This window comes from Siphateles boraxobius, unplaced genomic scaffold (genome assembly GCF_051911475.1).
Source record: "Siphateles boraxobius isolate OS27281-9 unplaced genomic scaffold, OSU_SipBor_1 30, whole genome shotgun sequence".
Classification (NCBI taxonomy): domain Eukaryota; kingdom Metazoa; phylum Chordata; class Actinopteri; order Cypriniformes; family Leuciscidae; genus Siphateles; species Siphateles boraxobius.
Genome location: NW_027508920.1, coordinates 11,366,568 through 11,438,656, shown reverse-complemented (window position 1 = coordinate 11,438,656; position 72,089 = coordinate 11,366,568). Strand labels below are relative to the sequence as shown.

General features: G+C 38.2%; 1 protein-coding gene and 1 long non-coding RNA gene across 3 annotated transcripts; one reads left to right on the top strand and one right to left on the bottom strand.

The window, feature by feature from the left end:
- Nucleotides 1-8,324: 8,324 nt before the first annotated feature.
- Nucleotides 8,325-12,050, top strand: LOC143757437 (uncharacterized). Of its 2 annotated transcripts, XR_013210532.1 has the most exons (4): nucleotides 8,383-8,513; nucleotides 9,406-9,465; nucleotides 9,834-9,909; nucleotides 10,029-12,050. It is a non-coding gene; the product is annotated as an uncharacterized LOC143757437 (long non-coding RNA). The 2 variants fall into 2 exon arrangements; XR_013210533.1 differs by lacking the exon at nucleotides 9,406-9,465 and having other exon boundaries at nucleotides 8,325-8,513.
- An 8,555-nt stretch (nucleotides 12,051-20,605) lies between these two features.
- atosa (atos homolog A) lies at nucleotides 20,606-63,799 on the bottom strand. The gene is made up of 12 exons (XM_077248165.1): nucleotides 62,916-63,799; nucleotides 30,383-30,567; nucleotides 29,841-30,043; nucleotides 29,623-29,748; nucleotides 27,524-29,099; nucleotides 27,160-27,282; nucleotides 25,777-25,865; nucleotides 25,368-25,464; nucleotides 24,547-24,705; nucleotides 24,333-24,401; nucleotides 23,510-23,709; nucleotides 20,606-21,419 (listed from the first exon to the last, which is right to left on the bottom strand). Exons 1-12 carry the CDS (start codon nucleotides 63,025-63,027, stop codon nucleotides 21,266-21,268), a joined length of 3,093 nt encoding a protein of 1,030 aa, XP_077104280.1. The 5' UTR covers nucleotides 63,028-63,799; the 3' UTR covers nucleotides 20,606-21,265.
- Nucleotides 63,800-72,089: the final 8,290 nt, after the last annotated feature.

Sequence of the window (72,089 nt, the reverse complement as noted above, 5' to 3'; positions counted from 1 at the left end):
TAGACGGGGCCCTAGCTTCAGATATAGTGCTTAAAACCTTCTTAGGAAGGTCCCTGGGTACCCGTTGAGGGGCCAAACATGGAGGGTCTCGGATGCCATAACGTCCCGTTCGCCTGTGTAAGGAGGTCTTTACTCAACGGGACAGGCCATGGGATTGTGTCCGATAACTGAACAAGTTCCGGGAACCACGGCCTGGTTTTCCAGAGAGGGGCCACCAGGAGGACTGGGCATCCGCTCTCTCTGACCCGTTTGATGACTTGTGGAATCATTGAGACGGGGGGGAAGGCATAAAGGGGGTGGTTGGGCCAGACTTGGGCCAGGGCGTCCCTGTTCTTCGAGAAGAACACTTTGCAGTGGGTGTTGATTCTCGAGGCGAAAAGGTCGATTTCGGCCTCGCCAAACACCCTCCATATCAGACTGACCTGTCTGTGGGTTCAGGGAACACTTGCCGAGGGGAGTGTTGCCCCGTGAGAGCATATCCGCACCCACATTCTGGACGCCCGGGATATACGCCACTCTCAGAGAGCTCAGATTGGTCTGTGCCCATAAGAGGAGGTCTCTCGCCATCGCATGCAGGTTGCCTAACCTGATGCCCCCCTGGCGATTTATGTAGAGCACCACTGACACGTTGTCCGTGCAGACTAAGACGTGGTGACCCCTGAGGTTCGACAGAAATGCCTTCAGGGCCAGCCCAACTGCTTTCATTTCCAGACAGTTGATATGTAAGCTCTGCTCCGTGCTCGACCAGAGGATGGAGGCAGGCATGCCCTCGTGCAGCGCTCCCAAACCCAGGTTGGATGCGTCTGTAACTACCACTTTCCTCCTGGAAATTGTTCCCAATGTCACACCCTTGTGATACCAGTCCTGAGCCCGGCAAGGAATCAGGGTTCTTAAACAACCGTGATTCACCATAATGCGCAGGCTACCTGACTGCCATGCATGGGTTGGCACCCGGCGTTTCAGCCAGTGCTGCAGCGGACGCATGCGCAGTAATCCCATACGGAGTACTGGTGATGCTGCTGCCATTAGACCAAGCAGTTTCTGAAATTTCTTCAGCGGCGTGAGCTCGCGTGCTCTGAACGAGGCTGCAAGCGTTCGAACCGACAGCGCGCGTTCTGGTGTGAGTCGCGCTGTCATTGTCATCGAGTCTAAAACTGTGCCCAGAAAGACCACGCTCTGGCTGGGGGTTAGTTTGCTCTTTGAAACATTGATTTTTGAGACCCAGGCATTTTAGATGGCCGAGAATCAAATCCCTGTGAGCTAGTATCTCGACTCTCGACTGCGCCAGCACCAGCCAGTCGTCGAGATAATTTAACACTCGCACACCCTGATGTCTCAGAGGAGAAAGCGCTGCATCCACACACTTTGTGAATGTACGGGGTTCCAAAGATAGACCGAACGGCAGAACGGTGTATTGATAAGCCTGACCCTTGAAGGCGAATCTCAAGAATGGGTTTATCTGAATGTGAAAGTAAGCATCTTTCAGATCCATAGTGACAAACCAATCCCCCGGGCGAATTTGCGCGAAGATATGTTTCATGGTTAACATATTGAACGGCCGTCTTTTTTCGAAATTAGAGAATAGCGGCTTTAAAAACCCGTATGTTTTAGCGCAGGGGGGGCTAATTCTATCGCCCCTTTGGTTAATAAATTCTGTACTTCGGTGCGAAGCAAGTGACCCACGTTGCTTCTCACGAAGCCTCGAGAACCACCTGAAACTTTGGGGGTCTGCGAGCGAATTGGAGCGAGTAGCCTCGCTTTAAGTGTTTATGACCCAACTCAACACATCAGGGATAGCTTGCCAGGCTAGAACCAGTGTGGCTAGGGTGTGACACACTGATTGGGATGGGCCACCTAGTGAAGGAGGACCTGATACCCTTATCTTGTGATTTGTGCACACATTGAGTGTTGGACTGACTGTGCAAGCATTTGCGTGTGGGGAAGTCAGTGTTACAACAGGGGAGGGGCCGCCTAATGAAGGGGGACCGTGAACCCATGTGTTGTGCTTGTGAAACATGCTCTTTTTGTGCTTTATTTGGGTCGCCGTGAAAACGGCGTTTGTTTGCAAAGACGCGCTCACTGCTGCGGGCCTGTTTGCAGTAATAAAATCCCCAGCCGTCTGAACTGAACAGGGGGCTGTGGGAAGTTTCGTTGGCTTCTTTGAGGGTGGTCCGGCAAGCGCGGGACACGTGCCCTCTCTCTTCGCTTTGCGTGCTAAGACGACTTCGGCAGCGCCGCGTCGAGCACAACGCTTGGTCTCGGGCCCTGGCGTCAGGGCAGCGGGAAGCGCTTGGCTGCTCTCGGCTGGCATTGGGGATCATACCACAGGGCGGGGATGAGAGGCCTGTTTAGCCGGCTTTGTTGGTCTGGGCGTCAGCGGAGCTGGCTTGTGAGCTCTTGAAGCAGAGCTCGCTTAGGCAGGAAGTGTCAGATGGCCTGGGACGCTTTCTGTGCCTCGGTGTATCTCTCCAAGAACCCCTTCACCGCCGGGCCGAAGAGGCCGGAGCTGGATACCGGGGCATCGAGGAACCTCGTTCTGTCCGCATCCTTAATGTCAGTGAGGGTAAGCCAGAGGTGGCGCTCGAGCACGACCAAACTCGCCATGTTCCTCCCGATAGCTTGCGCTGTGGCCTTGGTAGCCCTCAAGGCCAGGTCCATGGTGCTTCAGAGGTCCCGAAAGGCCTCAGGGTCCGGGCCAGCCTCGTCCATTGACCGGAGGAGTTTGGCCTGGTAAACCTGCAGCACAGCCGGAATACGCGCGCCCAGCAGAGGGTTGAGGTATTACGGCATGGCTTGTTGGGGTGAACAGCTCTAGTTCGCCAGCTAGCAGCTGTGTTCGGGCAGAGATGAGCGGCCGCTTCTTCGAGGGGCGGCAACGACTCATAGCCCTTTTCCGCCGTGCCGTCCATGGAGGAGAGCGTCGCGCAAGCTGCGGGTCCCTGTGTAGAATACGGAGTGTGCCAGGCCTTGGTTTGCTCCTCGTGTACCTCTGGAAAGAATGGTGCTGGCTTGTGACGAGGGACCTGCTGGTGCCCCGGCAGAAACCAGCCATCCAGCAGACTCCGAGGAGGCTCAGCGGGCGCGGCCCACTCGAGCGCGAGGTCCGTGACAGCCTGCGTCAGGATCCGAAGCATCTCGGCGTCAGAGTTAGTCCTGGTAGCAGATGCGCTGGCCGCCGGCTGGGAAGCCATGACGGGGTCGAAAGAGCCCGGCCATTCTTCCTCAGACGCGGCGATGGACAGGCTGTCGTAGTACTCGCTTGGTCCGCCGAAGGAGACGAGGCCCGCCACGTGGGGGCGGGGCGGAGGGGGCTGATCTCCCTCGAACAGGACCGCAGAAGACTGAGCTGGAGAGAGTGAAGCACGCAGGGACGAGGCCGGAGTGCGTTTACTAATGTCCATGCTCTCTGGATGCCGTTGGCTGCGGCGCTTCTTCTTCCTAGGTTGAAGTAGTGCCGGAGTAGGAAGCGCGGATGGCGCGGCGTCGCCGTCTCATGAGAGGGCTAGCCGAGTCCAGAGCACGGAGATAGGCATGCTCTCGCAGGCGGCACATCTGCCGGCAGAGAGTGCATTCTCCGCGTGGTCGAGTCCTAGGCAGAGTTGTCTCATTGGTCGCACGTCAGAGGCGCCCGCGCCATTGGATGTGCAGTTGCCGCACCACAGCCTATGAGCGAGCCGGTCACTCAATGTGCTAGCTGTGCAGCTGCAAATGCGCTTTACATATAGGCATATAAAATCGAGGAAAAGGAGTTTCCCCACTGCGTATAGCTACGCAATACTCGTTCCCTAACTCAGGGAACTGTCTTCATTGAATAAACTGTCAATGAACAGAAAATGTAGATGTTCAGGGAAGAAGGAGGCGGGACCGGCGAACAATCAAACATACTTTACTTAAAATAAAACAAACAAAACAAAATACCGCCAGCAGCCCCTCGCGGATGACCGCTGGCTACCGAAAATAAATATAACTGCCAGAAGCCCCTCGCGGACGACTGCTGGCTAAAATAAAATACAAATACAAAAACCAAAACACAACGTAAAACCAGGCCTGTTCCTCTCTCGATCATCAACGTCGTTGCTCCTCCTTTATGCTTCCGCTCCTCCGTGAGAGAAGCGCCGTTCTCTCACGTCCCTCGGCCGTCCTTCGCCACAGTAGATAACGGGTCACCAAACCTTGAGAGTCTCGCCTGCCACTGCTCAGAAAAATGGGAATACGTCTCGGTAACTAACGTAACCTCGATTCCCTGAGATAACGGGAACGAGTATTGCGTCGCTAGATGCTATGGGGAAATCAAATTATTCTCTGATTATTGAAGCCATGTATTCAGTAACGCAATGCTACTGCACAGCCATAACAATGCAGGGATCTTATTGGCTGAGCAGTGAGAACTGCATAAACCTATGGCGATGCAGCGTAGCTGTGCGAGGCAATCGGGGCGCACCCCGCCGAACCGAGCGCAGAGCCCGTCAAAGGGGGCAAGTTATATAAGCATCTCATCTTACCATAGGATTTAGGTTATTTGGACTAAAGCAACGAATGCCAAATCGTGTGCACCATAGCTTGTTATCTTGTTATCTCAGGTTATCTGTTATCTTATCTATCAGGTTATCTGTTACCAGGTTATCTGTTATCTTGTTATCTCTTGTTATCCACTTGTTATCTCAGGGAATCGGGGTGGTCCGCGAGTGAATTGAAGTAAGTAACCTCATGTCACTTTGTTCAGAACCCATTCTGACATGGCTTTCCAGGCAGGGAGCTGATGTCCGTATAATTGGGAAGAGGAAAAGTGCTCATTTGTCGAGAATTTTTCTTTTTTCTTTTGTCCGCTATAACAGCGTTCAATTGCATGGGTGCGTGAACTTGAATGGTCCTATAGTTTGCAATTGCAACATCTTCTCAAATAACCGGAACTGAACAGGGTGTTAGGAGGAACACTCAAGTCTTTTTGCAGGGTGGTCCGACAGCGGCGAGACTTAACCCTCCCTTCTTCCTTCCTGGAGGAACAGAAAAGCTTCTGCGGCGCAGGTTCCAGTGTTAACTTAGGCCAGGGTCCCTGACGCTTAGGAGTGAAGTGCTTAGACTGGTGAGGCCGCTGCCAATGCTCAGGTGCTGGCTTTAGCTGAGTGGTCGCAGGCTCTGCTTGGCTGGCTGCTGAGTCGGCACTGTTTTCTGGCGACTTGGTGCTGCAAAGCTGTATCACTTGGGCAAGAAGTGACTTGCGAAGACTTTTGTGCCGTCGTGAAGCTCTCAGCGAAGCCGTCTACCACGGGGCCGAAGAGACCCTTCACCCTTCATTTCAGTCAAATTGAGCCACAAGTGGCGCTCCAGCACCACTAGGGTGGCCATGGCTCTGGTCCAGACTTGTCCATAGACTGGAGAAGTCTGGCCTGAAACACCTGGAGGACCGCCACCTGTGAAGGGCTGCTGTCTTTTACTTTCATTTTGTGTTTGTTTTATTTTGCTATTAAAGTGTGTTAAACATTCGCCGGTTCCCGCCTCCTTCTTCCCATAACAACAAACTTCAAACAACAAACTGCTACAACAGCGATCGAACCCTAGTATTGACCATTTTTAATTTGCAATGTGAATAATTTGAAAACAACCGTGAAACAAACTTAGCTAAACGAATAACATGCACACACACACACACACACACACACACACACACACACACACACACACACACACAAAAAAAAAAAAAAACCCTTCTCGACTTGTTCACATGATATTTAGACCTCATAAAATATCTTTGTCACTTACCCAATGCAAAAGTTGGTGTTGTTTAGCATATACTAAGCGCAGTATGTCAGGCTGAAGTGAAGAAAGTTGCAAGATCGACGTGAAGCTTATTCCGGTATTTTGTCTTGAGTGTCACCAGTGCAGAAAATCCAGCTTCCCATAATTATGTTGTTGGAAATAGCATCAGAATAAGATCAGAATACTCAGAGAGAGTCTATCAAAGACTTTTGAGATTTTAAATCACAAGATAAGTCAATAGGACTGTCGTGATCTTTTGTACTCCGTTGCGATCCCCTATCACTCCTGCTCCGTCTGTGCTCAGACCCATGCACTTAGACCAATCTATTCCATTTTAAACAATAAATGCATTCACAATATTATTATTTCTATTAATAGTAATTGGCAGCCCACCTTCAATGCTGTTGCGGACCCAGGATGAAAACCACTGGTCTATGTGGATTTGGAGAGTTATAATGTTAAAAATCGGATGAAACTGTCCTTATGTCTGTTGTCTCGCAGGGTTTTAAAATCGGTTAAGATTTGAAAATCGTCTAGTTTGTCCCAGGCTTGAGGGAGGACCTGTGCACTCGTCACACTTTCCTATTTCCAAGATGTCATTTTAGAGATGGTAACAGATGCTTGATCCATCAAAATGCAGTTATTGGTGGGAAAGAGTGATATATTGATTGATTGATTGATTGATTGATTGATTGGATCTGTCTGAATTAGGCTATTGACTTTATATGCCTCTCAGTTTATATGAGTTTATATGTTCCGCAAAAATAAACACGGGGTGAGCGGGCTATTTGTAACACACATGGCTTAAAAGTTTACACACATGCCAGCATTACAAAACTTAGTGTATTTACTAGTTGCCTACAACACTATGTAGAGAAAATATTACGCCAAATTTAAAAAATCTTTGGAAGATATCACTGAACATTTATTTATCCATAGCGAAAGTATATTTCTTACTGAAGTAAATTTTTCATGTCAGTTTTCAGTGTTTATATACAATGATTATTTTATTTTAATATCCAATTTGTTGTATAGACAGTTCTTTAATGCTGATCAAACCAGCAGAAGACACTAGCCGGGTTTAAATTCCAGAGTTGCACAGGTGGGGCATGCAACAATATGTTACAATATGCGCCTATTAGAACTATGTTAATAATAATAATTAGTTACATTTATATAGCGCTTTTTCTGGGACCTCAAAGTGCTTTACATAGAAGGGGGGAATCTCCTCAACCACCACCAATATGCAGCATCCACCTGGATGATGCGACGGCAGACATATTGCGCCAGAACGCCCACCACTTACCATCTTACTGGTGGAGAGGAGACAGTGATGAAGCCAATCAGTATATATGGGGATGATTAGGAGGCCATGATGGACAGAGGCCAAGGGTCAAATTTGGCCAGGATTTTTTATGACCACAGAGATGTTATCCTATGATGTTAGTGATATAGTTCACATTAATAACTTTTATGAATTCTATTGAGAAACCATGAGAAAGAGGTGAATTAAGAGGTCATGTTCACAACTTATTAATAATTATTATGTTTTGAACTATGCTGTATAACTGTGTTTTGCGTTGTGTTCGTTGCCAAACTCAAATAAATAGTATATTTTTAATTATTAAAAAATACCATTATTTTAAATGAAAAAGTTAATAATTGTATTTTATTGAAAAAATAATTTAGTTTGTTTTGTATATATTTTTTATTAGATCAGATAACATTTTAAGCTGTCATATCATGTGTTGGGGAATCTCATCTGTCTCGTGCATAAGTCTAATGCTGTCTAAATAAGTCTAAAACTAGATCACAGGGCATGTAAGGATGGAAAAGTACCTGAAAAAAACATGTACAATATATCTTATGACCAGGTGGACTTGGTGAAAGGTACGAAGAGGTACTAAAAAACATGTATGAACACGCAGAAATTCTCCACCAATAGAAAGAAGGCCTCGGAGAAGATGTTTCTAACTGTGGCGAAACTTCGAGGAGGAGCAAAGAGAAAAAGATAACTGTACAGATGCTCATTGGGTACCTTAGATAAGAAAAAGGTATAAGACCTGAATGCTGACCATTGTAAGTCAGATGACCAGCTGGCATCTCACTTTGTTGAATTGTTCAATAAAGTTAATTCTTCTGAGACCTGGAACTTCGACTCTGAAAAATGTATTTGAGACCTGAACTTTAAATCTTTAAATGTTTAAATAAAGAACAATGTATACACTGTATTAATGAACCCCAAGTGAATCTACACAAACTGAGATAGTCAAGAAATGTTAGGTTGCGCCCGCTCTCCCCTACTTTCAGCCCACAGCCGAATTCACACAGTTTTAAATATTAGAAAAGTTAGCAAAATGTAACTCTGATTTTTATTTTTATTTTATTATTTTTTGTATTTGTTTTAAAACTTCTTATTTTGTCATGTCTTCTTTCAATTTAACTTGCACTTTCAATGTTACGCTCACAATTTCACCTTGCTGCATTTTTTTCTATATATCATGTGATTTCCTGAAAAGCAGCAGCCTTCAGATCACATTTAGATTGGCTGAATTGTTTCGAGTTTTGCATCCTGGGTATGTATTTAAGACCACAGCATAGTGTGCAGCCTTCTTTTACACATTAATGATATTCACCAGAGAGCTTTCATTTGCTGTTTGGAATCCTGATTAATTTCAGGTTTGTAAGATTTGACTTTATTACAGTTAGGAGAGGGTGGGGAGCTTTGTAAGAGGCAGAATCAATATTTCGTGAAAGTAAGTGCATCTTCTTTTTTTATGTGAAAGTAAGTGCATGAGGCCATTCTAACAGATTTTTGTTATTATTTTGTATGTTACCCAGAGATATAATTATATAATGTTCATGTTAGTTCATTAACTAACTAATGTTAACATTTACAATTTTTAATTTAGGCTACATAATGCATCAGTATTTGTTGAAATTAACATTCATCATCCTTAGATTATGTATTTTTAGTGTTTGTTAATGTTACCTGATGTTGGACTGGGGTACTGTTGAGATATTGCTGCACATAATTTTAAGATATTTATTTTTATTTGTTTAAATTATTCTCTTGGGGATTTAAACCCCCAATTAAATATAGTCCTAATTTAACTGAAACTTACAATAAAATAAAAATACCATAGAAAAAAGAAACCAAAACAAAATATAGAAATGGTAAAAACATTATATACAGTATCTCACAAAAGTGACGACACCCCTCACATTTCAGCAAACATTTTAGTGTATCTTCTCAAGGGACAATACTATAGAAATGAAACTTGGATATATTTTAGAGTAGTCAATGTACTGTTTATATTCAGAGGACAGTAAATATATATTGCTATACAACTCAACATACAGCCATTATTGTCAAAATAGCTTCTGGGACTTCCTTCTAGGACAACGCTTCCACGTTACATATATATATGTGCCCACATTCGGTTATGCGTTCAATGTTTAAAGATAAGTGGATTAATTTATTTTATCATCTAATTCCATTAAAAAATTAAGGGATTACAAACAAATAGTAGCAGAAACAAAAAGGGATGATGAAGTTTAGATTTGTCATAGATTAATAATGAATGAATTAATAATGAATGAATTAATAAAGAATAATTTTTTTATTTAGTTTAATTTTAAGTTTAGAAAAGATTTAAGGCTACAGCCCTTCAACCCAGGAAAAATGACAACCACCCCTACATTTTGGTGTGCAAATCCTACCTTCTTCATGTCCACATGATTTGATCAAAATAATCTCAAATTGAAAAAATAAAATCAAAATAAAACAAAATTATTATTTTACAAAATAAAACAAAATCTTATACATATTCAGATGAGTGAGAAAGACTGGGAGGTGTGTGTGTGTGTGTGTGTGTGTGTGTGTGTGTGTGTGTGTGTGTGTGTGTGTGTGTGTGTGTGTGTGTGTGTGTGTGTGTGTGTGTGTGTGTGTGGCGCTACATATAGACAAAAAAGGGTAAAGAGAAAGTTATTCATAAATATTCTGATAAATATGCAGTGATTTCAGGAGCCTGGAAGTTTTAGATAGCATGTTTTGTAACTTTCTCTCTTTGAAGGAGGGCAATTGGCTTGAAAGAAGAAAAAATTATCTGAAAAGCTGATCATTTCAGAAGACCTGCATGAGCAACATGGGTAAGAAGAAATGAAATTTAAAATACAATAACATACAATATCCAACACAAGTATATTTTATTTTTATAATCTGATGATATATGATGCTAAACATATTTTTTTAATTGTTGCATTGGCAGGAAAAGCAGCAGCTGGAGAAGAACCGAGGGCAACTCTACAATCACCACTAATATTGACAGTTGCATCAGTTGTAGTAGTACTAGGTTATGCATTAATGTCAACAGCATGTGAAGTAGTGGTAGGAGCAGCAGCAGGAGCAGCATCTGGAGTGTGCATTTTAAAATCACTGTGGGAAGAAGAAGAAAGAAAAGTACCAGTAGGAGTTGCGGTAACAGCAATAGCAGGAGGCGTAGCAGGAGCAGCAGCAGCAAAGTTGCGATCAATGGTAGGAGCACAGTCACTAATAGGATCAGCAATAGTTGGAGCGATAGCAGGAGCTGCAATAGTAGCAATAGCAAGAACATTTTTAAAACGAGGTATAAATACAATACAGTGGTTAATAGATAACTTAAAGTCATGTGTAGTAATAACTCTAGTGGCAATGGGAGTAATGCTATTAACATGGGTAAAAAATACAATAAAGTGGATAATAGTTCAAATTAAGTGGGCAGTAGCCAAAGTAAAATCAGCAGTACAATGGATTAAAGAAGTCGCAAACAAATTATTCAACACATCAGCATCAATGGTATCAGGATCAACAGCAATTGCAGCAGCAGCAGCATTAGGATTAGCAGGATTAGCAGCATTAGCATCAGCATCAGGATTAGCATCAATAGGAACAGCAGTATCAGGATTAGCATGTGGATTGTTTGGAGGGTTACTGGTACTCGCGTTAGTAGTTGGATTAGGAGCAGCATTTTCTGGATCGTGCGCGAGTGAACAGTCACAAGCAAAAGATGAGGTGTTACCAATTGCTGGTCTTTTGCTTTTTGTTTTATTTTGCTTTCTTGTTACCTCTATGGGCGTGTTGCGATTTTGCTGTTTGTTGTTGTTTCTCTCGCTTTTCCTATGGTTTCTGCTGTGCTACCGCTCTGACAGAAACTGATCATTTTCACCAAGACAGGCCAGCATAAAAGCCAGCTGATGCATCAGAAAAAAAGCATAGGGATGCTTTTCTCTATGTTCTCTCTGTATTTACGATTCTTTAAAGCCTTTAGCCACTGTCTACAATGCTCTGGATCCTTCTCTGGAAACCGAAAATACCTCCCTCCCTCTTAACATTTACTCTTTGAATTATTGTACCCAGAAACAATATTATACAATATAAGTGAAATATTATATTACCGCCACCTACTGGTGTGGAGTGTGTACCAGAATGTGTCATCTACAATATGTTTAAAAAAACCTTATTTCCTTTTACTCAATTTAGTTTCTCTTTTGAAATAAGAAATTATAACACTTATTTTTGACTCCTTTTTTTGAGAATATCTATTAAATCAAAGTGTTATTTTAGCTATCTCAAGTTTTGGGTCAAATGTCTTCTTTCTCTTTCATATTTCCAGCAGTATAACATAACATATTCTATGCCTTTTCTTCCTGCTTACAGAAATCACATTTCCCTGTTATGTTTACCTATTTTGAACCCCAGTGTGTCCAAACTTAAGTCTCAATATTATTATCCTGTCCCTCTTATTCCTTCCTGCATACCTCATTTCTCCCACTTTCCTTTGGATCCTGTAAAACCATTGCCCTTTTCTCACATCCTCCCTTTGCCACCTTTCCTTTAATCTCTTTTTTAATTATGCTCTTGACTTCTGCCCTGCTGATGTTAACTGTCAAATCATTGTGATTACTTTTAGTGACTTCCTTTGCTACTTTATCTGCCATTTCATTAACTTTTACCCCAATTTGTGCTGGTATCCACAATAATCTACTGTAAGCCCCATCATATGTATTCTGTATAATGTTTCTCACATCTCTAACAACATGCATGGTCTGCTTCTAAATGATTGCACTGTAAACTGATTATTGACGAGCTTGAGTCTGAACAAATGATTGCTCTGATCTTGCTACTGTACCATAATCCTAACCTTATTGAAAGCATTTCTCTTGTATAAAATGATAATCCTTCAATTATCCTTTTCTCCACTCTGATAGGAAATTGTGGATCAATAAATGCTGAATGCTTTGATGCATCTGTATATAACCGTGTCAGTGGTAATTATCAACTCAGCGATAGCTGTGTCCTTCTTATTCCTAGTGGCATTTCTAACTTTAATGCCTGATATTGTATCATATCTTATTTTCTGAGAGATGTGTCTGTCACTGATGTATACACCAAAGTATTACATACTCTTGTAAGGCCGTTTTTGACTCCAAAAGTGTGGTGCAGGTATGATGTCAGAACCCGGAAGTCTAATTCGATTTTCCTAAGGGGTTTTATAAAGGGTTTTTTCAAGTTATGAGTAAAATGAAGCCTGTGGTAAACATAACTTGACGACACTTTGATGTTTTTTTTGTTCTACAACACACTGCACACTCACACCCCAAGCTGTCTTATCTAGTTAGGCCTACTTATTCAAAACATACATTTTCAAAAATGAACATAACTGCTTCACAATTCACGTTTTCATTATGCGTGTGTGCACTTTACATTGTAGAACAAAATGTCAAAGAATAGCCAAGTTATGTTTACCACAGGCTTCTATATATATATATATACACACACACATATATTGTATTTTATTATATTATATTCATTATGATTTAACATGCGTAAAATGCATAAATTAATACATTTATAACCAAATGGCTATACTGTGGGTGGTTGGCACACGTGTCAACCCATCCCACCCACATTAGGACACAGCTCTTTACTGAAATGATGTGCCGCATAGCATCACTCATCAGAGACTTTTAAATTTCATATCAAAATATAGTGGATTCCTATGTCTATCAACTGAAATCCTTACATTTTATTTATATGTATCTATCATAGTTCTAAACTGTGTATTTAGTGGGGGTTAGATGATTTTAGTTAATGGGTGTTAATGGGTCAAGAGGGCAGACATTTTAATGTTAGATTTTTGAGGCTGCGCCCTCTAGTGTACTGGAATTTAACTGTGTGCCAACCAATCCTTGACCCAACCAGCCCCACTCTCCCCTATATTTTGGGTGTTGAAGTTTCCTCTAGCTTTTTGTCAAAAGGAAATGAAACAGGCAGTTTTCTCTGTTTTCTCTAGTCGGGTAGCACTGATTTAAAAACTTGTTTTCACCTTTCAACTGCATAGACAGCCAAGTTTTATTAAAAGCCCATTCTTTGCCATCAGTGAATTACCTCTTTTATTGTTGTTTATGTGTTTGAGTCTGTTCCAACTTGCGGTCTTTGCACTTGACCACTTGTCTACTTACATTATGTATTTCCAGTGGTGGAAAGAGTAGGCTACTAAAAAACTGTACTTAAGTAAAAGTATTGCTACTTAAGAAATAATTTACTTAATATTGACAAATAATATGAGTCAAGTAAGAGTAGGCTATATAAGTAGGTTTCCAATATAATGTCTGGAAATAATTGGAAACAAAGAAAACAGTGTTCTGCCATCAACTGCAACAACTACCAGTGTACAACCAATCAACTAGCACAGTGGTTCTCAACTCCAGTCCTCGGGACCCACTGCTCTGCACATTTTATGTCTCCTTATTTAACACACCTGATTCAGATCACCAGCTCGTTAGGAGAGACTCCTTGAACTAAGGCCCTGTCCACACGGACACGGGTATTTTTATAACCGTGACTTTTTTACGCGGTTCGGCCGTTCGTCCACACGAAAACGCACTGAAACCGAACGTTTTTGAAAACCCCTGCCAGGGTGAGGATTTTCAGAAACGCCGGTTACAGTGTTGTCGTGTAGACAGTGAAACCGGGGTTTTTGCCTTGCGACGTCAGAGTGTGCGCCGTTATCAGCTGTGTTTGACATCAGATTTGCGCTTCTGATTGGCCAACGTGGCTTTAGGGTTAAGGTTTATATCACCGCCTGCTGGCGTGGCATGCTCTTGACCGCGCTTGATTGCGTGTTTTTACGTTTTCATGTAGACGGAGACCGAGCATGTGTGGACGGGATTTTTTTTAAAAACGCTGTAGGAAAAACTCCGGTTATAAAAATACCCGTGTCCGTGTGGACATGGCCTGAGTGTGTCAGATAAGAGAGACATACAAAATGTGCAGAGCAGTGGGTCGCGAGGACTGGAGTTGAGAACCACTGAACTAGCATTTCATAGATTCCCCAAAGATCCAGAGAGGTAAAGTAAAAAAGGTTTTTATTAACGTTAAAGTGAGCAGCGTACGTACGTCTCCATACGTAAATAGCGGCATGGATGTACAACAGTGAGTGCAGGGAAGTTGTGTGTGACAAGGAAAGTGCAAAAACACTCTTGTTTACATGGTGAAACTATTCAATAGAGTCAGAATCCATCATATATTACGGACCCAAAATCGACAACTCTCACAGACCAAACAGAAGCGCTACAGAAAAGTTTTAAAGCTAAGTCATCTGTACATTAACTCTCTCTTTCTGTATCAAATGTAACATGTCGTACAAAGTTTTTACCAGTCAAGATGAATTTAATTATAATAAAGCTAAAGACTAAAAAATATAACGTTAGAACAGCTAAGGTATTGCCATTCTATTTGTAGTAGCCTAACGTAATTGTGTGCACTTTGCTTGCACAATGTTTGATTTGTTGTGTGTAAGTTAATACTGGCAGAAATGATGTGATCTACTTACCATCACCAATTTTATTACTGTTCATTTTGTGACGATCTTCTATTATAGTGCAGCAGATTAGTAAAAAAATCGTTCACTTTGGTATAGAAGCATGAAATTTGGCACAGATACTCTCTAACGGCCACTATTTTGGAAAAAGGCGTTGGCCACTCAAAAATTCAATGTGGCAGCCAATTTTCAAGATGGCCGCCATTGCCAAAGGCAAAGCCCCAACTTTTGTCCCCAACCCGCATCTCCTCCCGCAGCTTTTGTCACAGACCCACGAATGAGGCATCAAATCGTTCGGATTATTCGGAAATGGTGTGCTATGACTTTTATAAGTGATCGGGGGTACGATGTTCGCCCCAGGGGCGAAAAAGCGGCCGAAAAAAATCCCATAGACTTAACATTGCGACAAACTTTGACGATTCATAGCTCCGAGCGAGGATTTCGCAGAAACGTGTGGTTTACCACATTTGAAGAGGCTGGCAGGCTCTGTAAGAACATACCCCACAACGGGGTAAAAGTTGCACCCCTGGGGGGCAGGAGCTGCCCAAAGTTGCCCCATTGACTTAATATGGTGTAGGACGGCCCATGAAATTGTCACGTGATGAAGAACATAAGGAAGACGAGGATTCAAGTGCAGGAAGGTAAGTTTAATAAAAATGACTACAAAACAACATGAAAACTGAAAACCAAAACTGAGACACAGGAAACACAAGGGAAACAGATAATAACGAACCAACACAGGACTGCAAACACAAGGAGACTAAATAGGGAACAAATGACAGAAGGAAACAAGCAAGACAGGTGAGGGAGATAATACAATTAACAGGTAACGAGATGGGAGGGGCTGACAATAGACAGGAGAGCACATGGCACAAAGGAAACACATGACAAGCCATGTGCTCACAATAAACAGAACTAGAACACAAGAACATGACAAACCGGGAATGTCAGACCTCTGTCACCAACTAAGATAAGACCAGACAGAAGTGACAGAATCCTGACATTACCCCCATCTAAAGGGACGCCACGTGGCGTCCCTAAAGAGAGACATAAAACCGAGACGGGAACAAAAACATACACAATCCAACACCACAGCAGACAAGTCAGATACACCAAAAACAGAGACCAAGAAGGGGGAAAAGGGGAGCCAAAACAGAACCAAATATGAAAGTCAATCAAGTCCCAAGCATTGACCAGGGAGGGACGGGAGGGTGGAGGGACGGAAGGGCGGAGGGACGGGAGGGTTGAGCCAGGGAGGTTCAGGCCTGTCAGGAGTCCTGGCTGAGGTCCAGGGTGGTGCAGGCTGTGTAGGTTACCAGGGCGGAGCAGGCCCTTCGGGCGGCCATGGCGAAGCAGATAGTCCATTGGGTGGCCAGGGCAAAGCAGACTACCCATCGGGCGGCCAGGGCGAAGCAGACGACCCATCGGGCGGCCAGGGCGGAGACGACAGTCCATCGGGCGGCCATGGCGGAGGAACAGGAACAGACCCTGGCTCAGGCTCAGGAACAGACACCAGCTCAGGCACAGGAACAGACACAGACACCGGCTCAGGAACAGACACTGGCACAGGAACAGACACATGCTCGGTGGCGGCCATCTTGTCTGGAGGCACTGGATCGGCAGACGTGACGCGAGCGGTCCCTGGATTGGCAGACGTGACGCGAGCGGTCCCTGGATCGGCAGACGTGACGAGAGTGGTCCCTGGATCGGCAGACGTGACGCGAGCGGTCCCTGGATCGGCAGATGTGACGCGAGCGGTCCCGTGATGCGAGCGGTCCCTGGATCGGCAGACGTGATGCGAGCGGTCCCTGGATCGGCAGACTTGATGCGAGCGGTCCCTGGATCGGCAGACGTGACGCGAGCGGTCCCTGGATCGGCAGACGTGACGCGAGCGGTCCCTGGATCGGCAGACGTGACGCGAGCGGTCCCTGGATCGGTAGACGTGACGCGAGCGGTCCCTGGATCGGCAGACGTGACGCGAGAGGTCCCTGTGTCTGCAGACGTGACGCGAGCGGTCCCTGGATCGGCAGACGTGACGCGAGAGGTCCCTGGATCGGCAGACTTGACGGGAGCGGTCCCTGGATTGGCAGACATGACGCGAGCAGTCCCTGGATCAACAGACGTGACGTGAGCGGTCTCTGGATCGGCAGACACCATGTGCTTTTTCCATGCATGCAACACCGCCAATGCATAGAACGAAAAGACCGCTTTCCTGGCCATGGCAGGACTGATGATGGGAATGGTAGGCTCCGGAATAGTCTTTCTCCTCCACCGTTTGCGAAGTCGCGGTGGTGCTGACGACCGAAAACCAGAGAGCTATCAGGCAGACACAGGAAACACAAGGGAAACAGATAATAATGAACCAACACAGGACTGCAAACACAAGAAGACTAAATAGGGAACAAATGACAGAAGGTAACAAGCAAGACAGGTGAGGGAGATAATACAATTAACAGGTAACGAGATGGGAGGGGCTGACAAAAGACAGGAGAGCACATGGCACAAACGAAACACATGACAAGCCATGTGCTCACAATAAACAGAACTAGAACACAAGAACATGACAAACCAGGAATACTTGCTAGAACACTTCTAGCACCTCCCTAGCAACCATTGTTGAACACCTTAGCAACCAAAATCCAAAGAGGTATATCTTCTATTCTGAATGTCATAGAGACATGGGAGTTGGTTTATATCATTCATAGTGACACGCAGCCTTTAGAGTTTCATGATTGGCAGCTGCCAAGCCACTCCCTAGCAACCAAAGAGAGTACCCTAGCTAACATTTTGCAAGACGTATACTGCCCTACAAAGGCAAAATACCTTAACTCGCTAGAGTGTGGAACTAAGAAAAATGACTTTAAAGATTTTTAGTTGTCCCGCCAAATTAATTATAGGTAGGACACTGGAGATTTGGCAATTAGATGTTTAAGTAATAAACATTATCTACATAAAAAAAATCTTGAGCTCAAACTTGACTTTTGACCACTATTTTAAAGTTACTGTACTCTGCCTTTGTATTGTCAGCAAAAAGTGAGAAGTCATGCCAAGGCAAAAGACAGTGACTTCCACATTATCAATATTTGGTTCCTGATCACCATTAACAAAATCATTATAGTAACACCTGTATAAAATCTAGTGATCATGGCATTTATTTTGAATGATTTACAATTACTTATAGCCATCTACTTATTGTGCTTTGGTTGCATTCTGGTGGCCCTATTAATTCATTAGACATGACAAAATACTTCCGTAGCGGTAAAGAGTATAGGCTATCTTCAAGTGGTACTGAGTGGCATAAGACTTTCTAAACACGCGTTCAAAATGATCACGATAAAACAGATCCTCGCGCACATTCGACCCGGAGACTGGATTATAGCGATGGATCTGAAAGACGCATACTTTCACAGACGCTTACCGAGATTCGTGTTCAAGGTGTCACGCTCCTTGTCCGTTCACGAAAAGTAGCCTATGCAGTGCTTTCCCCCTTGAGACTCAGTAGGGAGCGCGTTCTGGACTACCTAGACAACTAATGCATTTATAGCACAACCTTCTGTGTTCTGCGTCTTTTCAGTATGCGGTGGTTTCAGCTGCCTGTCTGCCCTATTATTGTGCTTGTGCACTTCGCTCGTCCCACGGATTTATTCCGGACGCTGTGATTGTATAACCTGCTTGTAACAGCTGAGCTGGTCTGATGTTGTATGCACCAGCACTTGCTTCATTATGTTGTATGCACCAATATACCCTTGTTGCTTCATTATTATCACTCCCTGTGATGTATTTGTCCTGCATCGGCTCGACCGTGTTCAGGGCGGTGCTGAAAGCGCCGGCGAAGTTTTGGTTCAGCTAGATGCATTAATGTTTCAACCAGATCCGTTAACCGAACTGGGTGAGGCGGGGCTTTAGTTCTTTGTTGTATTCACCTGCTACGGCATGTGTAACACTTTTCTGTCAACTCTGCATATATCCTTCACGATCGATATGACACATTTGTCGATGGAGCGGGTTAAGAGCATACTATCTGACCGCATTAGTGCAGGACAAGGCTCTGAGGACATCAGAAGTTACAGGGACTGATGGCAGCTGTAAGTACACAGGCCAAAAATGTGCCAAAAATATCAATAACTCATTTTCAACCAAAAACGAAGTTACGGTCTTTTGCGTTTGCACGGCAGCATATCTCTGCATCAGAACATCGTATGGTGATGGGGGTTGGCTCTTTTGACTCATGCTAGCAAACAGGAGTTCCAACATGCTACACATGCTAGCTGTGAACAGCTACATGCTAATAGCGATTAAGTAAGTGCTAAATCATGCCAAGAAAATGCTAAGAACTCCAATAGTGACCATCTGTGACAACTACTAACCACCTACCAACACCATAGCAACCACCCAGAATACCCTAGCAACCGCCTACCAACACCATAGCAACGACCTAGAACACTCTAGCAACCACCTAGCAACCATCTGAACACATGAATAAGCCATATCTCGGCACCAGAACATCGTACAGACATGTTTGTTGGCTCGTATGCAATCATGTACCACACCTTAGCAACCGAGTGGCGAGTTTTGCCACTGCAAGCACCCACTCACATTTTCTTCTGGGAATGTACATTCTATGGCCATCTTGAAAATGGTCGCCATCTTGAATTTTGAGTGGCACACACCTTTTTCCATGATAATGTTCCTTGAAGAATATTTGTACCAAATTTCATGATAGCATCACCATTTGAAAAAAAAATATGTAAGTATTCAAGAAAAATGGCGGCCATCTCGAAAAATGGTTGCCATCTTGAATTTTTGAGGGACAAGCACTGTTTTCCAAAACAACATTCTGAAGAGAGTATTTTCACAAAATGTTATGCCTACATGATATCACTGTTTGAACAATTGACAATGAGCATTTGACAGAAATAGCGGCCATCTTGAAAAAATGGCCGCCATTTTGAATTTTTGGGTGGCCAACGCCTTTTTCCCAAAAAATGACCCTTGGAGAGTATCTGTGCCAAATTTCATGCTTCTATACCAATTTGAACTCTGCTGCACTATTAAATATTCTCTCTTGACTAATGTGTTGTCCCTTTCACCTACTCACTGTTCATTGTGTTTTGGCTTTTAGAAAATGAATTTGTTAATCATTTCATGAGGAACAAGGGCTGTTGTTACTGGTGTTGTAAAATTGTGCTGTGTATGAAAACGGGAGTTATCCCCAAAAGTTATTGGAGTAAATAAATAGCTTATTTGACAGCGTCTTGCTCTATGACGAAATTGTTTAATTATAAACCGATCCATAAGCATTATTTTGTTGTACATTATTCAACACGCCGTTTTAGTTTAGGCTATAGAGTTTTTAAAAACTAGAAACTACTTAGTTCAGTTAACCGCTTTTGAATTGGAACCGGTATCATTCAATTCTATGACAGCGTTCAGTCCAAAATGGCGGAGCTGCTGCTCTGCGCATGGGCGTGTTTGTTGCAATGGAACGTTCTATTGAGTTTCGCCTCTTGGTACTTCTATACTCTTTGCTCTTGGGACCATAAAGGGCTGAGGCCTTTTCCACAAGGGAGGGAGGAAGGTGTAACAGCCGGGACTTCCCTTGCTGTAGAGCATAAAAGTTTGGGGATCTTTCTTAGTATTTTGGCTTGGGGATGGTCACATGGGATGTTCCGACTCTAAATGGGTAATCCCTCAAAGTCAATTTATGCTATGTCCACTCAGTTTGTGCATATTCACAGCCTAGTGAAGCAGGCATTCCCTTAGGTTATGACTGTAACCCTGGCTACCCACTACGCCATGCTGAGGTTTTCAGGTATTACAATCTCTCTCTCTCTCTCTCTCTCTCTCTCTCTCTCTCTCTCTCTCTCTCTCTCTCTCTCTCTCTCTCTCTCTCTCTCTCTCTCTCTCTCTCTCTCTCTCTCTCACACACACACACACACATGCACACTAAAACAGAGCACAAACATATGCATGCTTAAAGGTAATTTTATAGATACAATATATAATTCTTTTATTTAAGATCTGAATTTGAAAGACAAAAATACATGGTATGATTGAAACATATCTTGTACTACATCATAATGTTTTGCACAATGGGCATCAAATGTGCAGTAAATGAAAGTTCAATTTAAATATTAAATAACTGATGACAAAGAAAAAAAGTAAATATGTAAACACTAAGCTAGTAAGATATTTGTTTTTCTATTGCAACACTTCCGATTAAAGTGGTTTGGTAACAGTACAAAGAAAAAAGTCATTGAACAAAACTTATTTTCTTCCAGTTGTGGTGAAAAAACACAGTGCTCTTCAAACATCCTTGCAGTTATTCAGTTACTTGACTTTTCTTTTCTTTTTTTTTAAATGGTCCTTGGATTTAGTTTTTCTGCATCATGTCTGCTCACACCATTCCAAACGTCTGGAAATTGGCCTAAATGAACTCCCAACCATCTGTTGTTTTAAACCAAAGCACTGACGATTCATTGGTGTATTTTTAGGTAAGGGGCATTAATGTGAACAGTCCTGTGCATGTTGGTGTGCGTTAGTGGGCTTCTCTATTTTTAATTCCCATACAAGCAGATGACAGATCTTGATTTAGTAAGGCCCCTATGCTGGATTAAGATCAGAATAGACTAGACTAGATTAAATTAGCATTTGGGAGAGAAAGGGGGGTTGGCAGGTGACTCTGTGAATGATTTGAGCTCATAGGCAGCACCACTGTCCACTTCCATGGATTTACGGGAGAAGAGGAGCCGGATGTCCCGATGGAGGTAGATCTTTCCAGATTTGGAGCTCTGGAACCTGAGAGACAGATGGAGAGAAATAAAGGTCAAAGAGTAAGAGTCACTAGTGTCATGCATACAACAATTGATCAGACATATTTTGGTAACATTTAAACCACTAGGTGGCAAATACAGCAAGCTAACAACAGTTTCTTTTTCTTCCTCAAGGGGGCGTTTGATGGCTCAGAATGTTGAATCCTTGGTGGAGTCTTATTTCAAAAGGGGCACTATTTTTCTTTGGGGGGGGGGGGGGGGGGGGGGCATTATAGATATTATACTAAATCATTATACTAAAAAAGTATCATTAAATGTGTCTATTAAAATGATTGGTGTCTGACATACAATTAAAAATCTTTTAAAAAAGGCACAGGCTAAAAAAGTGATTAGTGAAGAAAAAGTAAGTGACTAAGTGAAAACAAAGTGAAAAAAAAGTATAAATAGTTGATAGATACTATTAGCATCTCAGTGTATTATAGTACATAATAAAACGGTATGCAATAATAACAACAAACTGAGTATAAATGATTATATTTATTAAAACCTTTAAATGGTTGCGCCCTTACTAGGACAATAAAGTAAACCCCTAATTCTACCCGATAAACACTTTATTCCTACTATTAAATACCTGTTAGACACTTTATTTTTCAAACATTTTTATTTAAAATAAACGTTATTCTGATCTGATAATGCGATGGGAAAATGGAGGAACGGGTCGAAGTTACCACCACCCGCCTTACTCTTTGGCTTATTTCTTTTGTAATTTTGTTTGGCACTTGATGTCAATAGACAAGTCTGTTTAAAAAAACAAAAAACAAAACAAAAAAAACTTTAAACTAGTCTTATCCAGTAATCAAAAAGGACTGTCCATGTTGATCAGCACTGTAAAAAATGTCATGCTATTTATGCAACATAAATATATTTATACTAATCATAAAATATAATAATTATAAATAATTATAATTATTTTTAATTATACATTTAATTAAAAACGAAAGACAACGTCCAGACTGACTGTTCCAGGGATATTTTAAGTTTAACTTATTCTAATTTTAATTTAACTTATTCTATTTATATGGGTTGAACGTGAGAAATATCTACATGAGTGATTCATGGCCCACTAGGCCTACATATGAAACCCCAACTGCTAATTTTAATATGGAATAACTATGAATTACATTAATATCTAGTTACTTTATTGTAATTACTGCATAAATAATAAATGTAATTTTTTTTCAAAAGTGATTACAATAATTAAAATTAAATGGTCTGTATACAGGCTCAAACTATTTTTTAAAAACATTTTTCTTACAATTAAATGTATCTGTAATTCTGTATCCATGTTTTACTAGTATTACTAGGAAAACTGGTATCACCTTCCAAAAACTAAAACCAAAACTGCTTCTCATTTCACATGTACTATAAATTCAAGCTCTTTTGGTTAGATATCACCATCAGTCAACATTTACATTAAATATAGCTAAATAAGATACGTAATTATTCAAACACAACCTACAACTTCATTTTATTAATGTGATTTTCATTTGATTTATCTGCTATTTGTGAAAGTTTCCTGGACCTTTATCGCCCAGCTTTCGACTACGGTCTGCCATGTACAGAACCCGCTTTTGTTCATTAAATGTTCTGATCTTTGCTTTTTATATTTGATTTATTATACTTAAAAGAATTTGTATATTCGTTTATTTAGTTGTTTCTTTTTTCACAAATGTATGACTTTTGGAAGTGCAATTTGATTACCATATGCAGTTTTATTAAAGTTGAAATAACGTAACCACCTGTACTTTTTATTCTTCAAAGTGTACACTTGCAGGTGTTGATTATAATTAGGCTAATTTACTGATAGCCCCATTAAATAACAATATTTAAAAAAGTATATAATTATCTAACATCTGACTAATTAAAAATGAACCTCAAAACATAAAATGCTAAATGTGGGATATCTATAGGCCTATCTAGACCACAAGATACCTGTTGAGAAAGTGGGGTCAAGACCGAAAGCTTTACGACCATTTGACAGTACACACACGCACAGCATTTAAGCCCTGTATGCCTGAATGAAAATAAGTGAGCACTCAAGGGCATGGTACTGACCTCAGATGGACGAGGTAGCGGAGAGTTCGTCCTTGCCCCAGTGAGGACGGCTTTTTGTTGTTCTGTCCATTGTACTCGCGTTTGACTGGGACTGAGAAGGTTCTCTGCCGCAGGAATGTCTGATGGCTGGCGGGCATTTCTCTCAGATCATACATCACCACAAACATCTTCACCACTGTCTTATTGGGGTTAAATAAGGTCTGAGATTCAGAGACAAAAGACAAAATCTGAGCATCAAAGCTACAAAATCCAAAGCAGAAAACATGCATGTAAATCCAGACACATTTACAGTGACAGTCGGTGAGCATTTCATCAGAAACACATGCTAATAAACTAAGTGGGCAGGGAAACCTTCAAAAACATCCTCAAAAAAGATTTATTGAAAACAGTGAATCAGAGTAATTTGTTCATGACTAAAGCAAATCAAAGAATTTAAAGGAATATTCCAAGCACAAGTATCAGTAACATTTGGGTCATAATGTCAGTTACCATGGAAAAGACTGTTTCTTTAAATTTAAAAAAAAGATTTACACCAGATATGAAAGGACTACACTGAAAAGTTAAGTAAGGGGTTATTTTGTACTTTTTTTATTTTTTTTACTATTGTTCTGTTTGCATGTAAATGTAATTCCTATACATTCACCAGTAGAGGGCGCATCTGTACACAATTGACGTTCTCCTCTGTTCTCACAGTATTGTCTGATGGTTATTACTCACACTTATGAGTAGTTGTGACTCATTTGCAAAAGTGTGTCATTACCATGAAACATAGTGGGCAAGCAGATAATTATGTAGGTCTTTAAAATAATTTGATGAATCTCACCACTTGAATGGTTCCTGAAGGAGGTACTCGATATCCCCTCTTACCGAGGGACTCCAAGTTTATGACACCCTGAAGAGAAGCAAGAGAATTCAATAAAGATATAGTATTTAAATCATTTGAAATGTTGTATTGACTCCTTCAAATATGTTTGTATTACATTTATGCTCTACACAACTACACCGACCTCAAAAAGTAAAAAAGTATGGGCCATTACCATGTAGGGGGAAGGTGCGTTATCATCAGAGACGCTGTAGAATAACACGTCCACAGGTAAGGTCATGTGACTGGGGCAGAAGGTTCCGCTGGCGCCAACCTCTGCTGTGAAACCCTCAATAGTGCCCAACGGCTCTAAGCGATAATTCAATACACACTCCTACACAAAATACACAGAAATAGACAGATTTGTTGATGTGTATCTTTCCATCCACCCATCCATCCATAGAGGCATATGTTTAATGTGTGATCAGGATAAAGACAATTTCATTAGGCCAAATAAAGACAGAAGGTGTTCACTCAAAGGGCTGTTCACTAAGTGTGTGTGTATGTGTGTGGTCCAGGTATTCCTTTATACCGAAATATGAAAATATCCTGATAAATTATTATTTTTATCCTATATAAATTATACTGTATAATTTATCCTATATAAATTATACTGAAATATCCTGAATGTACATGAAAAAAAAAAACATGAAAAAAGCATGTATTTGTGCGTACCTACATATTTGTGTGTATATTTTGGGGAAAATTTTGTACCCAGAAGTGAGCTAAACAAAATCTCCCAAAAGCTCCTTTTGGGTAGTCCTCATTTAAAAAAAAAAAAAAATGATATAAAAATAAACTAAATAATGTTATTTAAATCGTAAAAATGTAGGAAGTTTTCTGTTAGGGTTATAGTTTGGTTTAGGGGATAGAATATATAGTTTTTACAACTATTTTATAAAAATAGTTATGTCTATGGAAAATCCCCATAAAACCTGGAAATCCAACGTGTGTGTTTGTGTGTGTGTGTGTGTGTGTGATCATCTGTTCATCTACCTCAAAGTTTCCCAAAAGACTGAGGCTGGCGGGTGGAGCGCTGGCACTGAGGATCTGTTGCTGAGACTCATTACAGTCTTGTGATCTTTTCAAAACTCTGCAAACAAACAAACAAACAAACAAACAAACACACACACACACACACACACACACACACACACACACACACACACACACACACACACACACACACACACACACACACACACACACACACACACACACACACACACACACACACACACTTCAGTCAGCCATTTTGGGTAGTCTGTAGCTTTAGGGATAACTCTAGTGTATGTGTGCACAGCAGATGGCAGTGTATGTAGAAAAGTCTCAGTAAAGGAAATGTCAGTGAAATTTGGAACAATGGCACAACAGCAGGAAATACATTGAGGAAAGAAAGTCAAACCTCTTATTGGCTGCCCATGGAACACCTCTGCAATGAATCAGAGATGTGTCTAAATCAAAATATCCTGTCTGGCTTTTTCTTTGAGGAACCTGAGGGGAAAAAAGGAGGAAGCAGATGAACACATTTACATCTTTGGTTTGCAAGCTTGTGACCACCTGCAAAATGTAATTTATATAAATATCTATTTAAACTGTTACAAAACAATGTGCCCAATTCACACTTGTACATATGTTTATTTACTCTGTTTGTATTTTTAATATACACAAGTGCAATATACATATTGTGTGTGCTATGATATGGTGTCAGATGATAATACAGTGGTATATCAAAAACAACATTTATAAAGCACATTTATACACAATATAAGTTGATCCAAAGTGCTGTACAATATGATTTAAGAGTAGATAAAAAAAGCCTAATAAAGAAGCAGATCTCACATGAAAGAGGGAGACTATTCCAAAGTTTGCAACCGGACAACGCCTTATATACAAACAAGAAAATTTTCAAATGAATCCTGAATTTGACGGGAAGCCAATGGAGGGATGCTAGTATAGGTGAAATATGGTCCAATCAGTGAGGGTCCGATCATTATATCTCACAATTCAATCTTTACTCCGTTTGGTTATTGCCATGAGTTAATTTTAGCCAATCCTTATCCCTAACCCTAATCATCAACTACCCATGAAATCCATGTGAAATGATAGGCCAATGAAAATGTTGTCCGTGCATCAATCCCACAGACTGATCAAAACTAAGCTAATCTCACTAGTTGAAAGGAATGTTGTTCCAGGACCAACAAGGATGGCAAAAAACATAGTCAGTGTGGTATGTCAAAAAAAGAGCAAAGCATAGTACTTTTTATAGGCAGGGTTTAGATCTTTTTTTAGTCTGTTCATTTCTTTGAGAAAATGCAGAACAAAACAATTCAGTTGTTTGTAACATTTAATGAAAACCAATAGAAAGAGTAACAACTACATCTGAGTGGATCTCATCTGAAAGAACAAGAGCACCACTCATCTGGAGTAACAGCACCAAACTCCCACACACAGTGAAGTGCTTGAGTCATATGGCACAAATCAGAACTCGGTATGATTTGAAAACACTAATGGGCTTAATTTACCACGAGTATTTATGGAAAGTATTGATACAAACTTGGGTTATAGGGAGGAAGTTTTTATTATAGGTCTATTGTGGCCCATGAAGACTTCATTAGCGTGTCATCTAGGAAGCATAGAAACTCTGTGGACAGCATTGAGACAAACAAGAAGTGATTCAGATGTGAGGCTAGATGAGTCACAGATACAAAGACTTTGGGGCCCTTTCAATAAGATGCTGTGCTATAATCTATGTGTTGGATGGCAGCAGAGGGATCTGTGCTCTTACAGGGCTGGAGAGGAGAGGTAGGCCTGTGCAGGGGTGGAAGGCTTTTGTTGCAGTTCCGTCTATGGAGTGGCGATTCTGTTTCTTCCAGTTATTGCATGACTTCAGAGGCGAAGGGGGGCGTCTCTGTTATTAAAAAGACAAAGAGGATAAATTCAACAGAGAACAATAAATTAAGTAAAATAGCAATGTAAGTGCTCTGATAGACTGGGTTCCAATGGAATAAACTCCAAACTCTCCACATTAACTAAACGCATATTGACATAGGTTTTAATGGCATGACAAGGTTTAAAAAAAAAACAAAAGTAATCCTATAAAAACACTTGAACTAAAAAATTAATATGGTAGGAAAGACACATCAACTCACTGTATAACTGCTCTTGGCAGGACTAGAGGAGTTGAAGGTAAGGTTGACTGGTGTGCTAGAGGGGCACGTCCAGGGCTCCTGGTTCTCGTCCTTCTCAGGACAAGTGGACCCATCGCGGACATGCTTTTCTACTCCTTTCTCATGAATTGCCTCTTGGGTCTTGAAGGGCTGGAGGTTTCCAGTCTGGGTCAGCCCATTCTCCTGAGGAGAGCTTGCATGGCTAGAGTTGTTTTTCAAGGAGGCCCAGGACTCTCTACTGGCATACTGTTGCTGATTACTTGCCGTTAAAGTCTGTGATTTTGTGACGCTGTGGTCTTCAAGTTTTGAGCTGGCCATGTTCAGTGGTCTAGGGGAACAGTCTCGCTTACTGCGACTAGAGTCAGGAGATCTGCAACATTTTGTTGCTTGAGATATCCGAGGATCTGTGCTTGCCTCATCATTGGGTGCACTTGAAAGCTTCTTATGGCTTGGTGGTGATACAAAGCCATTTGTCTGGGCTCCGTCTTTTGCACCAATCTGTTCATTGTTAGAGGTCTTCAATTTATAGGTGCCATTTAGGAGACTGTAAGAATGTTGCAGTCGCTCCTGAATCAACCTCGAAATGTCCTGAACAGCATCTGCAATCAGCGAACCCTCAGCGGACTGGTCACTGAGTACCAGCCGCCTACATGTTGAGGGTTTTGGGGAAGTTTTTGATTCACGGTCACCTCCAACCAGCCGTGTTCTGCTTCTAGGGCTCAAGGGGGTGTTGAAGAGAGAAGACCGGCTCCTCTCTGGGAATTCTGGACTGGTTCCATTGTGGTTTTGAGGCGGGGGGACTGAAAAGAGGGGTTCTTTGGATTTCATCAAGCACTCCTTATCCTGTGATGAGTTCCAGGATGTTTTGTGTCCTGGCGGTTCTTGAGAAGTGAAGAGAGCATCAGGGAGATGGGGAGCAGTAGGGTCGCAGAAATTCAATCGCTGAGCAATGCGAGCAATAACTTCCTGTCTTTCCTGAAGCAGGGAGCCAATGAGGGGGTTGGTTTCACCTGAGATGGAGCTTGGGCTCAAACTGGGGGTAAATAAAGGGTCAGTGATGGAGAGTGATTTAAAACCACGAATTGGTGACTCCATGGTTGATGTCTTGGGGCTCTCTGCCCCATTAGTACAAGAGTTATACGCCTCCGTAGGGGGGGTGTCCACACCAAAATTCAGCCGAGAATACAGCCACTTGACTGCTTTGCCTGGTGGGAGAGGGGACTCAGGGCGAGGGGCGAATTTACGGGTGTTAAGAGGGCTGTGGGGAGGTGGAGAAGGGCGTAGCGGTCTGGAGAAGAGTGGAGATCCTTGCAGACGGAGGGAACTGCAGTTCTCTCCAGCACGGTTTCCACCTTCGCCACGCTCCAGGCCTCTCTTGCCCAAAAAACCAAGACCTGAGTGGATGCTACATTTGAGTACGGGGTATTTGGGCTGGCGGGGCAAAGACTGAACCCGCACTTTGAGAGCGACACTATGGGACACATTTGGGACAGGGAAGGCATGTTCAGAGGGTGTTTGAGAGAAGTTCCATATCAGTTCTTCATCAGCTGCACTTATTCTGCAAAATATAGCAAATGGTATTGTCAAAAAACAATGTACGGTCTTTCCTCCTTTCCCTCTTGACTCTCCTGACTTCCTGATCAAAATATTCTCCTGAAAGTCAAATACAAAATCTTCTGGATGGTTTTATGGACTTTTTATTCAGTACTTTTTTTAATTTCTCTGCTCATGTTTCATGAACAAAGCCCTATGGAATCACCAACATACACATTGTCCGTGTTACAAAAACAATTGAGAATCCTAAAGAAATGCTGTATACCAACAATTATTGATAAATGAATGCTACATGTCATAAAAATAATTTCTACTTTACATTTTTGTATTTTTATCATTATTAGATTATCACAGATTTAACTTTGCAATGTGCTACTAACGACAAACCTTATTGGAATCAACAGCTCACTTTATTTCAGAACACAGCTATTGAGATAGACCGCAAACACAGCTCTTGTCTACATAAGGAAAACATCATCATTCTTTCCCACCCTTGAAAGAAGTTGTTTATGTGTAAAGTATGTTACCTGTAAAGGATGTTTCTAGGTACAAGTCCGTGAGAGGCACTGAGCCACGCGCTGAGCTGCGAGAAAAACACGTAGGAACGCACGGCCAGCAGCAAGGTTTTCTCCTCAATAAATCGATCTCCACTCCTGCAACAAATACCAAAACCACTTTGTTAAATCTCCCTAGGTCTGTGTGAAAATGTATATTACAAGTACTGTAAGTGATGAGTGTGTCTTACTCTCTGGGTACTGGCTGTAAAGTCCATCTCTCTAGTAAGAGCGCATCTTGCTTTATTGCTGGGTCATTTAGGTCCGTGCAGTCCGTGGCCGAGCCTTCATCGCTGTAGCAACAGTCAGGAAGCAGCATTACCTCGATCATGATGGGGATGTGATTGCGCCATAGTAACATGACCTCTGACCTTATTCTCCTTGCCTGACGACACTGCATTGGGGAAAAAGTTTTTTCTTTCTTTACTGCATGACACAAGATGCAAAATAACCTAAACTCTATGCACAACAACCTAAAGGTGACATGTGCAATTTCCTTTTCACTAGTGGCAAAAAATGGAATTGCAAATATTCTGACTGTTATCAATAAGGTTTCCAGACATGATGGTTTCTCGGTCCCTGTTAATAAGGAATTGAAATGGTAGTATTTTCTCAGAGATGTACAGGGCATACTAATTGGATGCATCTTAATATCTCATATTTTTACTCTTACAAATCGTAAAATGTAACTACTAAATGCCCCAAGTCGGGTGGATAAAAAGGTGTAACCCACCTGTGGTATTTTGTCACTGCATTCATGTTTGGTGAGGACAGGCAGAGCAGACTGGGCGGGTGGGCAGTGAACGCCCTCGGTCCGCCCCTTTACGGAACATTCTGGAGTCCGTCCTTCTGTGATCAGGAGTGTCAGGAACACCAGGAACTCCTCAGGATCATACTCAAAGAACTCCTCGGCTGCTTCTAAATAGATACATGGATTGAATTACTGACATGTTACCATTTAATAACAATTTTTTTTAAACAAGAAAAAAAAAGAGCAAGATTACTCAGCTTGTGGCATATCTTTACTCAGAGTAACACACTCTCACATCTGGATTATCAGATTGTGAACTAGGTTTAAATATCTTTTTTTTTTCTGAGAAGACAAGTCTGTCTCCATGAAACGTTTTTTTCTTTCCTTGGAGTAGGAAATACTGTGTGGTTTGTCAGCAGTTCACCTCACAGTGTGGGAAAACCATTTCCTTATTACTTGCTAATTAGCCAGTGTCAGATGATGGAGAGACCTACTCACTCTAAAGAGCAGTTGGATAAAAATGTCCATGCGAACAAGATGATATCTTTGCTATAAAGTTAATTTTGTCTAGTTGTAGGAGTGCACTAGCATTTAGATCCTCAAAGCTATAGATTGGCCTCAAAGCCAATGGACATGGACTAAAAATGCTTATTGAAACAGTAGGAGTAGCTTTAACTTCTGTTTTCATAAAACCAGACACACATAGCTAGTTTCACAGCTCAAGAGAATATAACACTGTTTATCCATAGCAAACAATCTATGCTCAGCTGTAAAAACTGGGCTTAACAAACATGCATACACAATTTCTCCAGCAGTAAAACATACCTGATAAACAGCTTAATAAGAAAGCAGCTGTCTGTATTTACTTGGAATGTAGAAATACGTGTAAAATGCGACACTTCAGATTCTGAGTCAGAAATTCCAAAACATTTTTCCACAACCTGATGAACCTGTTGAATAACATGTATTTTGTATACAGTATGTGTAAAAAAGTAAAGCTGACAATTAAAATTCAATTCAAGTCAATAGGACTCATAATAGGCAAAACATTTTCATTAACCATTCCAATTAAACCCTGGACTGCAGGTGAATCCTCATAATTTGATAATGCGCAAATGAAACAGGCCCACGATGACAGCTAAAGTTCAACACAAATTAGTTGTGCTGGTAGTAGTTATTCCATGTTAGCTGAGAAGCAGATAGAAGTGAGATTCACAAGAGCAGAGTAGGTTTACCCACAGGTTTGAGCGGCAGACAAAGGCGTCTACATGGCAGTTGAGGTCCGTTACAGACGGCCAATGGGTCTATTGTTCTGACAGCGTCAGACTCCCAGGACAACAGGGCCAAGAGTGGTCTCATAAATTAGGAGAAATTTTTACACCAGTTTTTTTTATTATGGTCCAATATACAGTAGAAGAAAGAGGGAAGTGTATCTGTTAATAAATTTTATTTTTGGAAAAGCTAAACTGGCAATTTGGTTATGAAGAAAATATCGTTTGAACGGGGCTGGGTCAGATGATATTGTGTCTATTTTAAAAGGACTGGTAAAATCGCGCATTAAAATTGAGTTTACATATCATAAACCGGTAAATAACATGGAGAAGTTTAAACATAGATGGGCTGTAAATCAGCGTATTTGTGATATCGATAGTGATGATTGTTTGCACTGGTATTTTTAAATGTATTTATTTCTCTTTTTTTATTTATCAATTTTTTTAAGATGTATTTTGTTTTGTGTCCTGGAAAATAATGTAAAATTGCATTTTTTATAATTTTTGGTAAATAAATGTATTTTTGAGCCTCTCTCTCTCTCTCTCTCTCTCTCTCTCTCTCTCTCTCTCTCTCTCATTGGTTACTTCCACGTGGATATGCTACATTCCATTCTAATGCATCTCATTTCATATGTGCTAATAAAGAACAGAACCCATCTACTACAGCTCAACCAAGGACAATAAACAAGTTTCATAATGTCACAGAACATAGTTAATTTAAACTTTAAACTTTCATTCTGTTAATGTTTAAATGTCTAAAAGAGGGAAATATATACTATTGCAATGAAATGTTTTAATTATCACTCATTCATTTTGAAGTCTATAAAATGAACTAATAAAAATAAATATTTTCTTGAAATGTATTTTCTTGAAATGTTGGTTGGTGATGCACATTCGAATATTATTTCTATAACTATCTGATGAAATCTAGTGCTGTTTTATATCCCTCTCATGATGCAGTGTTAAAGGTTCTGAACTTTGAGGTTGAAAAGGCACAGAATCCGCCCATAGTAGAATACTATGCAAACCAAATTCGATCCTGAAAAATCAATGGGTGGAGACACAGAATGACTGTTCTAGACAACATACTGTGCAAAACTTTTCAATGACCCACTTGTGTTGAATTAATACACAATTTTTCTTACATCCGCAAAAGGTAAAAATTCAGAGGGTACTTAACGTTTTTTTAACCACCGTTTATTCATGATTTTGAAATTAAAAGCACAGTTTTCCAAAAGGTACACAAAAAACTTGGGCACTATATTCTAGGTCTTCTGAAACCAAAAAAGGTTTTGTTTGAAAAACAGCCCAATATTCAAGTTGGAATTGAAGGAAAATCTTCTTTAATTTAATTTCAAATGCATTTTGACAACACATTTGATTTTACTAAAATTTGAAAGTTAGCCCACAGCAGATGGGCAATAATTTATGTTGATGATGATAATCTCTGGACATTTTTTAATCAATATGGATAAATCTAACAGACTATCAGAAAACAGAAATAAACAAAAGCCAGCCATTTCCTAAGGTTTGAGCTACTGGTGAAGAAAGCTCTGAAAACAACAAAAAGTGGGAGCCAAACTGGGCTAGATAAAAAAAAAAAAAAATGATTGGAACGGACAAGGGACACAAAAGCGACCGTAAAAACCAAACTTTCATTATCCGGCAAATCATTTCAGATATTTTACATTTACACATTTATTTGTCATGTTATACGTGCCACCGTGTGAATGAGTAACGCAATTTCGTCTAGTTTGTATGCGAGAACGTGTGATGCTCAAGAAATTTTCCGCATTTGCACTATATGAGGACAGTACCCATGAACTTGATCTCCAGAACTGCTCTGAGTGTTCATGTCAGACACACTGAAACTTAAAAGGTCTTTACCGCTGCCACATAAAAGTTCAGTTTAACTTGAAGAAATTATGACAGAAATATATCACTGTTGTGTAGTAAAAATTTACTTCTCAAAGTAATATTATTATTGTTATTTTTGGAATATCATGGAATATCATTTTTTTAATTTACAGAATAAAAGTTCTGTTGTGCAGCACTTTATTTGGCAAAAAATATAAATGATTTGATGTAAATGAACTGTTACAAATTAATTTGACCACATTTTAAAAGGTTGAATAAACCTTTTATGAATTCATTTCGATTCAGATTTTATTTTTATTATATGGTAGCTTTGGAGGTAGTGAAGTTAACTTGTAAACAAACAAGTTATGTTACATTCATGCTTAAGGTCTAACAAATATGTGGAGTGCATTTCCTCTCCATTTTCATACGCAAATATTGTGATAAATACTGATAATAAATAACATGAATATATATATATATATATATATATATATATATATATATATATATATATATATATATATATATATATATATATATATTTGATCTTTTTTTGGGCCATTTCAGCTTTAGCGCACAGGAAGATATTTAGAGAATACCTGTGGCCATAAAGTCACGCAAAGCTATGGCCTTAAAAATACTTTTTGGAATATTTATGGTACTGTTTGCCATTTTTGGACTTCTACATGAAAAAGAAAAAGAACTGTTGATATTCTGCAACTTATCATATGGGTTTGAACTATTTCTAAAATATAGAAATGATTCCAAATCTGCTATGGACAATCAATGCCAATTTGTTTAGAGCGTTGTGTAAAGCACGATCTGTTGGAACATGATGTAGGCCTGCTAAACTAATGAGGCTTTTAGAGATATAAGTGTCATCACTGCACAACAACTCTGCCCTAATCTACGTCCCTGTTGTGCGGGTACAGTCACGCTTGGTGAGTGAGTGACTGTAGAGCCAGCAGTGCTGTGCTGTCTTGGAGATGGGACGAGTGCTCCGTGACACAAACATGCAACCCAAAGGAAGACCATACTCAGCTTCTGCTGGCAACTGGTGGGACACACAACAAGCGCTCTTTGACTGAAGGTAACTAACTAGGTAGTCTCAGCCTCAGACATCGCGTTGCTTGAACGTCTGATCCTTAAAGCACACCAAATGGGAAACACTTCTGGAGTTTTGATGTCGTCATTATGATTAGTTGAACTGTACAGGGTTTCCGGGAGAAGTGTGTGTTGTGTTCTTTAACGGTCCGCCTGGACACAAAGCTGCCATGGTGCCAAATCTTCTTATGAAAGAAGAAAGCCATTGTTTACAACTGGGACAATAAGCGCTTATCAGAATTTTCAAAACTGTGTGAAGTTCGTGGCACCATTGTTGCAGTAAACTTGCACAATGCTCTTGAATTAATGATTTATTAAATGCATCGATTTAGCATTTTCACGCCCCTAAACCTGACGCGGGAAAAATTATTGGTTGCTTTACATGTCGGTCAGACATCCTCATTGGCGGTCCTTGGCCAATTAAAGCTGCGGTGAAGTCTAATTTTTTGCGTTTCCCTGAGAAACTTTGCGCTGGGTCGCAAAACCTTTGCTTGGGGGAACGCAAAACATTTGCATATTCTCACATCACATGTCCCTTTAGGAGCATAGTATAACAAACTATAATGATAAATATATTAGCGTTCACAACAACGCACTTTAACCCTTTAACGCATACCTCAGGTCTTTAGTGACCCGGGACGTCATTTACTACCCTCCTTCTCATTCATTTTTTAAAGTTAGACATCAACCCTCTTAGTATTCCTTGATCGATTAATTATAAGCAGTATAACAAGAAAAAAAAAATACAAATTATAAAAGAAGGCCTGTTTGCCCATTTATATTTTTGTAAAAATTGTATAGGGTCGCAAGCAACTCGAGGTATGTAACAGTGTAAGTATATTTTCTGCACAACAATTTAATCTTTAATGACTGAATAAATTTTATTCACCTTTTTTTTTTTCACAAGGTGGCAATGTCTGATACATAATACACGATAAAATGACATTTCACTCATAGTTACCACATGCAGAAAACAAAAGAATAGGAAGTATCATCAGAAAAACTTGAAATGGATCAGTTATTTACTGCAGAGCAAGTACTTAAAGCAATCAAATATTAGAGTCACTGTCACTTGATGGTGGATCTGGTGAAGAAGCTGTCACCGATCAAAATATTGATTTTGAAGATGCTGAAAAAGATAGTTTTAAGAATATGTTTGATATTGCGAATATGAGCCAGATGCTGAATGTACTGGGAAATGAGCTCTGACGAGGACAGTGATGATGGTATAAACTACTTGCTCAAACTGAACTCTTCTGAGCTCCAAAAGGTAACAAAATATGCTTTATTTTTTTCTTCTATAATTGTTACTCTAATATCAGAAGAGTTTATAATATCGCAACAGTTAGAAATCCATCCGTGTTAGATATAGATCCGGGTCGCTAAAGACCCGAATATGTAATAATGATTGCTGAAACATTAATGCATTTAAGGCTGATTTAAACAATGTTGTTTCTCTGTGCCGTTATCATTCGAGTTGTTATGTGGACTCTGCAATTCTTTTAAAATTTGAAAGATTTTTAAAACAGTATCTTTATCCTTATTGTCATAGTTATCGTATTTGCTGTGAACAGGCCTTCACATCAGAAGGATTTTTTTTTTTTAAACAAGATGAGTGCATGAACACCATTACAATGTCATATTTAGCACAAATTCTGGATTTATTTGACCCCAAATTTCCAATTTGGAGGCATGCCAGTTAAAAAAAATGCGTGCCTGGTTTATTATTTGCTACGGACCATAAGAATGCGTGTAAGTGCAATAGATTTGTGAATTGCAGGGAATTGCTCCAAGTTGTAACAGTGAATGTTTTCTAAATCTGTCTTTGTCAAAAATGAAATGACAGAAATAAAATCCTATGATTACAAGTAGCAAGTAGGAACTTCTCTTTTTCTACATTAAAATACTAATCACATTTAAATTACTAATTTAAATGTGAGCTTTAAATTACTAATTTAAATGTGTATCAAATGAACAACAATACAAGGTTCCAAGATTTGGAACTCTAGCAAGGAAAGGGACATTGCGTTTTCCTTCACTAAGTACCATTATGACATCATCCTTCTCCTGGTGTTCTACATTTCCAGCACAAACACAGCTCTTTGAGCCAATAGGCGAGGCCCAGAACACTTTTGGCCAATCAGCACAATCCAAGCTCCTGCCAATCACAGAAGTCAGCACAGAGGGTGGGGACAAGCCACGTGCAGGCCAGGGCTCGCGTCACCCCAAGCAAACATGAACAGCTGATAGTCAATCTCGCGCGACTTTGTGAAACTAAAAGCCAGATCTCTGCGCAGATTCTATGCTGGAAATAGCATGACAGCAGATAATAATGTTTGTTCCTGTTTATTCCAGCCATGTTTACACATAACCCCGTCGTTATTCCATAAACACAATTATGGAATAGAAGAATCTAGAGCCTGAAGAATCTCAGGGCTTCTTTTAGTGGGTGTATTTGTCAAGCCTGTTTTTATTTTACTGCACTGGCCGGCTGTTGCAGTATGCATTTCCATATGCGTGAGTGTGTACACACATTCTTACAGGGAACTCCTCCTACATGATAACTGCACGTGGAGAAACCGCAGACAGAGAAAGAGTATTTGCCTCATGTAGGTTATAGGTAAAGTTACAACAGGGGAGGAGTGACAGAACATTGGGTTCAGCAAGGGAGGAGGAGCAAACGAGAGGCAGAAAAACAACACAAAAGGAATAATAAATTACCAGCACCCCATACTTTTCTTTCTTGTTATGGACTGCCTGAACTTATTCTCTCACATGCATATATATATATATATATATATATATATATATATATATATATATATAAAATTACAACATAAAGCAAAACAAAAATATTAAGGCATAAAAAAAACCCATCAACAACAACAAACAAACAAACAAAAAACACAACATAATATCATTGCATAGTGCTGCACTTGGTCCCAAAACATACCGGAACACAAATGCTTCTAGCTAGGCAAGCTTGATTATTTATGAACTAGTTATTTTCCAAAATATTTCAACTCACATTGGAAGTTATGACGTACAGTATACGGTACAGTGATAGAAGCATGTCAATCAGTAGTGATTTTTACAATTGCAATAAATATGTGTATGAGTGGCATCGCAAAGTTTGTAATTCACGTAAAAGATTATTTCGCCCTTTGAAAGTATTTGGTCCCTTGTGAGTAATTTAGCGATCCAGACAGTTTTAGACCTTTCCTAACATACACAAACACACATGTTTGAGACCTGGAGGTGTTGTCACTCAAAAATATGTGGCATGTGGAGGGTACAAACATGCAAATTCTAATCCAGAATTTGCATATTTTTACCCTCCATGTCACATTTTTTTGAATGAGCAGCAGTAAGAGATTATTAGATCTAGGACAGGACAGACCAATGTTTCTTATATAATATAGAGCTATTTCAGGCGCTTGTGTGCTGGGCTAGCATTATTAGTGTCATGTGCAAATAAAAGAAAATGCAACTGGACACTCTCTCTCTCTCTCTCTCTCATTACAGAAAACTTTCTGCTTTTTTACATTTTCTAAATACACAAATTATACATTCTGTATGATATACAAGCTGTTTTCCTCATAGGGACCAAAACATGTCCCCACAAGGTCAAAGATTTCTGCCATTGCCATAGGGAATACCTGAGCCACACAGACACACCAGATGAGAAGAAGACAACATGTCCCTACTCTGTATTCAAACACAACTAGAGACACAATTTTCTTATCCAAGTTTGACGTCAACAAACACAGCGATGTTGTGTAGGGTACAAAGGAGTCTTTTAGACTTTTTTTAAGCTTTAAACAAATCCATTATTTACTTATGACCATTTTCCACCCTGAGCCTTAGAATGAAATGACTGTTTTTGCTACTGTACCTTTAATATACCTATAAGTAAATGACATCTGTTATCACTGGATAACTTCCTTCTATGTTAAAAACGAGCAGAACACTTCCACCAAGATCCTGAATGCTGAATAGGCATTGACTAGCTCTTTGGTAAAAAAAAAAAAAATTAATAAAAAAAAGCCTCTCCAAACACCGACTTTTATTACTTTTAACAAAAATTATGATTACAGAGGCATATTATTTTCATGACCTCAAAACACTTTTACCATGGCACAGGATTTGTAAAAAACAAAACAAAACATATTTTGCATCAAATATTTGGTAAGACTTTTGTGACAGTAAATTAACATGAGAGCTCACCTGATACAGATACAAGTCCCGTGAGAAGTCATAAAAACAACTCAAAGACTCATAAAAGCAAGTTAAAATGGCATGGTTGCTTCAGCAAATGCATCTAATGTTTACTTTTGTTAACACTATCGGTTAGGTTTAGGGTAGGGTTTAGTATTACTAGTACGTTATTTTTAAAAGTGATAGAGCATTATCATTTTAGCGCTACTCACTATATTTAATTTCTGAACTGCCAAGATGCATAGATGCACAGTGCCAGATTCACGAACATTTGGACAAAAACTGAACAAGCTTTTGGCTTCACTCACTGAAGTGCCGCAAAAACAACATAATTTTGCAGAAAAATCACCCTAGGCACATTGATACTGATATGTAAACATGGACGGGTATATGTTAATGAACTCATGGTGATGTCATAACAGATAACACTGATGATTACTAAGGAGTCATTTTTGCCGTTTAGTTTCAATAAATTGTATGAATGGACTGGGAATGCATCTTTGAGTTGAGACTGTTACAGTATTTCCATGTAGTACATCAAACTCCTTTATTTCAATAGAGCAAGAGGAATATCCTATTTTCCATGATAAGAGATAAAAAAGCAAAACTACAAACTGCACACCACTAATAAGTGATAACAGAACACAGCACCGCATATTTATTTAGCTCCTCATATCTTAACAAAAACACCAGTCTTGACCCAAATTTACAGCAAACTCTCCCCGTGTTTGCATAATGAGATGCCTGGATTCTCCAGCTGTAGATTAACACAACACTGCAGGAGAGAGTTAAGCTGTACATTTATATAACCGGCAGCAGCGGAGGAGAAAAAGATTTCTGGGAATTTGCTGCTGTACTGAATTTTCTCTCAACGGCAGCTGGGATCAGAGTGATTGGTGTTCTGTAGTTATAATGACGATTTGATGTTTCATCACCCGTCTCTGCGATCCTCATGACTGACAGAGAGCGAGAGAGGGATTGCAATGAGATAATAAATAAGGTCAATCTTTCAGTCGTAAAGAAATTATCAGCTAACATGTGTAATGTGTCCTTTACAGGTGACACAAATCTTTCCCATCACCTTCTGAGTTGTATTTGCTATAAACAGTCCATACAGCAGAAGAAAACACCAGCGAGTGGAGCTTTTCTGTGTAAAATTCCCTCCACAATGAGTAGTGTACAAGTCAATAGATCCAGGATTATATTCTGGTCTCTAAAACGGACTCTCTCTCCAGCTTTAGCATGTTAGCATACTAGCATTAAGTAGGTACAGTAGGTAGGGAGCTAGTAAGGTTCCTTGCATCACGTTTCTTACTTAAATGTTAATGAGCTCATGGATGTGACAATCATGATGATTTAATGACTTAATGTATTAACCTTTACTACTGTAATTAATTAATAAAGTACATAAAAATTGAATTAACTTGAACACGCTCTCTTCTATGAATAACATGTCTTAATCTCTAAATTCAAATTCATTTTAATCATTTTTTGTGGCATAAAGTAAAAAATGGCAGGTTGGTACAATTGTCATGGTATTATTTCTTCAAAATAAAATCTTATTTTGTTTTCATTTACCTTATTTTGTCATATTATTTTTATAATTATTTAAAAACAATAGTGAACGCTTTGTTAAAATATCTATGTATACAAATATTTAAATGTATAATATAATATATAATGATTTAAAAAACATCTATAAAATGCCATAAAGCAGGAAATGACATCATGAGTGGACTCCTGAAAACCATCGAATCTGTGTAAAGCTTAAAATTAGCTAAGGTTGTAAAATGTGGCTCTAAATCATATTTTAATAATTGATAATGTTTAAAAAAAACACGTTTTTACCTTGGAAAATATATTTACAAACTTTTTTTAAAGAAAATAAATACTTTTATTCAGGGTGAAAGAGAAATATGTTTACTTGATGGTTACACCACATGTCATATTTTAAGTTAAAAATTACGTTTTTCTTTGTTGTTGTTGAAAATAAAAGTTTTTTAAAAACCATATAAAACCAACATGAATACATGATTACAATTATAACAACTTGGCACACGCATGTTAAACTTTTTTTTTTTTTTTTTTTTTTACATTTTAAAATATTTTTTTCTTTGACACATGATCTGAATGGACTGGGAAGGAAGCTTTGAGTTGTTAATGTTACAGTACATCTACATATTACATCAAACTATGAAGAACATCAAGAATCCTGTTCTCATGATATGCGAATAAGACACAGCCAGAAGGAAATCGTTTCTTCTCCATCACAGTTTTGCACTGCCTGATGAAGGATTTGATTGTGAGGGCTCTTACCTGCACAAGTGTGTATGCGAAAGAGGTTTTATCAGTCCACATAAAGCGCTGGCGCAATAGCAGATTACAGATGACACCAGCATGGTAAATCTACTTACGGCCTGCACCAGAGAGATCAGTTTAAACAAAACCGTTCTAGAGTGACACGTTTCTATGCATGAGGCGATGTGCACTGATAAGGCCTCTGTGGTCAAAGGTAAAGAGCCGTGATCAACTTTATATATATATAATAAATAAATAAAACTAACCTTCCACTGCACAAAAGCATCTGAGATACACCTGTAATAGCAATAGGTGACAGTGGCACATCGGATCTTTACGATATACTAATATAAAGTCCCCCTGTAGTCAATAATTTAACCCTTAAAACTCATCTTTGATTACCAAAATTAAATGTTTTTCCTTGAAAAAAATTTTCTTTGTGCCTTAAAATAGCTTGAATGTAACTACACCCTTGCCGCACTTAGTATGCGTGGTTCTATGAATATGCAAATTAGCCACGCCTCCAGTCACTCATACCAGCTCAGAGATCCACTCGTTTAAACCTCAAGCGTTGACCTGATTGGTTACAAGGTAGTTTGTGACATCAGAAACACCAGCGATTTCAAACTGCGTTTTTGATGGTTTGTCTTAAAGCATATTAAAAACACCAAATTGATAAATAAACAACATTAAAAGCTTGTTTTTCACCACAGGGGGACTTTTAAATGTAAAATTAAAATGTAATCTGGTTCTACTTGGCACTCAGTTTCCTAAAGTGTGTGCAAGTAGATACAGTAATGCAAAATAATAGAGAATTACAAAAATAAATTATATCACAAATCCTACGATGATGTTAATGCTCTTTTTATTTTAATATTAAGACTCATTTCATAATTTATGGGCATGAGAGAGGCTAAAATTTTGCGTGCAAAAAAGGCCAATTGTCCATAGATCTATAAACCAAGCAGCTTCCTGTCAACACGGTAATTTCGCGGGACCAAATTGAAAAAAGCGAAATCAGCTTTTTTAGAATTTATTGAAATGACAGGATTTCACTGATGAAATTCCTCCGAGCAATGGTAATTGTCACTGCGCCTTAACAGAGTCTCTGATTTAAGCCTCAGTAGTGAAAAGGTCAATAGAGTTGGGAATATGATTCATTTGAATGAATCAGTTATTTCCAGGTCTCAATAGACTAATTCAAAAATTAATTCATGCCATCACTTAAAATATCACGTCCCAAATTGAAGAGTTTAATGTCATTTCACCTTTTGTTTATTTTGTGAAAAAGTTTGAAAAACATGTCTTAAAGGGAATTTGGCAACTATTTCAGCTTAATAAAACCGTTTAGAAATCATTTGGATGGTTTAATAACATGTTCTGGTGAGAATGGTGACTTTCCCCGCTCCCCCCAACGTTCCTAGGCGGAAAACCAACCTTGCAACATGAGGATTAACGTCCCGGTAAGTTGGAAATAGGAAGTTTCGTGAGAAGCGAGAACGAGCGAGAAACAATCTGCTTTACGGGAATTCGACATAAACACACGCCGCCCTCAATGTGTATGATGTATTACCCACCTCGGTAGACATAGCTCCACACGATAAAGTTGGCCAGCTCTGATAATAACAAATGCACATGAGCCGCGGTAGAAAGGGGGAGGAGGGGCCGCAAGTCAGTTTTTTTTATGACGGTGTTGTGAAATATAGGCCTCACAGCTGTAGGGGGAGCTCGTTGAGAAAACATGCCACAACAAAAGTGAAAATCAGCGTAGAAATTGCTAGAGTTTCCGAGTTCCCCTTTAATTATTTTAACTAGATTTTTCCTGCATTTACTTTTTGCTTAAACCTAGATCACTGAATTTAGTTCGCAAATTCATTGATTGAAAAATTTGTTTGTTTCAATCAAAAACCCCTCTTTTCAGAAAAAATACTAAATATATTATCCATATTGTCCAGATCGAACACATTTCCTCTCATCCTACACTACAGTACATCATTCCACTGAGACCGATATAAAAAACAAAAACAATGTGACTCAAACTAGGATCCACATGTCCCGGTGACCTAAAAACACCACTTATGTTGTCTAATTAATATAATTGTACCATTTATTGGTTTTATCCATTGCTGCCTGCCGCAGATTCCATATCTCTCAGCTGTGAGAGGTTTTACTTCGGTACTGTGGCACCCACAGGGACACCACAACAAGTCCACCATGTATTCTCTCTTGCTATAGACAGATTAACAGGCAGAAGGTCATGAAGAATACTGCAGGTCTCCGTGACATCCACTCAGCCAAGGTTTCTCACAACACAAGTAGGCCATTCTAAAATAGGGGTGATTTATTACCCATCAAAGGGCTGTCCAACTGGGGACACAAAGATCCTGACCTTTTGCCCGGTTCCTGTCCTGTGTTGGTAGATGGAGTGTCACAAGTAACATGCTTAGGTAATTAATGTTTTTGAAATCTCTTATGCTCAACAAAGCTGCATTTATTTGATAAAAAAAAAAGTTATAATGGCAATTTTGTGAAACATTACTACAATTTCAAATGGATACATTTTCTATTTTGATATACTTTAAAATGTAATTTGTTCGCATCATTACTCCAGTCTTCAGTGGCACATGATCGTTCTAATACAGATTTAATTCTCAGGAAACATTTCTTATTATTAAAGTAGAAATCAGTTTTGCTGCTTAATTTCCATGATTTGAAACTCTTCCATTCAAAGTTTGTGATAAGAATATACTTACAGTGTTACACACCTCGGGTCGCTAGCGACCCCATTCAATTTTTATAAAAAATGAATGGGAAAACAGGCAGTCATATATATATATTGATGTCTAACTTTAAAAAATGAATGAGGATGAGGGTAGTGAATGACGTCCTCGGTCACTAAGACCTGAGGTATGCGTTTAAGGGTTAATTAGAAAGTAAAGTTCGTCGGGACAAAGATTCATGTCGACTGGTACTTTATAACATTTTTTTTTAAATGCACAAACATATACATAAATTCACAAAGACACACACATAAGAACAAAACAAGACATGCACCCAAACAGTGGCACATGAACAGAGGGGTGAGATCTGGTGTTGGCTTGTACAGCGGGGTTTCGGAGGGTTAAGAGTCTATATTTGTCTTACAGGACATATTGGTGCGGGTGAAGAGGAGTTCACTGTCTGATTTGCTAACACAAATTGCACACTCTGAAACCTACAGCTCTATATGTAGAGTCAGGAGTCAAATTACTACACACTGATGGAGTAGGGATGAAATGGATCCCAGGGTAACCAGGTGAGGTACTTATTTAAAATACCAGTGCCTTAAAATAACATAAAACATAATTTGCAATATTTTACTTCCATAAAGTGATGTATTTCAGAGTGAAACAAGGAAGCAAAGTCATTTCAGGGAAGTAAATAATATTAAAAAAAAAGATTGTATGTAAATAAAATACATATAAATGCCTCATCTACATTAATAAATCTTTAATCTAGAACACAACAAGATTTGAGACTTTGGATTCTTCATGGCATCTTCATTCTTTGAGGGATGTTGTTCAAGTAAAATAGACTATCACAGAGATTTGTCTTTCTAAATGTCTTGGTGACTTCAGTCAATACTTCATCTGTTGGCCAGAACAGAAGAACAGAGAGGAATCCATCATGTAGAAAGAAAACAGGAGGGAGGGGACAGATAAAGAGGATGATGTCAGTTTAGTGTGAGTGGAGTCTCTCTCTCTCTCTCTCTCTCTCTCTCTGTGTGTGTGTCACCCATGGTACATGTTAGAGGACGCTGGCACTGATCTGACTGGCATAAAGTGGCATTGCTTTAGACTTCATTGACCTTTAGACATAAAATAACATTTTAAATTAAGTAATTTGTCTGAAGTCCATTGCTAATAAATGTTCTAGATGTACTGGGACAAGCAGTCAGACAGCGGGGGGCTTTTTAAGAGTTTGAATGCCAACGTCCGAACTCCAAAGGGCAATCAGGTTACACAGAAATCATCGCTCCAAAACCCACAGCTGTGATGGAAAACTATGACTATACACGATCCAGCCTTAAAGCATTAGTTCACCTCAAAATGAAAATTAACTAATAATTTACTCACCCCAATGCCATCCAAGATATCCATGTCTTTCTTTCCTCAGTGGAAGGGAAAATAAGTTTTTTGAGGAAAACATTTCTGGATTTTTCTTTGAATAATGGACTTCAATGACAACCACTGTTTTGAAGTCCAAATCAATGTAGTTTCAATGGTCTTTGAAGTGCTTGAAAATGCTGTGCACGATCGCAGCTGAGGAGGAGGGTCTTGTCTAGCAAAACGATAGGTCATTTAAAAAAAAAAAAATATATATATATATATACTTTTTAACTACAATTGTGTGGATTGAGCTGATCTGCAACGCGCCGGGAACTACATATTCACGTTGAAAGGTCATGTCCAGGTTGCCGGCGCCAGTGGAAGCACCGCCCCTCTGTTTACAAAGCCACCAATACAATTTGAACTATCCTCCTTCGCACGGTCGAATGGGGCGGTACTTCCGCTGGCGCCGGCGACATCGAGCCTGACCTTTCAACGTGATGACGTAGTTCCCGGACCGTTGCAGATCAGCTCAATCCGCACAATTGTAGTTAAAAAGTATATATATATATATATATATATATTTATATATTATTTTTTTGAAACGACCTATCGTTTCGCTAGACAAGACCCTCCTCCTCAGCTGCGATCGTGCAGAGCATTTTCAAGCACTTCAAAGACCTTTGAAACTGCATTGATTTGGACTTGAAAACAGTGGTTGTCATTGAAGTCCATTATGCAAAGAAAAATCCAGAAATGTTTTCCTCAAAAAACTTATTTTCTCTTCCACTGAGGAAAGAAAGATATGGCTATCTTGGATGGCATTGGGGTGAGTAAATTATTAGGAAATTTTCATTTTTAGGGTGAACTAATCCTTTAAGGCCCCAATATGCTTTAAGCGAAATCGAAGAACGAACTGATGTGACGTCATTTCGAACAAAATCAGGCTGAAACGAACTTCATTTGGAGTTTGTTTTGGGAGTACAAAACACCTTGCCAAAGCAAACTTTCTGGAAAAGTTTGCAACAGCTGGTAAACACCTTTGTGCTACCATTTGTCCATGGCGATTACGGAATAGGTGTGCGCGGAGGCTTCGCCTTCTTTCACACTGAAATCTTTTCCAGTTCATTTCTTCTCACGAGTACGTCGAGGTCAGACGTCCGTGAGCAAAAACACGAACACAAAGGAGAGCGAGGCACCTTATAGTTGAAAATTAGGTTGTACTTCTGATGAAGCAAGCCACTGACATTGTTTTTCATGTTTAATACAGAAAAGCTGGTTGATTTTCAGAAATCTATTGTGAAAAGTGAAATAGCTACATATAAATGTAAAGTGACTTTCCTAGAGTGCAGAATTGAAGAGATTGTGCAAACATATCAACGTTGCTATGATCGGACGCTTTTCTTATGCTTTATTAAAAAATAAAACTTGCTGCTTTCTCAATTTTGCTGTGTTTTTATTTTGTCATTGAGAGGAAAGCACGCAACACACATATTCATCTAAAGATGTTTGATAACAGTATGACACTGGTCACGTATTTTCATAGGAATTCGTTGCAAATTGTATGAATGTGTACATTTTTTTGAAAAAAAATATGCAAGAAGCTCCACCCCTACTCCAAATTGTTATGAAATGCGATGAAATTGTGTTTGAACTATCATGAATATCTTAATGATACTTAATAAAAAGCTTCTTTGGATTTTGGGTACCATCTTTTTTTTGTGAGATATTGTGGTACATGTCCAAAAAACATGGTAGACTAGTATCATGGTACATTTTAGATGATGCAGTAGGCAAATGACCAGACAGAAATGGAAAGAGAAAGAGAGACAAGACAGAATACAGACAGGTCAAACTCACTGGCTGATCTTAATGCATCCCTATAATTACTTCCTATAACAGGCCATGAATAGAAGCCAACCACACCATGATGTACTTCACAGCAGTCTGAGACAGCAGCTCTTTTATAAACCCTAGTGAGCTGCCTTGCTGTCTACTGCCTACACACACAGCTATCTTCAAAGACAGTGTGAACCTCATAAGTTACTGATTTGACATAGTCTACACGGGCAACAACTCTGGGTGCCAAACAAACAGAGCTCCTCGTGTGAAGCATGCGGAACATGATTCTAAGGTTTTTGTTAGCATGTTACTAAGCTAACAGCATGATATTGAGCACACAAATATTACATTGATAGTTCACCCAAAAATTCTAATTGATGCCCCCTCATGTCTGTATGACCAGTTCTTTCTTCTGTAAAAAACACATATTTTGAAGAATGTTGCTAACCAAACCATTTTGGTGACCATTGCCTTCCATTGTATGGACAAAAAAACTGCTACATTTATCAAAATATACACTATTATGTACTTTTTATTAACAAAGAAAGTAATACAGTTTTGAAAAAAAACATGAGGGTGAGTGAATGATGACCAAGTGTAATTTTTTTTAGCTCAAGTCAGTTCAGTGTTTATTCAGTTCAGTTCAATAACTGTGTAAAGTTAGACAATCATGTTAGCTAAACAACATGCTAATATAAAACTTTCACTTTAAGTTAAACAGTAAATTTCTACTTGGATTTCATTAAATCCAGAAGTGTATTAAGAAGTTCAATCTATATTTATAAATCAACATTTGTCCATCCACCATGTTGGATGGATTTTTTATCACTACACTTTGCATTATGGGACTGCTGCTTTAGAATTTGTTCAACAATTTTGTCAGGGCTGTTTTTTCCCATGGGCTGCCATGGCGTCTTTGTTCTCTGTTGTAAATACAAAGAGACTTTATCCATTCAGGCTTCTGCACACTCTTCATGCCTGCTTTTCACCAATTTACCCTGTATGCCGGATCCTACACAAATATCAGAAGACTGGTGTTTATTTACTTTGCCATATTTCTCATGGGAGGTAAAATGTTGTCGTTACATCTGTTTCTGTCTATTGAACGGTTGCAGTCTGGCACAAAATTCCTGCCTTGTCCCACTTTTCTGTAATGAAATCTGCAGTTAAGTCTTGCTTTTTCTAGCAAACAAACACTAAAAGGTACCTTAACATGCATGAGGAAACTTTGCCTCTCAGATTTACCTCAGCAAACTTTCCTCTCAAGAGTTCAGTGGGGGCAGACTACAAACTCACATAGCAACAAGCTCTGCGCTGTGATTGGATGGTGGCTTCCTGCCAAGCCGTTAATACAGTTTCCTGTCTGTGGGCCAGAGAGTGTCTGTGTGTGAGAGAGCAAACACACATTCTGTTTTGGGAAGATGCAGAGGCTTTGTGTAGATGACTGCAAACCCAACGGCTTGTCAATGTATACTTTTAGCACAAATGGTAAACTTTTGAGTGTGGGCTAAAGCAAACCATGGGAAAAGCTCCATAAACTCACACAAACATATCAAAACACATGACTACAAACACATTGCATACACAGATTTATTGCATACTTATAGTGAGCTGGAAACAATTTGTTCTCTATCATAGCTATTTAACCTGAGCTTTTAATCATGTTCGCAAACAGTCGATAGGGATGTTACATAAAAGCTTCTGAGGGCCTCACAAATTCATTTACATAATTGAGCAATTCTGTGGATCAGGGAACAGCCATTACACAAAACAGAACCCAGAGACTTCCACTTCTGTCATCATTTTACCCTTGGGTTATTCTAAACCCATATGATTTTCTTTCTTCTATGGAACACACAAATAGAGATGTTTAGCTAAATATTTACGCTGCTCTCTTTCATACACTGAAAAAATAGGTGTACTTTGAAACAATTCACTCAGAAAATATCACAAACAAATAAACATGAAATTTTGAAGTAGAATGAAATAGTATTTTCTTGTAAAACGTACTCCAATAAACTTTGTTTTGTATGACCAAATTCAAATGAAAAAAAGTATAGTCTAGAAGTAGTTGGTGCTTGACAGTAAATGGAAGAAAGCACCATAAACATTTTATTTATAAGTTTATTTATACAGGGACAGTACAAAATAACATGATTCCAGTCGAAAACTGGAAAATATGTATTGCACATCGAGAGTATTAGCATAAGCTAATTTGAGTCTCGGGTCCCTAGAAAGGCTTTTCTAAAAAAAAATTATAATAATAAAAAAAAAATAAAAACTACTAATCATAGAATAAGTATTAGAATACAGGCTGATACAGCATGTAATTTATTCAAATAAAAATATGCTCCCAATCCTGGCATAAATAACTAATTAAAACAAAAATTGTTTAAATTTAAATATGCGTGCAGTTCTGGTTTATTTTAAACCACCACTTTATGTACTGCTTTAAACTCATTTGGCAACAAGTTCCAGAGTTGGGAGACCTTTATATGAACTACCCCTTTAAGGACATGTACACACAAAAATGTAAGCACATGTAATGGCCTTTTGCCAGCGCTACAACAGTCTCCACAAAGGCAAGAATCTGAAAAACAACACTGGACCGCAACATGTGATGTGTAACACATGTAAAACACCATCTGACTACATTTTAATATCAATTATATTACACTGCTTTTATCAGTGTGTTCAGAAAGCAACTTTGAGGCAGCAGTAACGCCAAATGTAGTAGCATAAAGGCTTTCGTGAAAACTTGTTCATTCATTTAGAGTTTGAGTGGATGCGTGACCATGTCTTGTTGAAAAGAATGAGCACTAGAGTGAAAACGTGAGGTGAGAGAGAGACACCGGAGACAAGCGTCGCAGTCTGAGGGCTTGTGTGAGATACCACAATGAATCACATCTTTCAGGCGGTGGGTATGTAACAGGATCAACCGACAACACACTTGCTGGCAACAACAAACCCCAGACAAAAGAAAACACACATAAGCTGTGGGTATGAGGCAAAGAGAAGTGCTTTGGGGGGAATGACACAGACATCATTGTGTGACTGATAAATGCACAGGGAATGATGAAATGGTTGATTTCAGTTGAGTTGTTGGGCTTAAGTAACCTGAACCCAAGACAACACCAGATTTTAAAATTTGTGCTGGTGGCCTGTGCTCTATGGTGTTTGCTAGGGGCTACCTGAGTCAAAAGGAAAAACTTTCAAATCACATTCTGCTCACTAAAATATGGTTTGGATCTCTCTTTCACTGTTAAAGGGATAGTTCACCCAAAAATGAAAATTCGCTCATCATTTACTCACTCTTATGTCATTCCAATACCGTACGGCTTCCGTTCATTTTCAAAACACAAATAAAGAGATTTTAATCAATCCTGTCCTCCATTGCAGTCCATGCAAAACTTCAAAAATACATTGTAGAATTAATCGATATGAATTGAGCTCTTCAATCCAGGTCTTTTGAAGAGAAATAATTGCTTGGATGAACCGCTTTAAATTAGTCTTTATTTCACATGCAAACACTGATCAACGCACATCAAATATGGCAAATAGAAGCATAACCATTCTTACGTGGCACGCGATAACAAACCTAATTGGTTTTCACGTGTGAAGCAATTTGAGCATGTTTACCATATTTGATGAGCCATATATATATATATATGTGTGTGTGTTGATCAATGTTATTGTTCATATGTGAATAAAGCCTAAATTAAATCTCTTTATCATATAAAGTGATCATGTCTCTTCAGAAGACTTTTTAAACCACTTCATTCACATATGGATTACTTTGACGATTTCTTTATGAACTTTTTGAAGCTTGAAATACTTTTTATAGTTCTATTCTTTTATTTTCACTATTACTTTACTAATTGCTGGATTACTTAACTAAAAACTATCTACTAATTATAGACTCATCATATACATTTCAAGTAGTCCTACATTAGGTTTATTTAACAACCGAAACTGAATAATCAAATGTAAAAATAAAACGCTGCTTAGTCGTCACTATATGAATTAAATATTGATTCTTATAAAAGCTACACAAGTTATTCAGTCAAGTGCAGTGAGAGATTTTCTTTTTGTCTTTTGTTGTTTAATTAACATTAAGCACACAGACGAACGCAGGTTTATTAGGCAGCTGTCAATTTAAGAGCTGCACAGATCCAATATATTGTTACATGTGTGCATTTTTTCTCAGCTGTTTAGTCCACTTAACTGACTATGCTTTTGTGAATACTTACTTACCAAGACAGGCATTTTTATTTAATTTTGTGTGTATTTGGCCATATAAGCTGTCCGAGAGGTGGCTTCCTGTGCGTGTAAGTACTTCGCTTATTGCATATAATAATATTAAGCATGCCACATGTATGTAACCTTAATGTGTTCAGTCTACTCTCTGCTGTTTGAGTCGACCTAAAACTTGGAAAACTTTTTGTAATCTTTTGGAGTATTAAATTCATGTAGTTATCGCAAGCCTTTGCGATATGTATACTTGTGATACTTCAATATATCGTGCGGTCAAAGTGATTGGACAAGTTCCTAAGGCATGTTCCTGGATAAACATATTTTGTTGATCCTGGAACAACATTCCTGTTCGAAAATGTTGTCCTAACCATAATTTATAATTCATAACTTATCCCTAAAATCAGAGAGAAATGATAGGTGAATTACACTGATGTAGAAGCATTTAAGCCTAAACTTGACATAAACTGTAAACTTGTCCCTCAAATCTGATTGTTTGATTAGAATGTTGTTCCAGAATCAACAAACATGTTGATCCAGGAACATGTTGCACTTGGTGAAATCAAGTTCACCATATCTTGCAGCTCTACATGAAACCCTAGAGTTCTGCAGGTCAAACATGCCCCAAATCAATCTGAGCTCAAAAAAAGTACCAACTGCCTGAACCCCTAACAACTGAACAGCCACCTGTCTGCTTGCATTGAGCTTTACAGCAGATCACGTGCACACGCACACACGCGCGCGCGCACACACACGCACAGACACACACACGCTCCTGCAGCTATAGTGTCACACAGTGGAAAGGTCTTGGCTTAAAAGTCAACATGAAACAGCGTTCGACCTGTTTTATTAAGATAATTTGATAAAAACAGGATGTTCAATGTGAAAAAAAAACCATTGTATCCAGTGGGAACTGATTGGATCATGGAAAGTTTCCACTTTTGAGGAAGCTTTTAATGTTAAAGCATTTCAAAATATCCCAATGGTAGTGGTTTAAAAATCTATTGCTATTTGCTAGTATTGTCGTAGCCTTCATTGCATTATTTTAATAGCAGTTGATGTTACTGTTAAGTATTAATTACAGTAAAATAAAATAAAAAGACTACGTTAGACACACAATTTACCAATAGCTCACTTGGCCTAGGTGTCATCAGCTAAAAAGTAAGTTTAGAGGCGGAGCATTTTGATGAAATATTATATATTATTATATATTCTTTGGAAAAGCATGCACAAATTAATCATTCACAAGACCAGGAACATTTATTACGAAATAAAATACGGTCAATTCTGATTTCATGTTGACTTTATACGAAGCTGGGTACTGAAGGACTTCAGGTTAACTGGAACAGTGCATCAAATAATTAACAACCTATCTAATATTAAAGCCACAAAGCACTGGGTCAAAATACCATCTTGTACATGCCAAAAACAGAATGTACATTCAAAACGATCAACTAAGACACCAGTCCTCAGTTCTGCTTTGTGTTAAAATGTCCTGCCATAGCTTGGCATGCTTAAAGTGGCCCATTGTCACAAGGGAGCGTGTGTGAATATCTTCCACGGCCCTTGATCAGCTGATTTCAGCTGAGTATTTGAGATGCGGACAAACCAGGCCACCAGTGCAACTGATCCCTGTTGTCAGTAGCAACAGAGGACAATATAAACACTGTGACTGTGAACAGAGCCGTGCAGATCTGCTTTTAAGGTGTTTTTCAGTACTAACTATCAGAGGATGAGAATTTGTTGGTAATTCGAGGCAGAGGGGACAGATATACATGCAGGCCCACACAGTATGAGAGAAAAACAGAGGAAATACACCAACGACATCATCAAGGGTGAACCAGATGTGTGCAAAATGCTTCTGCAAAACAGCGATACTGAAAGGTCACAACTTGTTTCTAGTGATGAGACAGGTTAAGATATTTAAGCCTTCATTGAAACTCAGGGCAGAAAAAATAAAAGATTGGTCAATTTCTGTTTTAACCTGAAAAGGCCCCCAATGGACAAAGTATAAGGAGAGTGGGGCCCAACAAGCTTTGGCATTGATGGTTCTATGAAGAACCTTTAAATTGAACATTGAACATTTCCATTGAACAAATGGTTCTTTATTAGTAAAAAAATATATATATATTCTTTGGATTATTCAAATGTTCTTCACACTAAGAAAGGTTATTTTCTGTTCACCTAAGGTATGTTTACAGTTGGCAGGTTTGGTTTAATTAACCCTCTGGTGCTATTGGGTCATTTTTTTTACCGAAAAACTTTATGTTTTGTTGTGTGAACACACAAACACACAAAAATCATGGACATGATTCAAAAAGGTTAAATGGTCCTGAAATGAAAAAAAGTCACACTTTTATTGTTCACGGTCAAAAATGACCGCATTAGACATGAATAGAAAACGAATTATCTATTGGACATGTTTGGTGCGCACAAACAAATTCTTACTGAAAGCTTTTTTTTTTTTTTAAGATATCAACCTCAAATTTGGAACACAGCTTGTTTATATTTAAGGTTTGATTTTCTAACAGTTTTAGAGTTAAATAAATTTAGCAAAATATATATTTCATATACAAATTGAAATTTTTATTTTAGTACATTTTTCATGACAACGTAAAATGTCATAACTTTTTTCAAGTTCACCTTTTTAAAACTTTTTTCAGCAATAATATGCCAAGAATCATCTTTAAAAAGATACCAAGCTTGCTCCAAAGCATTCAGAATTTATGGCAGTTTAAGTTTGAAATTTCATTTCCCGGTGCATGCTCAAAAAAGTGAATACATAGAATAACTACTGCACAAATCTAATTTAGTACCATAAAATCGCCTAGAAATACAAAATATTAAATAAAAAACATTATCGAACTAAAATATAGTATATTTCCTTGAAATGAAAATCTCTCATTTTTGCAATACATGCTCTTCTTGACATAGGAGCTAACGTTACTTTGCCAATTAGTTTATTGGTACAGGTATTGGAAATGCTTTCTCCTTGCAGGAGATCTTTATTTGTGTGCAATTCCTGGCACTGTTTTGACTAGCCTACTTTACACATTTTATAAGCTATTCGCTTTCCATCATATGTACGCATTGTTTTGGATGTTCGGTTCTGTCGCATAAATACGCTACACACACAGCCAAGGCAGATTCTGCAAAGCGTCACGAGAGACGGTGTTAAATTACCTCATGTCTCAAAACACAAAAAAATGCAATAATGATTAAAGTAAAAAAACTTACAGAGGTCTTACTTGTACCAACTGATTGCTGTAAATTAATTTCGGAGTTGAAAGCAAAAATGTCTGAGGACGTGAACAGCTCCGGTTAGAACGTCACGGGTTGCCATGGCGTGAACGCTTCATAAACTCGATGTTTTGATTCAGGAAGAACAACCATAGACATCATATAGTTACTATATGATGTCTATGGGAACAACCCGGTGACTGTGCGCGAGAGAAAATTGATATACTTTTATACCAGTGAAAATACTTAAATATCATTTAGACCAATTTTATTATTGATTGCTATCAGCATGTGAAGAGAGTTTCAACCAGTATAACAAAAAGTATTTATTAAAAAAAAATGCATTTAAAGGTTCTTGGAGAATTCAAAATGTTTTTTCTATGGCACTGCTGTGAAAACCAGTAGCCTAGTAGAGTCAGACAGACTTATTAAAAGGGGCCATATAAAACAAACTCTTACAGTTCTTTTTAATATGAAAACATACTTTCAGACATCAAAACACCTAAAAAATGACGACATGCTAATTTACATAAAATGCAGATTATTGGCTTCAGCCTAGGGTTAGAGATTACGGTCTGACAAAAATCCATACATGATGATACAATGTCCAAACATTATGGAGATACCATGGTTATTTTTTGTTAGTATAAATTCTGAAGAGGAATTTAGATTTCTACAGTAAACAAGAAAAAATATCGAATAATCGAATACTCAATTACATCAAAACGCTCTACTACATGATTTCTCCTAAAAGATCCAAGTCTTTCTCTGAGATAAAAGCTTACTGATTTTAAAACCATATATTAATGCTACCACAAAGCAATAGACTGCTGCTGTATAGTAAGAGCAAATGAATTGTAACAGTACTTGTTTAATGTATTCGGATATGGGTCACAAGAAATAGAGAGTGAAAAAATTACATGTTACAGGTTATTGGGAAAACTTGCCTTCTCATACACTTATCCTTGCTGTTGTAAAAAGATAAGACGCAATTCCACTTTTGCATGTGTCCCAGAATTCCCAGCCCATGAGAGAGGCCTGTCCCTTCTACTTCAGTTTAACAGAGTGGCTTTGTGCTTGGAGATATAATTAATAGTAAGTCACAAGTGTTATCTAATCCAGGAGATATAAAGCAATGTTTTAAATTCACAGCTCATCACAGATGATTTTCAGGATGCTTCAGAGACAAACTCACACTTTTTTTCTAATATGCTCCCCCTGGCTGCTTCACGCTAGCTTATTTTAAATGAGAGCAACAGAGGTGCAGCAGACGGTGGAAAATCTCATCGTAAACCAAAGATGTCTTCCAAAAAGCGCTCACTGAGCTGAAAAATGAACATTAAACTGATTCTAAGCACAGCTTTTCAAAATACTGCTTTATTTAAATGCAAATGACATGTTCATAACATGAGGGGCTTTACCATGTTTTTCAGATAAAAACGTTTAGTCCATGTCAATTAGACCTAGCTTTAACATCATCTATATGCTTGTGTACACCTAAAAGTTAAAACATATGCATACAAACTGGTCTTTTTCTTTTGATAAAATGAACCAACAATATTAATATAATAATAATAATATAATCTTGTTTGTAGGGGTGTTAAAGTGTTTTTTTTTAATCAAATGCTCTCTAGAATAAGAATGTCCTTCAATACATCCTGCCTTTTATAGCAAGTTACAAATCATAGTTCATGACTGTAATCAGGGGCACCGTTAAGGGGGGAAAAGTTAGGTCGATTCTAAGGGCCCACACATTTTTGGGGCCCCCAGAGATCAATTTTATTAATGGAATGGGTGCGGTAGGGGGCCCAACCTCATATTCTTTCATAGGGCCCAACATTTCTAGCGGCGCCCCTGACTGTAATGTAAGTTATAACACTATAAAAAAGACAAGCCATTAAATATGTCCCAGCCCAACTTCATTTTTAATTCAAAATACAAAACCACAGAAAAGAAAACTGTGCTCTTAAAAACATTTCATTGGGTCTTTTTTAATGAGAAAAAAAATTGTTATGCACCGCCACCGATGTTACATTTTTGATAATACCGATAAGCTGATAATTATATTCATGTCAGATAACCAATAAAGGGCTGATATTAACATTCTATACTATTCTGACTGAATAAATTAAAATACTAAAAACTAAATCAATCATGTTAAGTCTTTTAGAAGGCGTATTTAGTCTATCCTTTGAAATAGCCCACTTAATCTAATCTGTTTTTATTTAAAAAAGGTGAATGACAAAGATTAGGGCTTGTTTTTGCCAACTACCTTACAATACGATAATCATGACACATGTTATGATTCATACAGCGATGCATCATGATATCATAATAGAAGGACTGCACTCGAAACTGCAGCAAATACACATAAAGTGACCCAGCATGTCTGACAGAAAGTCAGTCGTTTGAATCAATTACTTTAGTGCGGTTTATTTCACTCACTTTCCTGTTTGGCAACTCATAAGAGAAAACGCAGATGCCAGATTTTGGTTTTCTGCTTCTTAATTTTGTACACTGTATGAATGTAGACATGAATAAAAAAATCTGGATCTAAAAGATTACGCGTTTATGATCATTTCTGCACTGTTCACGTCCACAAAAGGGCAAAATTGATGTGCTTGATGATGGAACACAAAAATGCAAACAGGATGACACTGTAAATGCAAATGAGATGCCAGGCATTTTGTTTGCATAGCTCTTCTGTCCATACAGGTCCTACTAGCTGAGTTATTAGCACTGTCAAGGTGCTCAGGTGTGGTCGGGTTGTGTTTACGTATACAGCTTGTACATATTCCAATAATAGAAACGCCCACAGTGCGTGTTTACACCGACAGTGAGAAGAGCTACAGGTCCAGATGGCCCCCTCTCTTCACGCTGGGTCTTCTGGGTGTGCAGCTATTTGGGTGAGAGTGCTGGTCTAGAAACAGTTTCGCCTTTCCTGAACCTGCCCTTCATCATGCTGAACCAAGCCACGGTGGTCGTCACTAAAGATCACAGCCACACAGGAACTGATGTCATCACACTTGCCTGCCCCCCAGCTGAAAGATCAAATGGTCATATGAGAGAAAGGTTACGTAAGTCCAGTGACTGTTTCCACACTCCACAGACAGAGACTGTGGAGATCAGAAGAAATAAGCCTCACTTGGGTGAATCTCATTAAACCTGTTAAGGTCATGTTCGAGTAAAATTTCACCCAAAATATAAAAATAATAAAAAAAGATATAAGCAGTGATTGGCTATAATGATCAGCGCTTCAAAAACAAGTTGTAAATATACATCAATGATGCTCTTCACCTAAGCACTTACATAGATACACACGGGAGCATTTATGGTCTGCTGATAGACGCCTGCTTATGCTTTCAAAGAAAGTCATATACAGCTAGGATGGCTTGAGGGTGAGTAAATTATGGGATCATTTTCATTTTTGGGTGAACTAACCCTTTAAACTCTCATATGAGATTGAATAGATTTTAAATCACGGTCAAGAACCAGTGTTATCTCTTAAAAAAAGGAGCTTACAGTTTTAAAATAATAACTCATCTAAGAATAAAAATTATGTCATCAAGAGTAAATCCACTTTCATAATAGCAGAATGAACAATGTTCAAAACCTCTGTTTCACAAAATAAATGGGATGACATGGTTGTGAGTAAGTGATAACAGAATTTTTTGTGTCAGCTATCCCTTAAACAATCCATTCTGATCAACCAGCAACCAGTGCTGGTGGACCAATAATACTGAGCAAAGATAAGGAGAAAAAAAATTTGTATTACAGTAATTAATCTAATTGTAATCCTGCCCCAAGCTCACACCATTGGTTGAGGCAATGTTGCTATGCCGTGCTGCTTAAATAAAAGGATTAACATTTGATTTGGTGCAGCTAGGGGTGCAAAAGTAAAATAAATAAATAAAATAATGTCACAATTTATTCAAAATATAATCTTTTTTATTTATTATTATTATTGGTTGGAATAAAAAGATATTACTGTGATTAGTTATCACAACTTAACATTCAACATTAGAATATAAATAATGTGTCGTTTCAACTTAAAAAATAAGTGTTTGACTTAAATTTTTAAGTTTAGTTAACTTAAGCTTATAGTTAAGTTAGATTTAAGTTCACAACAAATTTAAGTAGTTATAACCAATTGCAGCAAAAAAAAATTAAATGAGGGAACTCATTTATAAAGATGTCCGTAGAATTATCCTAAATGTGAACATTCGATAATTTCGGAAATGTTCCTGCGAATGATTTGGCATACGTACAATTTTATTATTTAATTATTAATTTCAGTGACAATTATCCCAAAGAAGTAGCTAATGTGTGCATATAATAATATTAATGCATACGTGTTTGTCTATTTTTTTTTTTCTGGTATATGAGAGCATAAAGTTTGTATGCATGCTCTTTAGTAGGAGTATAATAATATCAGTTTTTGCCTTTTTAAATCCCAATTTGTTCCTCAACAACGTAGGATGAAATCCATGTGTTTTAAAATTGAGACCCATGGACATGTTTTCTGGATTCAAAATTGTTTTTTTTTACCGTCCTGGCAAAACCTTGAAACTGCCTATAAGCTTTTATAACAATGTCTGATTCTCTTACGAAGGATTTCAAACATGTTAAATGATGGTTTATTCTATGCAGACAATCTAATCCCTGGCAAAGCAAAACTAAAATAAATAAAAAACACTAGCAACCATTAACACACCTAAATTCCCACAGCATGGGGTGTGTATACACACAGGTGTGAGCACAAGGGAAACTGTGTCATAACCAACAGCTGTTCGACTTCAAGGCGAGACACTCTGAACTCTCCCAGCTGACTGCAGTAATCCTGCTCCAACTGGTTATTCCAGAACTCTGACAAAAATGTGACATCATTTCTCCACGGAACAGGTTTCCACATGGCCTTCACAACTCAAAAGTTCCTTGATCTACTAGTAGCTTTCCACCTCACGACATTATGGACCAAGACTGTTTTATATCACACAAACAATTAGAAATCCAAATGCTCAACTGAATCATTTAATGGGTGTACTGTGTGCTGCCATTAAAGATTTAGTTCCCTCAAAAATGAAACTGATCCCATAATTTACCCACCCTAGCTGTATGTGACTTTCTTCTTCTTCCATCGAAACGCAATCGGAGTTATATTAAAAAACATCCTGGCTCTTCCAAGCTTTATAATGGGAGTGAATAGTACCTGAGATTTTGAAGCCCAAAAAAGTGCATCCATCCATCATAAAAGTAATCCATATAGCTCCAGGGGGTTAATAAAGGGCTTCTGAATCGAATCGATGCGTTTGTGTAATAAAAATATGCGTATAACTTACACACTATATAAACTTGTACACGAGTCTAGATACGGCGGAATAGTGACCTCTGACCCGATGCATGACATATGGATGAACGCGGAAGCGCAGAGGATAGAGCAAAACAACACTGGTTAGCCTATTTTAAGAGAGAAATGTTGGAGGATCTTGAGATTGTTACCCAGCCAGTTTGTTGTCTACTCTCACCTAAGCTTACGCTACTCCTACATCCTACATCGGGTCAGAGGTCACTCTTACCTTGAACTAGACTTGCGTACTGCCATTGCCGGAAGCCAGTGATTATAGTTTATAAAGTTATAAATATGGATATTTTTTCTAACATAATTGCATCGCTTCGCTTCAGAAGGCTTTTATTAGCATGCCTTAAGAGCCGTATGGATTACTTTTATTATGGATGGATGCGCTTTTTTGGGCTTCAAAATCTCAGGTACTATTCACCCATTATAAAGCTTGGAACAGCCAGGATATTTTTTTTATAGAACTCCAATTGTGTTTGGCTTAGTGTTGTCAAAAGTACAGATTTCGGTACCAAGTCGGTACTGACATTTTAAAAATGTGACGCTTTTGAGCGCTGTTGAGCGGAATCGTAAACACCTCTGATTGGCCATTGTACCCACGTGCTCATCGGATATGTCTGTGATTGGCTATAATGATCAGCGCTTCAAAAACAAAGTTGTAAATATACATCAATGATGCTCTTCACCTAAGCACTTACATAGATACACACGGGAGCATTTATGGTCTGCTGATAGACGCCTGCTTATGCTTTCAAACGTTCCCGCTTTCAAAACACTTTTAAACGCTCCCGTGTGTTGATCATTGTAGCCAATCACAGACATATCTGATGAGCAGATGAACACAATGGCCAATCAGAGGTGTTTATGATTCAGCTCAACAGTGCTCAAAGCGTCACATTTTTTACATTTCAGTACCGACTTGGTACCGAAGTCTGTACTTTTGACAACACTGGTTTGGCTGAAAGAAAGTCATATACAGCTAGGATGGCTTGAGGGTGAGTAAATTATGGGATCATTTTCATTTTTGGGTGAACTAACCCTTTAAACTCTCATATGAGATTGAATAGATTTTAAATCACGGTCAAGAACCAGTGTTATCTCTTAAAAAAGTAGCTTACAGTTTTAAAATAATAACTCATCTAAGAATAAAAATTATGTCTAGAGAGTAAATCCACTTTCATAGTAGCAGAATGAACAATGTTCAAAACCTCTGTTTCACAAAAGAAATGGGATGACATGGTTGTGAGTAAGTGATAACAGAATTTTTTGGGTCAGCTATCCCTTAAACAATCCATTCTGATCAACCAGCAACCAGTGCTGGTGGACCAATAATACTGAGCAAAGATAAGGAGGAAAAAAAAAGAAAACGTGTTTGTTTACATGCCAAACAAGATATGTATATTGGTGTCAGCTCCAGACGAATTGATTTTCAGCCGCGATAGAGTCCAAAGGAAGCCACATGATCCTGTTACATGTCTGAGTTTATTGTGAGCGTCACTCCAGTGCCAGAAACAAGAAAGAACCACAGAATCCCTGCTCAAAAACAAAGGGAGCTCTTAAATGAGATATTCCGAAAAATGTGGAAAGAGTTGGGTGCATTGTTTTAAAATCTAGTGTAAAAAGGAAAGAAAGCAAGAGAGAGTGCTGGTGGAAATGAACAACCTGCTATTTTCATCAGTGGTATGTTCCAAATAACAATAGCACAGAAGGGATGTCATATCTACTCCAAAACAGTCTTTCGACGGTAATCAACTCTCACTGGAAGAGCCTAACAGACCAAGAGGTCTCTAATCCACAAAGAGAAATCCAATAGAGGGAAATGATTCTGAAGACACCAAAGGAATGCAGCCAGCTCATTCCATTTTAAAGTATATTTTTTGTAAAAAAAATTGTGATCCAATAAAAACATATCTGGCTAGTCAGGCCTGTTTGTTGGCTTTTGTAAATTGGCAGCTTTGGCTGAGGCAGTAGGGGTAAACCACAGTCACAGGGGCCAAATTACACTCAAACATGTCTCCAGCCTATCTAAACATGGAAGCTTAGAACCAAGAGTAAAGCAGTTAAATGGTCCATCATCTAGATATATCAGCTATCAAACAATACGCTGTTACATTTTTAAAAATGTATTGCTTAGTGAACCCTTTGAGTGCAGTATGCAGTACGTTTCTTACTTTTTTTTTTACTCTGAAAGAAGAGGAACAAAGCATTGACAAATGCATGGGGGAAGGAGGACAGGTAATGTCATGCAAATCTAGGCTGAATGCCTGGTCACTAGTATAACGCTAGTCACTTTTCCAGCTGTTCTTAATCTGACTTATTAATTTTTATGAAAGAAATAACTCACATAATGTTTATGTTTTGAAAACCCAACAGAAAACAAACCTAAGCCCCAACAACAAACTAACACCAAACTAAAGCAAGCCCATATCCAAATAAAACAAATCGTATATAGCCAACTAAAACATATGTAAGCCTACCCAACAAAAGATACATCTGGAGAGAGAAAAAAACTACCTGATCAAAACAAACCCATACCCAACAAAGACATACCCATACTCAACAAAGCCGACCTGTACCCAACCAAACAAACCCATACCCAACAAAAACAAATCTTTGCCCCCAAAAATAAAACATGATAAGTTGCGTTACAATAACTGTAGTGAGTATAGACCACGCTCTTATATAACAGAGAGGACAATTCTGAAGAGTGTGAAGGGTAGTGTGTATGTCAGCGGAGGTAAAAAAACACAAACACAACATACATCACACACAGCTGATATAGGACGCTTTGTTCCCTTCAGAAAGCGATAGATATAGCATGAACAGCGACAGAATGTTACAATGTACCATCTGAACATTATCAAAGCACATGCATGAAACAATGAAACAAACACACTGCAGTGCCGTGACGTCACGACCCAAAGACAGATGACATTCAAACACTCATGTAATCACGCATTTTCTTTTATTTCTTTTAAATTTTTTACCTCTGTCAGGTTTCATGTTGGTCACAGACACCGTGATCCCCTCCAGAATGCCTGCGGTCCGTCTGCCGTCTTCAGATCTTTCTTTAGACTTTAAAACCCGTCCTTTAGACATCGGTTAGCTATCGATTTAGTACACAGCCATTCGGATATCAATGATCTAAGCTGTAAGATCAAACGTAGATCTATACGCCACTGTATGCTAGAGTTTAGTGGTCTGATGAACTAGTTCACCAAAACACCAGCGTTCTACTTAAATACGCATGCAAATATCATCTCTATATATCTAGCTAAATATCCCAAATATCTCCGCTACCAGTCGCCTCATTGCCGATGCCAAACGAGCTCCACTATCAACACTCTCCTGTGCCACTGATCTGCTCAAATTAAAGCCATTTGAGACGCATCGGGATCCCCTGGATCTTCACCACCAACCCTACGGACAGATTGATCAGACCCAGGACAGGTAGATGAGACACTACTAAGGAACCACCAACATCATCTCTTCCTCCAGGCTGGAGAAGCGTTACGTTGCGGTGATGACTTCAGCCAACAAGAAGTAGCTCATAGCTCTAAACCCCCTTCTCGACCACTTGATCATAAACCCTCCCCATAAACACAGAACAATACTTAGAAGGACTTGATTAAGTGAAGCAACTAGTTCAACCAACTATCTATTTAAAACGCCTGCTAAAAACCAGCGATGCCGAACCTCCAAATAGAAGTTTTCGAGCTGTCTAAACGATATCTCGGAGATTAAATGATCAGCAGGGACAAAGCTCATGTTCTCTCTCCCCCCTCTCTCTCTCTCTGCTTGTCAAAACAAATGCAGGAGGACAGCCTCTAAGTCATGTGTTCTTCTTCTTCTTCTTCTTTTCTATCATGGCGGATTGCAAGCAACTTAAGGTGCATACCGCCACCTACTGTTCATGAGTGTGTAGCAACATTGTTTTACATCTATTAAATTCTATTTTTTAATTTTGTATTCTGAAGATAAATAAATAATGCTTTCCTTAATCTATAAATATCTTTTATATTTCCTTTATTTCCCAATAATCCTTTAAGACTCCATTCTTGGCCTGTCCTTTCAACTACTCTTCTCAATTTCTCCCTTTCAGGTTCATATGTTTTACAGTTCATCAATACATGTTCTATATTTTCTATCTCTCTACATCCTTCACATTTATCATTATTTTTCCTCCCTATTAAATATAAATTGTCATTTAAATAAGTATGACCTACTCTTAATCTGATCATTATTATTTCTTCCCTTCGGTTTCTCTCATTAATATTTCTCTTTACTACTGACTTTTGTACTTTATATAATCTTCTTCCTTTTTTATCTTCATTCCACCTTTTTTGCCAATTTTCAATTTCTTTCCTCTTAATAAATGATTTTCCTTCCCCTTTCCCTAAAGGAATTGTAATTGCTATTGCCTCCTCTAAAGCCCTTTTTGCTAATTTGTCTGCCTTTTCATTTCCTTTTACCCCTTCATGTGCTGGTACCCAACAAAACCAAATATCAATGCCACCCCTGTATAATCTAAATAAACTGTGCTGAATTTCTAATACTAAATCTTTCCTATTATTTCCTTCTCCCTGAATACTTTCTAAAGCTGCTTTGGAATCCGTGCATATCACCACCCTATCTGGTCTAACCTCCTCAACCCATTGTAAACTCAATATAACTGCCACCATCTCTGCTGTGAAAACTGATAGTTGATCTGACATTCTTTTAGAAATATGTATTTTGAACTCAGGAATATATATTCCCATTCCCACACACCCTTTTAAATTCTTAGACCCATCTGAATATATTTTAAGGTAATTATAATAAGAGTTTCTTAAATATATATCAGTCTGTATCCCTATTTCGTTTAAATTCCATTCATTTTTCATTTTAAGAAGTCTCATGTCTACATTTATCTCAGGAAATAACCATGGAGGAACAACACTAATTGGATTACATTGTGCTATTTCCTTATCCTCTAATCCAAACTCTTTAATCAATTTGCTTATAACCCATCCAAATCCATTACCATGGAACTTTGAATATTCCCAACAAGTTTTTAGAATTGTTGAAGTTACATTTTCATCCATACTACTTTTAATTTTCATCCAATATACTAAACCTAATTTCATTCTTCTCATTTCCAGTGGAGTTTCTCCAGTCTCTACTAAAAGAGCATTGATAGGTGTTGTTTTCACTGCTCCTGTACATATACGTAAAGCTCTACTCTGTAATCTATCTATCCTTTGTAGTGTTGTTTTAGCTGCTGCTCCATAAATAAAACTGCCATAATCTATTATTGATCTCATAAGAGCCCTGTATATGTTTAATAATGACTGTCTATCTGCACCCCAGTTATTTCCAGCCACAGCCTTTAAGAGATTTATAACTTTCTTACATTTAGTTTCCAAGTTATCTATATGTGTTTTCCATGTATAAGAGCTATCTAACCATAGTCCTAGGTATTTAAATTCTGTAACCCTTTCCAACGTCTGTCCATATAATGTCATTGTTCCTATATCAATATTTCTCTTATTTGTGAATACCATAAAACAAGACTTGTTTGCTGATAATTTAAAACCCCATTCATAAGACCATTTTTCTACTTTATTAATTGCTTTCTTAATATTTCCTACTACATGTTTTATATTCTTTCCTCTCATCCATATGGCCCCATCATCTGCAAATAATGCAGATTTAATACATTTGTCAGTATCTGAAAAGATGTCATTAATCATGATATTAAATAAAATTGGGCTTATTACACTACCTTGAGGTATTCCATTTTCCACATTGAATTCTTTTGAATAATCGTTCCCCATCTTCACCCTTATTTTCCTATCCATCAAAAAATTTGCTATCCAATTATACATCTTCCCACCTATTCCCATCTGCTTTATTTTTATAAGTAACCCTTCTCTCCATAATGAATCATATGCTTTTTCTATATCAAAAAATACTACAACCATTATCTCCTTCATTTTTAACGCTTTCTCTATATCATTACTGACTCTAATTAATGCATCCATTGTTGATCTCCCTATTCTAAATCCACACTGGTATCCATTAATTAATTTCTTATGTTCAAGAACAAACCCTAATCTACTGACCACTATTTTCTCCATCCATTTACTTAAATGAGAAGTTAAAGCTATTGGTCTGTAATTATTTGGACTGATTGGATCTTTCCCTGGTTTATTAAATGGTAAAATTGTTGCCCTTTTCCAACTATTTGGTATTGTACCTTCTTTCCATATTTTATTGAATAATTTTAATATTAATTCCAATGTAACTTCCGGTATCTGCCGAAACATAGCATAGCATAATTGGTCCTCCCCTGGAGCTGAATATCCTGTCCCTTTCAATACTGTTTTAATTTCTTTCACAGTTATATTCATGTCTAATGTTGATGTACATTTTTTACATTTTCCCAATATATTTTTATGCTTTCCAAGTTTTTGTAGCTTCTGCCTTCTATGAATGTCTGTTAGATGATCACCATTATGAACTGCAGCAAATGTCTCGCCTAATAAATCTGCCTTTTCTTTATTTAAAACTACTATCTCCTGTTCTCTAGCTAAAGCTGGTATTTTAACATCATCCCTTTTCCCCGTCATTTTCCTAAACATTGACCAAACATTCTTTAATTTTATTTCTGAACCTATTGAGGAACAATACTCTCTCCATGTTTTCTTTTTTGCTTCCTTAATAGTTTTACGAACCATTGCTCTTTTCCTTTTATATTCAATAAGATTTTCGGTTGTTAAATTTTTCTGTAATATTTTAAATGCCTTATTACGCTCCTTAACCACTTTGCTACATTCATCATTCCACCAAGGCACTACCTTTTTCTTACCTTTTATGATTTTTTTCCTTGGTATGCTATAACTTGCTGCATTTAAAATATGTTCTGTTATCTCCCTTGCACACTCTTCAATGTTGCCTTTTAAGGTAACCATATGACTGGTTTCCTCACATTTAATTTTAAATTTTTGCCAATTAGCTTTATTAAAGCACCATCTTGTTAATATAAAATCTTCTTGCCTGTTTATATTGTCATCAATTATTGTACTTACTGGAAAATGATCACTTCCTATTGTAGACTCCCAGTTGACATCCCATTTACATGAACTAACCAGACAATCAGATATTAATGTGATATCAAGACATGAAACTGTATTTTTATGTATATTTACTCTTGTACCTTTTCCATTATTAAGACAAACTAATGACCTTTCATCCATTATTTCTTCCACTATGCTACCATTATGATCTGTCTTCCTGCTACCCCAAAGACTATTGTGGGCATTAAAATCACCACACCATATTTCTCTTCTATGTATTTTCCCCGCCATCTCCCTAAATATATCACTTTCAAGATTTTTACATGGATTATAATAATTAATAATTTTAATATTTCCATATTTTCTTACATTAAATATTTCTATAATAACACATTCTAATTCTTTATTCATGAGATTTTTCTCATAAGCTATTCCATCTTTAATAAAAATAGCACATCCTCCTCCACTACCATTACTTCTATCCTGTCTTTCTACGCTATATCCAGGAATCTTAAATTCTAAATTAGGTTTTAACCATGTTTCTTGAACGCATATTATATCTGGAATTATTTCTAATTCATAAACAAACTTTTTAAATTCTTGTCCATTGGCAATTAAACTTCTGGCATTCCATTGAAGTATGTGTAAAACCATGATAACAGCTATGATCCTAATCCTGAACATTCTCTATTGTTTCAGTGGTACTCAGAATGGAATGGATCTGTTCTGCTTGAATTTCTTTCATATCTAAAAACCTTCCAGCTGCTGTTACAACTGCTTTGATTTTGTCACTTTTCTTCTTCATTTGTACTGTGATATTAACAATATGACACATGAATGCTACAAAGTTTTCTTTTTTCACCACCATTGTATTTTCATCCACTTTACATTTATGCAAACATGTGTTTTGACTATTTGTTGTTGGTACCAAGGTTTGTCTTTGATAAATCTGCCTTTGCTTTGTATTCCCAGCCGAGTTTCTTTGACCTGCTTCTCCCAACCTCATTCCTCCTGTGCTATCTTTCCTCACTCTTTTTAAAGCTTCAGCATATGAAACTCTTTCTGTTATTTTGATTCTTTGCGCTTCTCTGGCTTCCCTTTGTACAACACATCCACCATATGCTGCGCTGTGTTCACCTCCGCAATTACAACACTTAACCTTAGCATCTTTATCACATTTACCAAATTCATGCGGTCCTCCGCATCGTGCACATCTAGCTTTGCCTTTACATTCCTTTGCAATGTGTCCCATTCTTTGGCAAGTAAAACATCTGAGGGGTTTAGGGATGTAGTCTCTGACTCTGTAATTCATATATCCTAGCTGGATATTTTCTGGCATGGTATTTTCAAATTGAAGAATCACTGCCATTGTATCTTTAAGTTCCCCATCTCTTTTACTTTTAATCCTGATGGCGTCTGTTATTTTCCCTCCTCTAATTTCTTTTTTCACATCCTCCATTGTCATTTCAATTGGAACTCCTGATATTACTCCCCTCAACCTTGCTATAGCTCCTGGAACATATGCTTTAATCCTTTCCCCCATCAAGGTTTTCATTTTGAGTATCTTCTGTTGTTGTGATTCACTGACAGCATGAATTAGCACTTTTCTGTTGTTCATGATTCTAGCCATTTTGATTTTCCCTATTTCTTCCTCTATTGCTTTAGTCAGCTTTATCGGGTGAATAAATCCACCCTCCTCTTTAAATTCCACCATTAATTTATATTCCTCTTCCATGTTTAAGTCATCCTTTTCTCGTGAACTCGCCCGTTCGTTTGTTTTTGTCCTTTTGCTAACTTCTGCTCTTGTCTCGCTCTCTTCCGACCAACTTTTTGCCCTTTCTTGTCTCTTCCTCATCATTCTTTTCATTCGTGATGATCTTGAAATCATCCACTCCATCTCATCATTACCACTATTTCCTCCTGATGTAGAAGCCATGTTGCTACATTCAATGAACAGTTTATGCAATCCGCCAAATTCAAATCAAATCCTACCGCCTACGATTCAAACTCCTTCAGTCAGTGCGGGAATACAGAGAACTTCCTGTCTTCCTCCAGCGCCGCTCCACCCCCCCTAAGTCATGTGTCCCAACAACAGCTCGTCCCGCCCCCAGGCTGTACGTCACTTCCGCACCGCGGCACTGGCTTGAACTCGTTGCCGCGGCAACATAACCCACTTAATGTAAAGGGCCAGCATAGTTCACCCCAACATGATAATTATTTCATTAATTACTCACTCTTATGTCATTCCAAACCCGTAAGTCTTTCGTTCATATTAGGAACACAAATGAAGATCTGTTTGATGAACTCTGAGAGCTTTCTGGCCCTCCAGACAGCTAAGTTAACGTTACACAAATGAAACTGTAAAGCTTCAAAAAGTTCACAAAGAGATATAAAACTAATCCATATGAATTTAGTGGTTTAGTCAAAAATCCTATCGCCTGGATGAACATATTGAATTCAGGCTTTATTGAAACTTTAGTCAAAATATAAAAGAAAATCTAAGAGAAGTTATATTGTGTGTTGTTTTGTATCACAATAGCATAGCCTACATCAGGCTATGCTAGGCTACGCATACAATTCAATGAGAATACCCTCACAAAAAAAGAGGAAGGCCCATACTTAAAATGAAAATTAAATAAAAAATTACTAACCCTCTTGTTGTTCTAATGCCATGCTCTTCTTTCTTTTATAAACCACAAAGGTAGATTTAAAAAAATGTCCTGCTCGCGCTTGTCCATGGCAGTGAATAGCAATCAGCATCAAGCTTTTTTTAAAAAGACGAAAAAGACAGAATGATCCCATGCAACATGTGTCAAATATTCCAAGTGTTCTGGGAGTATGCAATATGGAATTTAATGTAATATTTAACGGAATTCACTGCCATTTTATGGACGAGCACGAGCAAGATTTTTTTTATTCCCCTATTAGTAATACTAAAAATTACTAATCTATTTTCTAAGAAAAAAATAATTTAAATTTTTATGCTCATGCCCATGCTTTGTGTACTGTGCTAAACTAACTGGGACTTGTCACTCACAGCACTTACATATTGTTGCCCCATGTGATTGCTTATTATTCGCATTTCTAAGTCACTTTGGATAAAAGTGTCTGCTAAATGATTAAATGCAAATGTAAGAACACTTAAAAGTATACATTTATAAACTGAAAAGTGGGCCAATTTACTCTGCCTTTACTCATTATTGACTAGTGTATTGATATTAGTAGGCTATACTTAAAGTATTTGGAAAATATACTTTTGAAGGGGCAAAATGTAGAATCTAGAAATAGTTATTAGCGACACTGGTGTTGAAAATAGTATCCTTAATACAAATGTAAACACTATTGCAATCGTCGTTGTATGTACTTTCTCTTCACTCATTAAATTGTTATGATAGGGTTTACTCCAGTGGGGGCTTTTTACATGATTTCGCCTGAGGCACGAAAACTTACGGGCCGGAAATGTTAACCCCTTAGCTGTCACCCCCCTTTTGATAATTAAGTTGGCTTGTGAAAGCCAACTTACTGAAATCCTATTTAAACTTATTATTATTCTTTTTCTTCTTCTTTTTCTTAACCAAAATTTTCTGACTGCTACTCCTCCTAGAGCTTTAACTCTACAAACTCCAAACTCGGGTCAGACCTTCAGACTGTTCTGACTTAGTGTGCTATATCTTTTCAGACTGATTTGACTTTCAGATTTCTTAAAAATTAATATTAAAAATCATAAAAATCCCATTGACTTTCATTGCAACAGTTCAAATTGAGCCAAGGCTACGGTGGCACAGCAGTGTACAACACAAAAACTCAAATCTAAACTCCCTGAAGCCCAAGACTCAATTAAACTACCATTCTATATGTACTAATGAACTTATCTATCTATCTATCTATCTATCTATCTATCTATCTATCTATCTATCTATCTATCTATCTATCTATCTATCTATCTATCCATCTATCTATCTCTTTCTATCTATCTATCTATCTATCTATCTATCTATCTATCTATCTATCTATCTATCTATCTATCTATCTATCTATCTATCTATCTATCTATCTATCTATCCATCTATCTATCTCTTTCTATCTATCTATCTATCTATCTATCTATCTATCTATCTATCTATCTATCTATCTATCTATCTATCTATCTATCTATCTATCTAATCTATCTTTCTTTCTTACTAACTAATCTATCTTTCTTTCTTTCTTTCTAACTAATCTTTCTTCTTTCTTTCTTTATTTCTTTCTTTCTTTCTAACTAATCTTTCTTCTTTCTTTCTTTCTTTCTAACTAATCTTTCTTCTTTCTTTCTAACTAATCTTTCTTCTTTCTTTCTGTCTTTCTTTCTTTCTAACTAATATTTCTTTTTTCTTTTTTTCTTACTAACTAATCTATCTTTCTTTCTTTCTAACTAATCTTTCTTCTTTCTTTCTTTCTAACTAATCTTTCTTTCTTTCTTTCTTTCTTTCTTTCTTTCTTTCTTTCTTTCTTTCTAACTAATATTTCTTCTTTCTTTCTTTCTAACTAATATTTCTTCTTTCTAACTAATCTTTCTTCTTTCTTTCTAACTAATCTTTCTTTCTTTCTAACTAATCTTTCTTTCTTTCTAACTAATCTTTCTTCTTTCTTTCTTTCTTTCTTTCTTTCTTTCTTTCTTTCTTTCTTTCTAACTAATCTTTCTTCTTTCTTTCTTTCTTTCTAACTAATCTTTCTTCTTTCTTTCTTTCTTTCTTTCTTTCTTTCTTTCTTTCTTTCTTTCTTTCTTTCTTTCTTTCTTTCTTTCTTTTTCTTTCTTTCTTTCTAACTAATCTTTCTTCTTTCTTTCTTTCTTTCTAACTAATCTTTCTTCTTTCTTTCTTTCTTTCTTTCTTTCTAACTAATCTTTCTTTCTTTCTTTCTTTCTAACTAATCTTTCTTTCTTTCTTTCTTTCTTTCTTTCTTTCTTTCTTTCTTTCTTTCTAACTAATCTTTCTTCTTTCTTTCTAACTAATCTTTCTTCTTTCTTTCTAACTAATCTTTCTTCTTTCTTTCTTTCTTTCTTTCTTTCTTTCTTTCTTTCTTTCTTTCTTTCTTTCTTTCTTTCTTTCTAACTAATCTTTCTTC

What these genes read in the sequence shown, in the direction of transcription:
- atosa (XM_077248165.1), bottom strand. Translation starts at nt 63,027, where the DNA reads ATGTCTAAAGGACGGGTTTTAAAGTCTAAAGAAAGATCTGAAGACGGC. An exon ending in CCTAGAAACATCCTTTACAG is followed by an intron (nt 29,100 to 29,622) that starts GTAACATACTTT and finishes TATATTTTGCAG; the next exon opens with AATAAGTGCAGCTGATGAAG. An exon ending in CGCTACCTCGTCCATCTGAG is followed by an intron (nt 21,420 to 23,509) that starts GTCAGTACCATG and finishes TCTGTCTCTCAG; the next exon opens with GTTCCAGAGCTCCAAATCTG.